We start from the raw sequence: 69,847 nt of genomic DNA, 5'->3' as shown, positions 1-69,847 counted from the left end.
TTTGTTTGAATGCTTCAATCTAGTTAGAGCTCGATCTCAAGATTGCTTAGGTGTGATCATGGGTTTGGCCTCTTTGCGATAGAAAGGGAAAAAAAAAATGTGAAAAAAATGGGTTGGGGCAATACTAAAGGGCCACCTTGAACCAATCGGAGAAGCTGCCCCTCATTCGGCGTAAGCTAAAGACTATTTTCTTAAATAAAATGAGGACTTACAGTACCCCAAATATAATTTAATTAAGTGACGGTTTGGTATAAAGATTCTGAATTTAAAATTATGATTTTGAGTTCAAATTAATGTTTGTTTATAAAAAGTAAAAAGTAGTTTTGATTTGATTCACTCAAAATTATTGTTTGGTTTTAATGATTTTAATTTAAGATTTAAACTTTAATGTGACGTTTCAAACTATTAATCACCATTGATTTTAAAATCACCTACCCTTTTGATTTTGAGTGGTTCAAACTCATAATTTTAGTTCTGATTTTAAAATTATGATTTGAACCTAAAATTATAAATTATGATTCTAATTTTAAAATTAAAATTAGAATCACTCTAATTTAAGAGACGTTTAGTTCATGAATTAAAATCATGTTATTAGAATCATTTTTGATTTACGTGTATTTTTTATGAGAGAAAATACTGTAACGAATCATGAACTATGATTCAAATCATAATTTAAATTCTCTAACCAAACATCCCAGTATCGTAAAGTTAAAAAAAAAAAAAAATGATTGAAGTTGCCTTTATCTTTCCAGCAAATCTCCTTCTTTCTGAAAAAGTGGTACTTTTTTTTTTTTTATTTCTTTAGAGAGTGTATAAGGGGGACCTCAGTTCAAAGAATGTTGCATAAAGAAAGCCAAACAGCAAAACTATAACCCTTTCTAGCGCCAAGCATGACAAGTGTAAAGTGGCTTGCTTTCTCACATGCTCTCATGTGAATGCACATATTTTGACCTTTCATGGATATTCATTTCATTTTTCTATGCAAAGTTCCCTATTGAATCCATGTCTCATACTTGAGCGTTCACTTTCTCTTTTTAAAGTAACATTCAAAAGAAAAAAAAAATGTTCATGTTCAAAATTGATAAAAACACAACAAATTATTTTCTTAAAAAAGTGTTTTGATATTAATGTCACAATTACTAAAACACAATAAATTACTTTCTTAAAAAAAAAAAAGAACAATTTAATTTTAGGCCATTATATGTGGAAGTTTGTTAAATAGGGTGTATTCTGATATTATTTTACTTTCATATGCACAGACAGAAGAAACTCTTCCAGAAAAAAAAAATGCAAGTGTAAAACTTGTGACATATATATTCAAGCATTTGTGTATGTATTAATGTGTCACCTATCAAAACATGGTAAATTGAACCATATTTGAGCACGAAATCTCTCCCGATATGTTTGGAAATGACATACATTAATTATTACTTTTTTGATCAAATCATGATGTTAATTGTTGACCAAAACAGAGAAGAAGACAAGCAAACAACCAAAATTTAAAAAGTTGAAAAAACTGACAATATTGGACTTCATATGCAACATCATATATATATATATATATGAAGCGCCACAAACAATTGTGTTGAGGAGCGTTGAGGCGTTGATGTTGCTTGTGAGCAAACTTTTCTGACCAATTGTGGAGTTATTCGGAGGACCACCGTGAATAAAAATGTGAAGTACGTTAGAAATATAAAACACGGAGAACGTGAAACAAAAAAGGAAAATTTGTAGCAACTATTGTTTTACATCGTTAGACCGGTCTTTTAACAATTAAATTTATACATATCAACATTTAAAATTTACCGCAAACAACATAAAATTGTTAAAAAAAAAAAAAAACAGATTATTCAAAAATTAATCCGCCAAATAAAATAGTGGAGCAAAAATAATCTCTTTCTCATCGTAATGCACCGTTTAGTTGTTTTTTTTTTCTTTCTTTGAAAAATATATCGTTTAAGTGATATTTAATTTATGAGTTTAAAATTATAATTAATAATTTTAATTTTTTTAAAAGATAAAACAAACGTTGTATGTGAATTCTGACAAGCCAAATTCCTGCCGACTAGACTTTAATTGGTCGGTTTTTCAAAGCATTGTAGCGTTACTGTTACCCAGATAAGCGTCGGATTGCGTTAAATGCTAAATGTGATACGTGGCGATTCTCAAATGCTATGTCTTGTTGGGGTCATAACCTTATGACCAGGATCCAGGAATCATGAACGTTTTGTCAGCACTCTTTTCACTGTTACTTTCTCTCTCTTTCTTTTGGACTCGGTGAAATTATAGAACGACAAAAATCGAGTGCCTTAATAGCAAAGAAGACTATTTTAACCTCATTTCACCTATTCAAATTTTATTATATTATAGTAAAATTTTTTAAAAAATAGTTATATTTAATTTTTTTTATTATAATAAAAAATTTTTCACATAAAATTATATTTTAACTTAAATTTAAATTTTAAATTAATAAAATAAGAGTACATTTTTTCAGTACGTGAATGTATCGATAAATAAAATTATCTGTTAGATTTACATAAAAACACATAAAATATTTTCATTTACACAACTTAATCATTTGCATAATTATATTCATTTGTATAACTTCAGTTGTGTATCTGAGAGAAAAATATTATAATAAAAAATTAAATTTAAATTTTTATGAGAGAAAATACTATAGCAATATGACTTGAGTCATAAAATGAATAAGGCCGTAAAAGTTAAAAAATATGCATATCTAATGATTAAAAAAACTTGATCTATCAGTACGTTAGCGTATTAGAAAATCTCCCTCAATACAAATTGTGTTTCTAACTGTTGGATTAATTTTTTGACAATCAAATTTGTGTAGATCCGTATTAAAAATTTACAATACGTCGTACAAAATGTCAATTTATTAAAAAAGTAATTCAATATTAAAAAAACAGTGCTCCACCGGAGGAACACTTAGGGTTGCACAATAAAGAATGTTAGTTTGTTAACTTAACTTTTTAATAGTATAAATCTATCATAAGAGTAGTTTTACATCGCGCTATTCTCCATCATATAAAAAATTGAAGAATTTTATGATACCGAAAAATATATAAATGAGATTTATCTTCACGAGATAAATCCCAACACTTGTGTAATAATAGGCTTTATTAAAGTGTGACCCCAATACCTTTGTATAAACAGTGGGATTTTACCCATGAAAATATGTGTTCGGCAAAATTATTTCATAAATAACGTGTAGTTTCATATGTCAGTTACATGACAATGACAATTAAATATACCAATTGAAAACTACATATTATACAGATTTTTTTTTCACTCACAAAAAAATCATCATAAATAAGTTCATGATGATTATTGTGCTGAAGTGCTATGGAGTTTGGATTAATGCAATGGCATTTTTATGATATTTTTGTTAAAAAAAAATAGTACTTTCGCAATTCGTAATGCAATTCCACGTTTGTCAAACGTTGTGGAGATTATTTTAATTTCTTATTTATAGAAAAAGGGTTAGGAGACCATAGAGTCAGATGTCACTTTCAATTTGTCAATTCGAACTGAAATGTAACTTTATGTTAGAGTTTGTAACTGTAATAAAAAAAAAGATGTGATTTTTTGTAAGAGCTTTTAACTATAGCAAAATTACAATTCAAAACTCAAATTAGTGAAATGAACGAAGCCTAAGACAGTCACTTCCCGTTGTATACCACATAATAGAAAGAAGAGTTTATCTGACGGGATCTGAAAAGTTAAAACTATCAGTAATCTTTTATTTTTTAGTGTTATGTTTTGTATTACAATTTTTTTATTCTGTGTACTTTTTCAATCTAATATAATTTTACAATGACAGAGTTGGAAATTTTTATCAGTAGAAGCTAATAACTAAATAAAAATTTAATCAAAGTAAATGTCTGACTACAAATGGTCCCCGGTGAGTTTTCATGCCCCGAAAATGTTGCATATTTATTGGGTGTGTATTGGGCTTTTGGTTTAGAAATGAGATTATAACATAAATATATATATATATATATAATATGCGATGAATGATATTATATATAAAATGATGGGGAGAAAATGGTTGAATTTATCTTAATATATGAATCTGGACTTTTATCTCTTACTCTTGATTAATATACTTTTGCTTAGATAGTTATTTAACTAAAAAAGATATTAATCAAGAATAAAAGGTAGAAATTCAGACCTATACACTTTTAAGGGGTATGAGAGAATATAATAAATAATAGATTCGTAAAAATAAATTAAATAAATAATGAATTTTAAAATTATTTGAACTAATAGTAGTTTACCGTGTAAATGTTTCATTTACGTTTAGTAAAAAATAATTTACATGGTAAAAAATCTTTACCTACGAGAAAAAAATCTTTTTGCTAGTTGTAAAAAGAAAATTTACGTAAAAAGCATCTTACTAGTCGTAAGTGAATTATTTACATGATAAACTGTTATTTATTTTAAATAATTTTAAAATCTACTATTTATTTAATTTAGTTTTATAAATTAACTATTTACTATAATTTTCCTTATACATTAATTTTATTGATTAAAGAGGTTATGAGGTGTTTTGTCAAAATTAAAAAAATAGGGACTAAATTACTACCAACTAAAAAGGTTAAGGACCATATGTGCCAATTACTCTTTTAACTTTTTAGTAGGTAACATTTTGTTTATTTTCTTAATTTTAACAAAATGATTCCCGAACTCTTAAATTATTGACAATTAAAACCTTTTTGTCTTATTCTGTCAAAGACATCACATTCAAAATATGCAATTTAATATGGGAAGGTATTTTTGTAGAACAACAATAAAAAAAGTCAATCAAGCTTCAAATCCAAACCAAAACCTAACTTAGATCAAGCACAAATTCTCGAATCTCTAGATTTGCAATTTAATCTAAAGAGAAGAAGGGACAAAGTTGCAAGGGGGATTCAGTTGGGTCGATGGGGGAGCTCGCGATGAGGGACGCGTGATGGACGTGATGAGGGTTTTGTAAATGGAAGAATTGGAGACGACGAGCGAATTGTACAAATTACTCAATGATATATCATTTATCCTTTTTCAAGGCCAAATGTTTACTACAAGTTTGTTTTTCTTTTAGTTTTTAAAATTTAAGTTCTTAATTACAACAAAAAAAAAGATATTAAGAGCCCGTTTGGAGTATATATTCAAGTCACTGATTCTGATTAGTTAGTAAGAACTCTGTGAGAGAAAATTTTTTTAAATTTAAATTCTTTGTGAAATAAAAAATCTGTAGCATAACCCAAATTATAAGTTCAAATATACTTACAAACAAGCCCTAGATACATTTTTTCTTAAAATTTTTACCGTTTAGATTTTTGATTATAGTAGAATATTATTGAGTATTCTAATAGTCAATGAACGTTAAAATTTAGACGAAAATGTCCTCATACATAATACTTGAGCTCGCTTTGAGAAAAAGACCGGCATTTCATATTACAAGCACACCATGTCACGTGCATGTTGAAATTTCCTTGAAAGTTTTAACATCATTCATGGATTTGGGAGAATTTTGCTGCATTTTTATTAAAGTAAAAGGGGAATTTGCCATAATTTTAAATTTTACGTGGCAGCTTCGAATTCTGCCAGAGTTGAGGGAAAGAAGCAACAAATTTTGAAGTCCTCTAAATTTGAAGCTGTCCATGTACGTGGGGTCCCACTTAAAAAAAAAAGAGCAAAAAAGAGTTGTGACGTGGTGGGATGTAATTGGTGACAGAACAAAACGCAGCCCCGCATTCGTCGCGCAGAGAAGGAGCATTACTCAGATGATTTTTGCTAAAACTAATAATCATAATTTTTCTTAAAACAGCAACAATAATAACGTAATTAATACAAAAAATTTAGAAATTAAAATTTGTTATTTTTTTGGTAAAGGGTGTTTATTTCTTTTATTTATTTATTTTTCCTTCCTGATTTCTCCTTCCCTTTCTTTTCCAAAGACAAAAAAACAGAAACATGAACGCAGAGAAATCTCCGCCTATTAGAGCTCTCTCTCTCAGTTTTGCCTTCCAATCTCATCAATCTCTCTCTCTCTCTCTCTCTCTTCCAAAAATTCTCCCACTTTCTCTCTCTACATTCCAGAGCAAGCAAAACCCAGTTACCATTTTCTCACAACAAACGCACAGAAAGAGAGAGAGAGAGAGAGAGAGCAGAAGAGGGACCTTCCTAGCTAGCTAGATCAACGCACCTCCCTCTCTACTATTGTACGTTTATTTCCTTTCTCTCTCCACTTTTTCTTTGTCAATCAATCTCTTTCTCTCTCTTACGTTTTTTCTTTCACCAATCTCCCTTGTTTTCTTCTTAAATTTCGGTCAACTTTTTTTGTTTTCTTTTGAAGAGATTCTTTTGGGTTCGTCCAAACCGCGTATTTAAATTCCATTCACGCTTTTTCTTCTTCTCATTATTTTATTCTGCGTTTCAAACAATCTACTGGTTTCTGATCATCAAAAACAGAAAAGAAGAGAAAAGAAAAGCCTTTGCTTTGAAAAGTTCTTATATCGCTTTCTTCTGGGCATTGATCCTCTTCAGGTATTGTTTCACAATTCAAATTGGGTTTTGCTTTTGGTTTCATCCTTTTTCAATTTTTTTTCTTTCTTTTTTTTCCCCGATGATTTGATACTACAATCTCTTGCATGCTGAGTTTTTGGTTCTTCTGTTTTTCGCCTGGACATGATCAAAATTCAAATTTTCTAATGATTATTTGAATTGGTATTGTTCCTGGGTCTTTTTGGATCTTCAAAATTTTTAATGTTTTGTGCTTATTCAATTTTTATTAGCCAATTTCTTTCCTTTTTTTTTGGGTAATTTTTAGTTTTTAAAACATTGTTTTCACTTTTAAATTTTGAGTAGTGGACCTCTAAGGTGGTCTGTTCTGTCCAATTATTTTTGTTGGGCAGACATGCTCTGACAGCAAACTATGCACGTCCCTTTTCTTTATCTTATATATATATATATATTGGAATTTTTGGCTTATTCATTTCTCTAATACATTCTCTTTATGCATTTCTTCTTCTGGGTCTCTCTGGATCTTAAGATTCCTTGATCTCTTTGTTCTGCAGTTTCCATGGTTTTTTATGTTTCTTGCTGTTTCAGGTGCTCAAAAATCTTTCTGTCTTTAGTTTCTAACCTTTTTTGATACCTTTCCTTTTCTTATTAGGGACCCAGTTTAACCACTTTTTTGTTTGCTTCGATTGTTCAATTCACCTTTGATTTTTCTCTACTGATTGTTTCTAATTTTCATTGCAGTGTATTTCTTCAAAAACATACTCTGAAAGAGTCATTTCATGATTAGAGACTGAGGCGTTATATTTAGTTCATATCTGTAAAGATTTTGCCAAAATGCTAAATTTAGGCAGGGGCAGACCTCAGACAAGGTCTAGTAGGCCCATGTCTCTTGGAGGTAAGACCATGTTACTTGTATTAAATTTGCATTTAATTTTTTCATTTGAAGTTTTTGCCAAATAGGCTAAAAGATCAAATTTTGGTAGAGAGTTTGGCAAAGAAGTGTGAAAAATAATGCAATGCCATTCAGGCTAAGAGTCTGCTTTGTTTGTTGTATACACAAGACAATTAAGCTCATGCGCTGCTTGCAAAACATGTTTGTATAAGTAGTTATAAATATCTTCTTGCTTTGTGTTTCAAATAAAGAAAATCTAGTTCAAGTGAAAATGACAAAAGTGGTGGAAGTGGTTGAAACAAGGCAGGATGTAGGTGAAAAACGTGTAGTGGGGGAAAAGTGTTATTTTAGCCACCTTGCTATGTGTTATTCTAGGAATTATATGATAAATTTCTTACTATTTTTTTCCCTAAAATCCTTTGACCAAGTTCTGTTTATAGGCCTGGATTATTCAGACCCGAAGAAGAAGAACAATTTTGTAGTAAAAATTCTTTTGGTTGCCGCCCTAACAGCATTATGTGTTGTCATGCTGAAGCAATCCCCAACTTTTATTGCTCCTAGCCCGGTAAGATTGTTATTCTTTATCAAGTATCTTTCATACTCTAGGGCTTGTCGTTTCTGTTTAAATGAACTGGTCATACAAGTACATATCAGCTTTGTTGCTATGATTTTCCAGTAATCTTGCCTGAAGAAAGGCTGTACTTTTAAAAATATCTGTCTGCTTGAGTATGTTGAGCTTGTGTCTATGTTGTGATGACTTAATTTGATCATCAGGCTGACCAAAGTCAAGTTTGTTCTAGTTTACTGATTGGCAATGCTCATAGTTATCTGTTGGACTTTCTCATTCAAATACATTAATGTTGCTATCCTATTCGTATCTTCTGCCTCCCAAAAGATGAAATAAAATAAGTCATTCTCAATGAAATTGTTCTGACACCTTGTTTTGATCTTTCTGCTTGTTGAGTTTAACCCGAGAAAGACGTTTGTTATCTGATGAGTTTAATACCCGCTTACAGTTTTTTTTTTTTTTTTTTTGCCACAAGCTTTTATGTGCTTCAACTTATATGGCATTTGACTTATTATTATTTTTTTAATTCAGTATGCCATATTCAGAATTCTTCTTTTCTTTCCTTGTCATTTCTTTCTTTTAATTTATTTATCGTGTTGTAAATGAAAATTGGAACCACCATTTGTTGCTAACTTACTATTTTGAATATACTTTCTTCCAGTTTGCGCTTCATGAACCGGGGGTATTTCACGTATTAGTGACAGGAGGGGCTGGCTATATTGGTTCACATGCTGCATTACGACTTCTAAAGGACTCATATCGTGTAACTATTGTGGTACGTTATTCTCAGATTATCTTAGGAGTTTTCATTATGAACCTAATGAACCTTTTGCATCATGTCATCGTTTTCTTCCCCCGCAAATCTATAAGAATTTCTTTTCTGACAGGATAATCTTTCACGGGGAAACTTGGGTGCTGTCAAGGTTCTCCACGAGCTATTTCCTGAACCTGGGAGGCTCCAGTTTATCTATGCTGACTTGGGGGATGCGAAATCTGTATCCTTATCATGGCTTTTATTATTATTATTATTATTATTATTTTTGTTCAAAAGTCAACAGTTATGTTAGTGAAATAGGTTAGTGTGGATGTTGTCACGTTGCCTTAACCGGTTGTTCCAGGTTGATAAAATTTTTTCTGAGAATGCATTTGATGCTGTTATGCATTTTGCTGCTGTTGCATATGTTGGGGAAAGCACCCTTTATCCACTCAAGTAAGTACTGACTGGAAGGACGTTCGGTTTGTCTTTGGTTGCTAATATTAACAATTATAATGATTATTTTGCTTGTCAAATACGTAAATCTTTTTTTTTTTTTTTTTAATGTCGGGCGATAAAATAAATTTTATTGTTGTTATCTTTTTATAACCATTTAAATGATTTTTTGTTAGGAGTACTGAAAAATTCGTTAGTTGTAAACTAATACTTTTTTAACTTTCTTGTATAGGTATTATCACAATATTACATCGAATACCTTGGTTGTGTTGGAGAGAATGGTTGCTCATGGTGTAAAGACATTGATATATTCCAGCACATGTGCAACTTATGGGGAGCCTGATAAGATGCCCATCACTGAAGACACTCCACAGGTAGTAATTTTAACAAGCGTGTCTTTGTTCTCCCTTCTTTCCCAAGTTGGTGCTTTATTGACGGCATTTTCTTTTCATATCTCTTCATGTATTTAGAATTTCTTTCGCTTCTCTTTCTTGTTAATGTGTTCGATGCTGTCTCGTATAAGATCTAATCTACAGCATTACATGAATTCAGCTCCCAATCAATCCATATGGTAAAGCTAAGAAGATGGCGGAAGATATTATCCTGGATTTCTCTAAAAATTCAGACATGGCAGTTATGATCCTGAGGTTTGTATTCTTTAAAGTCCTCGAGATATTTTTGATACCCATAAATGAATATCCTTATTTCTTTGCTTTCATTTGTTTCTTTTGTTAGCTAATAATTACACTATTCTGATTGCTACATTTTCTTTTCTTTTTCCTTCCTGTCTAGATACTTCAATGTGATTGGTTCGGATCCAGAGGGCAGATTAGGTGAAGCTCCTAGACCTGAACTTCGTGAGCACGGACGTATATCAGGAGCTTGTTTTGATGCTGCTCGTGGTATCATTCCCGGGCTAAAGGTATGCTCTTATAGTACATAATATATCCATAATGGAATTAGAAAATGAAAATATAGATAGATTCGAGTTTCATTAACTTGGAAATTTAGAAGCCATCTACCCCTGTTTCCTAAGCTGTTAAAACGTGATGAACACATGACTTATTGGATTTCTTGTCACACCCTTGTCATGTGAGGGCCCGGAGAGAAATGTTGGATTAAACTGTCCACACATCATTATTTTGTTCTGAAGTCTTATTATAATGACTAGGACTAGAGGGTATGGGTAGACGGATTTGAGCCATCCCAAAAGTTTAATCTATTAAGACATTGGCTGACTTTGGATTTCTCACTGTAATATTCGCTCCTAAGGTAAAGATTATGAAAGATAGAAAACAACTTTTGGGAGGGTTCTTATGATGATATAAGATAATTTTTCCATTTCATGGACTAGTTGTAATTATGGTGTAATGATGGTATCCAACACTTTGCAGGTTAAAGGAACAGACTATAGGACACCTGATGGGACCTGCATACGCGATTATATCGATGTCACTGACCTAGTTGACGCTCATGTGAAAGCTCTTGAGAAGGCAGAGCCTCGTAAAGTTGGAATCTATAATGTTGGTACTGGAAAAGGTAGGACTTATTTGATGGAAATGGAATGAGTGATTCTAAATTGCAAGAGATTTGTTTTGATAGAAAAGTTGCTCTAAGCTCTCTTTGATCGTCTATGTTTTCAGGTAGATCAGTAAAGGAGTTTGTGGAAGCGTGTAAGAAGGCGACAGGGGTGAACATCAAAGTCGGATACCTTGACCGTCGGTCTGGTGACTATGCTGAAGTGTACAGTGACCCAACTAAGATCAGGAAAGAACTCAACTGGACGGCAAAGCACACCAATCTTCAAGAGAGTCTGAAGACGGCGTGGAGATGGCAAAAGTCTCATCTCAACGGTTACGGGACTCCGTTGGTGACGTCTTCTTGAAAATGATATAACAGCACCTTCATATTAGAAAGAAAACATCGACACAAGACTTCATCTGCTGCTGACTAGCACAAATTCTTTAGCTCGATTAGAAAGGGGGGTTTTGGGATTAAATTTTCCTCATTTATATAAAAGTTATTATTAAGTAGTTGTAGAGAGCTTCCGGGCCATTTGTTACATTACATGTATTTGAAGAGACGACGTAGTTCAATAATATGATTATCAGCTGCAGGTATAGCTTTCATTGTATATTGGCTTTCCTTTGGCTCTTGGTAGCAAATATTTTCCGGAAACAATCAAAATCCAAATGATACTCTAATCTTGCAGTCCAACTTATGAGATCAAGAGTCCAAAAAGAGCTTAAGAGGCTATGTATTTTTTTTTTTTTTTAAATAAAAAAACAAGATAGAAAAAAAAAAGAAAAAAAGAAAAAAAGAAAGGAATCACCACTTCGTGGTCTTTAAGGGCTCCTTTGGTTAATTCATTGATGGGAATTTTGTGAGTAATTGGTATAGAACTTTTAACTTTTAAATTCAAATTCTTAGTGAGAGGAACACACTTCCATCTGCCAAACAGGTTCTAGATTTTCTTCAAATTGCCTCAGAATGTGGGACAGTTGTAATTATGTCTTCTAGAGCTTCTTGGGACTTTGTGGACCTAAGGTTTTACATAACTTTTTGGAAAGTTCTTTTATTAATGAAACTTTCTTATTAAGCCATTTTTACAAATGACTCAGATTTCAAATTTTCCCACCAAGTTCAAGAAAAAAAAAGGGTAACTATATTATCGTGGTCCATTAGATGTACATGATTGCAGATAATATCATATGATCAAAAAGCCAAATGATTTTCAAAACGGGGCATCGTTCATTTCACTGATTCGAGTTTTCAGTTTTAGGTTTCTACAGTAAAATTTTTTTAAAAAATATCACATCTAATTTTTTCTACTACAGTAAAAAGCTTTCAGAAAACGTCACAATTATTGAAACGGATTCAAATTTCAATGCACTACCCCAACTAGCTCAGTGTACTAATAGAGAACTTTATATTATCAAATATTAGTCACATTCTCGTGAAACCCACCCTGCTTTACCTTTTATTATACCTTTTTATTTAAATATGGAATGTACCATTTTAATTTCTCTCATAATATCTTGTTTAATTATTAGACTTATTGAGAAATAGGCCTTTAAGGAGCTTCAATTATGTCCAAATAAGAAGCTCAAACCGCAAAAACTAGTATGCAGAAACTGGATACTTTTCAGTTTGGTTTGGTTTATGGCTTTTAGTTTGGTTTATGACTTAGACCTAAACCATAAGAACAAATCCTCACACCCCCAATATAAGTAGTGCCGACAGTGATGGCCAAAGTTGGGGTGTAATAACAAGTAACAACCCCAAAGTGGTTTTGCAAAGGTACTAATAGAGACATAAAAATTGTGATGACAGTTATAGACCCCGTTCATTCACCGATTCGAGTTTTGTTATAGTAAAAAGTTCTCAGAAATAATCGCATTTAACTTTTTTACTACAGTAAAAAAAACTCACATAAGATTCGAATTTTGTTATAGTAAAAAGTTCTCAGAAATAATCGCATTTAACTTTTTTACTACAGTAAAAAAACTCACATAAACCCTATAGTGTGTTTTGAGAACACTGGGATAAGAATAAGATAATGTTAGCTGCTGGGATGATAATAGTAGTGATAATATTGACAAATGACGATGAATTGAAACAAGTAATGGCTTTCGAGAACATTGAAATAAGGAATAGGGTTGAAGGTTGCGAGGAAGGACCAATGAATTTTCTTTTTCAATTTTTTAATTGTTAATATTTGTTTTTAACGCTAATGAATCAAATTTATTTATTTATATATTAAGTTGGAATTTTTCTTCTATTTATTTTTTTAATAAAGATGAGCGTAAGAAAGTGCTATTCGTGTTGTTAACTTACTTTGGAGGAGTCGAAATTGTAAGCACAATAAAAGCATATGAATTTACTCATGATATATTGCCAACAGAAAAAAAAAAAAAAAAAAAAAAAAAAAAATACTAGAAGATTTCGAATCTGTGGCGAGCATTTGTTCAACTACCATCAAATTTTGTATATCTAAGCTCAATCAAAGGAAAATCTTCACGAATGTTTAAAAGGACAATGTGTTGACACAGATCCCCCATCTTCGATGATACAAATCTCCGGGTCTTCAAGCAACAGACTGAACTGCTCTGTCAAAACCCTCTTCTGCAGCGGCGGCCCGTTTCACAAGTGTGTGGTCCGGATGTGAAAGTTTCAATTGGCTGAAAAGCATTGATTCAACACAGTTATTCACCATTTACGTGTAAAATACACTTCTTTGCCACATATTGAATTTAGAAAATTGATTTAGCATTAGTGAAGTCTACGCCATTTTTCCGAGGGGCTTGACTCCAAATAAATAGTCTCGGTGATGAGATAACGGGCTAAAAAAACACGGAAGTAGAAGAAGAGAATTATAAGATGCGTTTGAAACTCATTCCAAAATGATTTTATTTTTTTGTATAAAAATAAAAATGAAAATATTTTCAATCTCAGACAAATTATTTTTAAAAATATGTCTGGTAGTTTTATCAAGAGATTATTTTCAGTATAAAAAAACCCATTCATGTCTCTTTTTCTCTATGCTCGAAAGAGGAGAAAACGAAAATAAAAAATGAAAAACGACTAAAAATCATTTTTCATTTCTCTCTCATTTTATACTAAACTAAAAAATCGTTTTTATTTCCGTTTTTTGTCTTTATTACGCCAAACGCCGTTTTGAAAACGTTTTTATTTTTTTTCCTCAAAAAACATGAAAAATAAAAACGGAATCAATTCCAAACGCGGCCATAATGTTAGCCTGCTAGTATGTCACCATTTACGTGTAAAATACACTTCTTTGCCACATATTGAATTTAGAAAATTGATTTAGCATTAGTGAAGTCTACGCCATTTTTCCTAGGGGCTTGACTCCAAATAAATAGTCTAGGTGATGAGATAACGGGCTAAAAAAACACAATAAACACAGAAGTAGAAGAAGAGAATTATAAGATGCATTTAGAACTCGTTCCAAAATGATTTTGTTTTTTGTATAAAAATGAAAATGAAAACATTTTTAATCTGACAAAAATTATTTTTAAAAATATGTTTAGTAGTTTTATCAAGAGATTATTTTCAGTATAAAAAAACCCATTCATGTCTCTTTTTCTCTATGCTCGAAAGAGGAGAAAACGAAAATAAAAAATGAAAAACGACTAAAAATCGTTTTTCATTTCTCTCTCATTTTATACTAAATTAAAAAATCGTTTTTATTTCCGTTTTTTGTCTTTATTACGCCAAACGCCGTTTTGAAAACGTTTTCATTTTTTTTCCTCAAAAAACATGAAAAACAAAAACGGGGTCAATTCCAAACACGGCCATAATGTTAGCCGGCTAGTATGTGATGCTTACGAGTCTTCTGTTATTCTGTTAGTATCACTTGTTTGTTATGTTCCAAAATATAAAGTTGTGGGTGCCAGCTTGATAGGTTTAACTTTTACCTGAGGAAACGGGAGGGCGGTTTGCCAAGGTGAAGACAGCTTACAACTAGATTGGCTAGAGTTTCTGGATCCTTTGCGTCCTGTAAAACAGACAAATAATACACAACATTACCTCTGAAATTAACTATAAAGCTCATGTTAGCGCCGAACAGAGATTAAAATTTCAGGAAGAGAAACTCTGGAAGCCACACGGGGATTAAAACGCATAAAACTGCAGCATAAAAACAGCCTCGTCTATTCTTTACCTATCCAACAACACCTGCTTTGTCCAAGGCATATAATCAGAATGTAATTCCATACACAAACGGAAATAATCATCTGTTACTGTCGAATATCGTGTGAAACAACTCTACACAAATCTGGATCTACAGCGAAGTCAACAGTTAGCTAGATACTTGCCTTGTTGAGTGCTTCAAGCAGCAGTGTTTCAGCTTCATCAAAGTTTCCCATATGCATGCAGCAAACAGCCTTCCCGTTCAGTACCAAACTGGTCATCTGATATTTCTCAGAGAAATCTTGGAAGATAAGATATGCTTCCTGTATCTTGGATCCACCCTGGTTCAAGGACAGATGTAAATACAAACCACAGCAATTTTCCATAGATTAAGATAAAAAAAAAAAAGGAAAAGAAGGAAAAAAAAGAGAAAAGATAAGGTATATAGGTACCACTGCCAGATTGAACCATGCACTTGTGAGTTGAGTTAGTGTGTGATCCTCATCCACCTGCTGCATTACTCTCAACTGTCTCTCTGCATAATCGGACCTATGCATCTTGAGGAATATCTGGACGTTTAGCGCATTGCTGCAAAAGCATGAGGAGCAAAAAATCAGGTTTGAGAATTGACTCACTGACAACTCTTGACGTGCCTGCCGTCTAACTAGTCTTTATAACTTCTGCAAAGAAAGAAGAAAGCACGCATGCAGCAAGAGTCAAGTCTCTAATTATCTAACGTTCCTCCTGACTCCTTCACACTATATTTAATAGATCCATTCAAATGAACGCGACCTCATATTCCCAACAACATCCTAAAAGTCTGGCAAAAGAAAAAAAGAAAAAAAATTGTTTGCATAGTTGAAGCGCATATAAAGCTAATGGTCCACAAATCCACCTCAGCTCCTAAACAAGCAGGTGTGGCATGAAAATATTAGGATTTAGGAACACTAAATTCTATTTGCTATAGTTGATGAAAAAAAAAATTAAAAAAAAAAGAAGAACTACTTAGCACTAAAAGTCCTGCCAAGAATCTCATTAATATATACTGCTCTGAGTCTCTATCTACCTTTAGTAATTATGAGTGGTTACTGCCCAGTTGTTTGTCTCGATGCAAATTACATATATGCATGCATGTGTACGCAGATAAACATGCATAGTTCAAGTGTTTGCTGCTTTGGATTAGTTTGGGATCTCTGAGTTTATGCTACTAAGTAGCACTTCTGATATTCAACCATCTTGCAGATAGGACTTTTCACTTGAGTGTTTGCAGGGGGTTGTGATTGCCATGGCAGGGGCTGATTGATAAATATTAAATATTTGAACGCCTTTTAGAAGGTTGTGACAATGATTGAAAAATCAGAAGGAAATGACTCGGTGAAATTTGATTCAAAGAGACAGGGCTATTCATTCGTGAATGAAGACACTGGCGTAAATCTATAAGCTGGGAATAATAGTAGCGAAGACACAAGTTTGATGGAGCTAGTAGGTGGCTACAGAAAAAAAATACCCTCTGAATTTCAAGAGCGTCTTATGTATGTCTGATTTGAATCGGACAGCTATGAACATATCATCCAAGATGGCACTGGGTAGGATGGTCGCTGGTGGCTTTAATCACTAAGACCAAAATCACATAAATCAATAATTCCCAGAATTGTATTTCTAGCTCAGGACTTCAAAAGTACAAAGAAGTATTCTCCCGATCTCGAGTACAAACATAAAGGGACGCATTCTAAAAGGCTCAAATATCAGACAGAGAAGGCATGCTTCGTCTGTTGAAAACTCACTTTACCCCGCGATCTTCTCACACAAGAAAGTTATATCAACAGAGAATATTACATAAAGTGCACCACAGTAGAGGTCATTTGGCATCCCTCTTTAACACCTCAGACTATAGTGTTGGCTCATATTTGATGGCCAACACTTATCAACAGAAGACTTGCAAAACCCTTCTAAAAATTTGATGCTCCGATTTGTCACACGAACTTTCAAGCAATAATAGCTTGGTTGATTTGATAAAACTAGTCACTTCAAAACAAAAACTGTTGATCTCCTGGCACTGGAGAAATATTATGCACCACCCTATCCCAAAAATAAGTATCAAATCAAGCGTTGTAATAATGACAACTCCTGTTTGTGCCTCAACTTTTATTCTCTCGTTACTACATCTCTCAAAAAATTTAAAAACTACTAGATCTCACACCAAGCCTACTAGAAATCCCAGATCCGTGTGTCAAAATTCACATATCTGGCATTCCTTAGAGGTGCCAGATGAGCTAAACCCACCGTAATCTAGGTCAGGCTTCAATATAAGATAAGAAAGCTTGTTAGAAAATAGCATAAAATATGCACTAAAATCAGACTCACAGTTCCATAGTTCCTCCAGCATTAGTGTGTTTGAGGGCCTCATTATAGTCCTGCTCGTGCATGAATATGATTCCAGCAATCAGTCTGAGGGTAGGGTTGTTTCCAATGGCCGGATCTGCCAACCACTCCTTCAGACTAGAAATTGTGGACTCCTGTACAATTTAGAACATATAACCATCAGAATAAAACCATAAATAACTTATTTCATTCATTTTAATTGAATGCAAAAATAACACACCAATTATATTCCCCGGTTCTAGACACCTAATCTGTAACGCCTCTGAGCTAAAATACACTACTTCGTGTAAACTTGCTCGGAATTAAATCATATCAGACTAGAAATTGTGGACTCCTGTACAATTTAGAACATATAACCATCAGAATAAAACCATAAATAACTTATTTCATTCATTTTAATTGAATGCAAAAATAACACACCAATTATATTCCCCGGTTCTAGACACCTAATCTGTAACGCCTCTGAGCTAAAATACACTACTTCGTGTAAACTTGCTCGGAATTAAATCATAGTGGCAAAGAGAATGAGTAAAAAGTGGGGTAATTTAGATTTTTTTTTTTGGAGCCTGAAAGAAAGATTTGTGGAGCTTTGTCATCTTGCCTTTAAAATACATACATAATTCAGCAATAATATTTCTAAATAACTGGTACTGGCAGACCCCTCCACATGCACATAAGAGAAAGAAAATGCAGCTAATACTGCAGTAGGAAGTTAACAAATTGATCAGCTTGATTTGACAGATCTAATTTTAGCTCAATTACATGAGTAAAATTATGGCTAAAATTTCATGCAACAAAACTAACTATTGATGCAAAACAATCAAAAACTGACCTAAACTACAAAATCAGAGAAATCTCAGATCCGAAATCCGAGATCAACAATTTCCAATGAAAATAACATCCAATCAAACAAAGAAACTTCCAGATCGAGGCGAAAAGAAGAACCTTGCTATCGGGACTAGAGAGGTAGAGAGCGAGTAACTTGACGGCTTGGAGAGGCGTGGCGGCAGAGGAATCGATCTCATTGATCACGAGCTGATAAAGCAAAATCCAAAATTCAGACAAAAAGGAAAGCCAGATACAGAATGGAAAACTTCCAACGGAGAGAGAAAGAAGAGAGAGAAAAACCTGGTAGCTTCCGAGAGAAATGTAAGATCGGTAAACGAGGCAATCGCGTTCGACGGCGTCGTCGGGGGAGAGATTGGGGAGGTCGCTGTTGTTAATGGCGGCTTGGAAGGCTCCCAAGTAGAAGTTGTTCCTCAGATTGAACAAAAGATCTGGCGCTGCCATGGCCGCTTTCGATGCTTTTTGCCTTCGAATTTACTTTTGCAATTTGCAGATCTCGGAGAATATGCACCAACTCAGACTCAGAGGGAGGGATGGTAGAGGAGGAAGAAAGGGAACAACAATGAGTTTTTTGTTTTTCAGTTGGAGGTGTTTTGTAAGTCTTTGTTCCGGACTTGATTTGGCTGTGGGCCGGGCCAGCGTAAACGTACGAGTAATCTTGATAAATACATTACCAAGATTTTTATTTTTTATTTTTAATTAATATTTTTTTAATTAAATAATTGTACTAATAAAAGAGTATTTATCAAAAGTAAAGAGTAAATATTTAGACTCATATACTCTTAAAAGTAAATTCTCTTTTTTTTCTATGCGGGGGCGGGAGGCATGCTTGAAGAAGAGGCCCAATTATGGCTAGGAATGTAAGAATTCAAGTCGAACTCGATGAACATGCCCGAGCTGACCCTACCTACCCGAAAATAGTGGGATTTTTTTTTTGTGGTAGTAATAATGCCCAACCCTCAAAGTACGGGTAGGGTCACGGGGCAGATTCAAGGAACTCGATATTGCCCCTACCCAGCCGAATTTATCAGCACAGGGAAAGAAATCAACCCTAAATCTAATGTTTTTTTTGGCCCAATTCCAACAACTTTTTTTTACCACGGCTATTTTCAGACACACACAACACATGCCCAATCCCAGCATTTTTTCTGGCCAATAATAATGGGCTTAATTGCAAGAAGCCCAATGTCAAGGCCCAATCCGACCAACCTGGTCACCCTGAACCTACCCGAGGTAATCCGAAGGGTTACGAGTTTGTTGGCTTAAAGAAGTGTTGCGGCCCAAATCTTTTTCAGCCCACAAATTGCGGCTCAGCCCAATTTCTGGCCCAAGGCTGATCCTACCTGGATGACTTACAGGCCTAATATGGCCATTTGGTTCACGCGTTATTCTAATTCTTGGCGAGAATTTTATTAGAGAACTATTAATAGAAAATTTTTAAATTCAAATTCTTTGTGAGAGAAAAATCAGAATTATAAATTTAAATATATTTGTCAAACGGGCCCTTAACACAAAATCAACTCACAAAAATTATAAACATTTAGAATTTGAAAATGCATACTTATTATTTTATTTAGGGTTATTAGCATAAATGGTCCCCAACCTATTTGGTAAGTGATAGTTTGGTCCCTAACCTCTTTTTTTTTGGCAAATCGACCCCTAACCTTTTAAAATAAGTGCAATATGGTCCTTTCCATCAAGATCCGTCCAAAAATTAACGACCCAATGCAAGTGACCACCCACGTGACCCATATTGTTAGGGTATATGTGTAAAAACACTTGCAAAAACCCAGATTAAAGTCACGAATTGAGAAACCTCATGGGTAATCCCTGGAACACCATCTTCATCTTTATCCTCTTCTTCTTCTATTTCTTCTCCTTATTCTTCTCATTCTTCTTCCTCTTCTTCTATTGGGAATTTGTTAGAAACTACAAGAAGTTGGAAGCGAACCTAGAGATCTCACTGATTGCTCTGTTGTTATTACTGGAGATAAGTGTGAGGCCGCTCTTGAAGCTCTTGCCGATCTCCACCAGATCGTTCCGAATTCCGATCAGAGCCTCCAATTCCGCCTCCAATCCAGGTGAATCATCGGCGATTTGGCGGCGGCTGTCAGAAAAGGAAGAGGCGCGAGAAACGCCGCCACGCCACAGAGTTGGCGGCCGATGGTCTACCCGATTGTCGACAAGTCCTCCTTCACGCTAGCAGGGCTGCTCGTCGGCGACGCTGACATGGACTGTTGTGGATCGTCAGATTGAAGCGATTTGAAGAGCCAAGACATTTCGAGCTACAAGCAATTCAAGCTACAAGTGATTTTACACATATACCCCAACAATCTGGGTTACGTGGGTGGTCACGTGCATTGGGCCGTTAACTTTTGGACGGATCTTGACGGAAAGGACCAGATTGCACCTGTTTAAAAAGGTGGGGGATTGATTTGCCAAAAAAAAAAAGATTGGGGACTAAACTGTCACTTACTAAATAAGTTGGGGACCATTTGTGCCAATAACCTTTTTATTTACAAAAATACCTACTCTCATACTTATAAAGACGTTCATATCTTTACCTAATAAAAAAAGGAAGAAAGAAAACTTATGAGTCAACAAAATAAAAAAGATAAGATAATGATATTCAGATTTAAATACAAAAAGTCAAACAATTAAAATTTAAGGAAATTTTATTATTTTGAGAAAAAGAAACTTTCTTTAAACAAATAAAAAAAAACAGATACCCAATTTTTTTTATATAAAAACCAAACAAATCAGCACAAAAAAGCAGACAAAACTCTAAAACGGCAACGTTCATGTTAAGCAATGAAAAAATTATGGTAAACATATAGAACAAGTTATAGACAAAAAAACAAAACAATAATAAAAAATCTCGCGCATTTTCATTATCTTAATGATGATATTATTATAAAAAAAAAATGTATACAAAAGTTTGTAAGCAATCTGAACCAATCAAAATGTACAAAAATATGAGTATGCAATTTATATATTTTTATTATGTTAAGAAATGTGAAAATTATGGTAAAGATATATAAAACAAGTCATAGATAAGCAAATAAAACAACAAATAAAAAATCTCTCGGATTTTCATCATCTTAATGACGGTATCATTCTGAAAGAATGAATACAAAGTTTATAAGCAATATGAAACAATCAAAATGCACGAAAACATGAGTATGCAATTTGTCTATTTTCATTATATTAAGAAATGAGAAAATTATATTAAAGATATTATACAAGCCATAGACATTATGAAATTTTTTCTCTATCTTTTTTCTGCTGTTTATAGTTAACCACGTTGACTGCGAACTTTGTTGCCCATGGTTTAGCTAAGCTCTACCTTAGACTAGCAGAAGATATGTTAATTCTTTCTAATATAAGGCTTACAAGAGAAATACGACATAGTCAAAGACAAAAGTAAAAAAGACGTATAAATTTGAAATCACATAGAAAACGAGTTTCATGATAAGAGGAATAAAGAAATAACTTGATAAAATTATTATGCCAATTATTTGTACGAATGGCAGCGATATGTATTGTTATTATATTCATATAATCCATTGCAAGATTAAATCTTGTTGGACGTTCACTTTCTATATTTTGTTTTGTCTTAATGCGAACGATTATATATACTTATGCATCTATACATATCTAAGCACCTGCATCATTTCTTCGGCATGTGGTCATCGCTTTTTTTGTTTTTTTGTTTTTTTTTTTTGAATAATTAGCAACGCCAACAATTAATTGACTACACCAAGAAAATTACATATGCAAAATATTAAAAAAAAAAATTGTGCCTTTCTTTATTTCTTATTTTTTACATTTGAAGGACTATTAATAACTTTCTTCATTCTACTCAAATTTGCTTCAAACAAAACCAAAACAAATGGGCTATTACAATTTCCTCTACCAATATCCCTACTGTCTTCTTCTCCTTGTCTTCCTCACATCCTCCTACTTCCTCCTGAAGCGCAAGAGTGCCAAACACCTCCGGAATCTCCCGCCGGGCAGCCTCGGATGGCCGGTCATCGGAGAAACCCTCGGGTTCTTCTCCGAAGGCCCGAAGAATTTCATCCTAAAAAGACTCAAAAACCACTCAACTGAAGTCTTCAAAACCAACATCCTCGGCGAAAACACCGTCGTCTTCTCCGGTCCGGAGGCCAACAAGTTCATCACCACCAACGAGCAGAAGCTCGTCAGAGTTTGGTTCCCCCATTCCCAACAACGCCTCTTCGGAGTCATCAAAAGTAGTGCAAACAACATTAATCAGCAGCAGAAAACATCTCCTGGGATTGCCCGCTTGTATGGATTTCTCAAGCCGGAGCCGAAGTTCGTCGAAAAGTTCGATTTCTTAATGAAGCAACAGCTGAGCGAGTACTGCGGAAAAGAAGTGAATGTCGGAGCTTATCAGCTCGTGAAGAGCTATGTTCTGACTCTGTCCTGCAACTACTTGCTCGGAATAGAGCCGGAGAGGGCGGCGAAACTGGCGGGGAAGTTCGACGACGTCGTTAACGGGATTCACTCCGTCCACTTGGACTTTCCGGGGACTGTTTTCCGCTGCGCAAAAAAGGCGGCGGCGGAGGTGAGGAGGGAGATTGAGGGGATTATAAAGGAGAAGAGTGATGATCAGGTGGCGGCGACTGCGGCGGCGGAGGATCTCTTGTCCATATTTATCGCCGCCGACCGGAGCGGGAAGGTTATGTTGCCGTCGACCGTGGCGAATATAGTTATGGGGATTATGGCTGCGAGCTATGGCTCGGTTGTCACTGCTATTGCTTTTATGGTTAAGTTCGTTGGACAAAGGCCTGATGTCTACGAGAAGATATACTCCGGTAATATGTACTACCAATTATTTACAGAAAAGTTCTAGCTGTTTTGCATAGAGCAAGTTCTTTATTTTATTTTGTTTTCAAGGCAAAGTTTTTTTAGTGTTCGATAATAAAACATTTACTCCGTTTATTTTACTGATTCGAATTTAAAATTTGAGCTTTGTTACAGTAAAAAACTCTGAAAAAAGTCATATCTAATTTTTTTATTATAATAAAAAATTTTCACATAAAGTCACGTATAAACTTAAATCAGCGAACTATACGAACCCTGCTAAAATCATATTTAATTGGATAAATTTGATGTCCACGTAATGATTAGGCATTAATGATATTAATGTCTTGTTCTTTTCCCAACGAAAGTTCCTTAGCGTTTTTTCTTTACAAAAATTTAAATTTAACTTTTTTACTATAATATTTTTCTCATACATACACAACTCTAAGGCATCGTTCATTTCACCGATTCGAGTTTTTAGTTTTAGGTTTCTACAGTAAAAAGCTCTCAGAAAATGTCACATCTATTTTTTTTTTACTACAGTGAAAAGCTCTCAAAAAATATTACATCTCAGCTCGAATTGAAAACTTAAATCTGTGAAGTGAACGAGAACTTAAGTCTTTTAACTTAAGTTTGTGAACACACCCGTATGGCAAACATTCCAACTAATTATAAGTTGAAATATACGAGAACTGATGTTTGTTTTTGGTACTTATTAGTGGTTTTCCTTTCTCAGTTAATGACTTTTGTTTTTGGTTTTGTTTTTTTTGTTTTGTTTTTTTTTTGTTTTTTTTAATAATAACAAAATAGAGCAATCGGAAATCTTAGCTCTGAAGGGAAGTGGCACACTTGATTGGGATCACATAAACAGAATGAAGTATACGTGGGCCGTTGCATGTGAGACCATGAGAATGGTATCGCCTTTTTTGGGCACTTTTAGAGAGGCTCTAACCGACTTCAACTATGCCGGTTTCACCATACCAAAAGGATGGAAGGTAGTGCAAATTAAAATCTATTTAAATATTCTTGGGGGAACTGCTCCTTTTTAATCTTTCATTTTCACAAGTTTAATTTTTATAGATTTAAAATTATAATTCAGAACCATTTTCGATTTATATGTATTTTTTATAAAAAAAAATACTATAACAAACCACGAATCATGATTCAAATTATGGTACGAATCTACCGACCATTATTATTATTGTAATGGCTACAACATGAATCTCATCCATTATTATTATTGTTAAGTACAAATGACACCACAATATCAAACAAAGAGTTTTGCTACGCTGGTCAAATTAATAATTCTCTTATACGGGATGACTTTGTACGGTAGGGTAGGGATACTGTCAGATAGTGTATGGTTTCGAAAATTAAATACGATTAAAATCACATTAAAATATAAAAGCATAGGAAACTACTAGTACCAAATACATATTGATGGTTTAAATAGAGTCCTATTGGTAGGGTGAAAATACCTTATGATAGAATTCTCCTATATTTAGAGTTTTCTATTATATTTCACTTCGTGTGATTGGACTTATGAAGTCAAAATAATTGTGATTTTTTTTTTTCGTTATTCAATGATTTAAATTGGACATAATATACAACAAAGTTCTAACTATTTTGATTATATTCTACGTAGATCTTCTGGGCGGTAAGCATGACAAACAAGAATCCAGAGTACTTTGCTGAGCCAGAAAAGTTTGAGCCCTCAAGGTTCTTGGGAAATGAACATTATTTACCGCACACTTTCCTTCCCTTTGGGGGAGGACCCAGAATGTGTGCAGGAAAGGATTATGCGAGGCTTGCAGTGTTAGTTTTCATGCACAACCTTGTGACTAAGTTCAAGTGGGACGTTTTACTTCCCAACGAGAGAATTTTAGGTGGTATGGTTATGCCAACCCCAATCAAAGGACTTCCGGTTCGCCTCTATCCTGTTTCCATTGAGAAATGAAACACTTGACATGTAGAAAGAAAAACATGTTACTTAAAAAATAGATAACTACTGAGGCGAGCGAGTACGACATCATCGGCGAGTTTTTTCACATCTCAATTGTCCGGATAGGGTCGCTCAATGAGGTCCACTTTAAGGGGTCACAATACTACCTCTTGAAAGTCTTGTGGTCGATTTACCAAAAAAAAAAAAAAAAAAAAAAGGGAAAAAAAAAAAAAAAAAAAAAACCCTGCCGCAGTTAATGTCGTATGATTTGCTTAACCCGGTTGTTTGTTGTATTATCTGAGTCGTTTTTCTTTTATGTTGTTTTCATACGTCTATTTTTATGTAGCACGTGAACTTGTTTAAATAATGTTATTGCTTTTTTTAACAAATCATAAGCAAGAACTACTAAAAGAATTGCTTGAATTATCTAACAGCTATCAGAATTTATGCATAAATCTTGCAGCATTTATATTCTGAGCAAAACAAAGGTAACCTAATGAGTACTTTATTTATTTATTTTTTTTGAAGGAGTACTTCAAATTATTTTTAAATTAAGATGCATTTCGTTTAAACCAAAAGGACATCCTATGTCTCATAAGAAAAAGAATGAGGTTGACAATTTTGTGATCTGTTCAAGTTGTCTTATGCCTTTATTGAAAAGTTATAAATATTTTGGCCTTTTGAAGACGAGGAAGAACAAGCCAAGTGGTTGTAAAATTATTTTCGTGATGATTTCGTATCTATATTTTTCAGTATTGAGGTCATATATGTCTGAGTCCTCTCACCTTAGTTGTATATAATTAGTTTGATTTGGGTCATAATCTTTTCTACCAAAAATGTGGCACAAATATACCTCTGTCATTTTATACGGTTGTTATTTTTTGATTTATTCTATGGCCTTTCTTTTCTGATTATTCTACGGCTTAGATAAGCTTGATTTAACAGATCAACGTCTTAGATGATTTAGATTACGTACGTACTTAGATCTTAGGTTCATAATTTTATTCATGCATAGTTTCAATAATTGATTTATACTTTAAAATTAAGCATTGGTTTCTAATTGAATGGTGTTGTGATTCTTTGCTAAGGTCATGCGTGGTTAGAATATGCACGAGACGCTCGTAAGACTTGAATTGGATTTGTTCATGTGAAAATTCTTGAATTACCATGGAATAGAGATTTTTGAGTTTAGAAATTTTACGTAAATGTTTGTTTCCCTTTGATCTACATTCAGAAGTTAGCATTTGTTGAGGGCAATTTAGCCTTTTAAGTTTTAAATCTTTACAATTAAAGTTCAATAGAATTCATCTCTTTTGTTGATGATTCTAATCACGTGACACACAAGAGAGTAGTTATTAAAGACTATGAAAGTCATTTCTCACCAAATATGTTCCGTTATATTGATTTTAGAGTCATTTAATGTATCCAAACGCTATCAGTTGTGATAAATAACTCTTAGTTTTTAAGAGTCATTACCCTCAACAGACGCTCCAAGATTGAAAAGTGACTTTTGTTGTCCTCGGCATATGCTCACATGCGTGTCACGTGATAAAAAATATATATATAAAAGCAGATGTCATTTTTAATTGGACTTTAATTGCAATGATTTTTAAGTTGAATGGTTCAAGTGCCAAGAAAAAAAGAATAAAGACTAGATTACTAAATTTAAAAAGTTAGAAAGGATGTTTGTACAAAGAAGTCATTCCTTTTGTAATATGATCCTAATGTTCGAGATCAAGTTTGAAGAGCATATATATCTATTAAAGGGAACTCGTCGACCCGTAGTTAATAATTTTCCAACCAAAATGATTGGAAGAGAAATAAGAAAGTTCTACAAATTTTGGTGTAGTCAATCTTGGTGTCATAACCCACACTTACCTTGAATCTTTTGAACACGTAAAACTTACACATTGTGTTTGAATTTGTTCAAGCAGCCATCATCTTGCTCAGTTTCAGTAAACAGATGATGGGTTTGTCATTGTCGATTGTTGAGCTGATTTTTCCCCTAAAATCAGTGAAGAAACCAAACCCTTAATTGCCCTTAATATGCCAAATCTTTTCCTTTATTATCGATTCATTTCTTCTAATTATCCACATGAGCAGCTCACGTGATGTAAAACCCTGAAGTTAATGAGTTCAAGTAGAGCTGTGAGTTTCGTCAGAGGCAAAGTCTAAAGCCTATCACCATCGACTCCATCTCAACTGGCCTGGCCCATCCGTACCTAAACACTATTATTTATATATAATTTAAGAGGACGTTTAATTTATATATTCAGAATTATTTTTATTTTACGTGTATTTTTTTAAGAAAAAAATACTGTAAAAAATTATGAATTATAATTCAGAATCAAGAACGAATATAGAAAACAAACGTAAATATCTTATAAATATTCAAGTCGGCATCGGCCTGATGGGCTTTTAGGCCGAACTGCCGTCCCTCCCTTAACTTGAGCTGGCCGCTCTTTTTCTTCGAGCAGGTCAGCCCAGTCCAAAGTCCAAACCTGTAGCTCCAAGTTCAAGGAGTATTTCTTAAAGAAGACAGAGAATGGCTACGAGATTGAAACTTCATTAAAAGTTGGGGGACCATTTAAGCAATTTTTCCTTTTAAGCGTCATTAACTGCAAATTTTTCAATTAATATTCTGACTCCAGCAAGAACCCCTGCAAACCCCTAACCTCTCTCTCTCTCGGAAACAAGGACCAAAGGAAAAAGTCCATCCATGGCTGCTCGCCTGGCCCTCCGTCTCAGATCTCATCTCCTCCGCACCACTCCCATCACCACAACCACCACTATCTTCCGCCGCCACTCCATCATCCAATCTCCACCGTCGATCCTCTACCGGCTATCCGCCCACCATCCGATCCCCAAAGATTTCACGTCCCCTCTCCGATTCCTCTCCACCGCCCGGAGAATCCCCAAACGAGCAAAGACCGTCGACATCGGGGCGCGAGCCCGGCAGATGCAGACGCGCCGCCTCTGGACCTACGCCCTCGCCTTCAGCTGCGTCGCCGGATTCATTGTTGTTATCCTCAACGCCTTCCAAGACCAAATGGTCTTCTACGTAACTCCGACCGAAGCCCTAGAGAAGTACTTCTCAAACCCTAGCAAGAACAAGTTCAGGCTCGGCGGCTTGGTCCTCGAGGGGAGCGTCGTCCACCCGGCGTCCTCGCCGGAGATCGAGTTCGTCGTCACCGACCTCATCACGGATATTCTGGTCAGGTATGATGGCGCGTTGCCGGACTTGTTCAGGGAAGGCCACTCGGCGGTGGTGGAAGGGTTCGTGAAGCCGATCACGGATGAGATTCGGAGCGAAGTGCCGCCGAAGAATGTTTCCGAGAAGGCGAGGAGCAAAGATTGTTTCTTCGTGGCGACTGAGGTTTTGGCGAAGCACGACGAGAAGTACATGCCAACGGAGGTCGCGTCGGCGATTGAGAAGAACAAGAAGAAGATCAAGGCGGGCGAGGCCGGTGCGGCAGAGTTTAAGCCGTCGTAGATTGATTGGTAAGATTCAAAGTTTGGATCTTTATGTGATTTTTTTAGGGGATTACTGATACAATTATTGGACATGTATACATGAAACGAGAAATGCTTAATTGGAAAGACTGATGATTTGATTTCATTTATGATTAGGTTAGGAAATACTCATAGGTAGTGAATTGGTTTCATAAAAGGAGAAACGTGAAGCTCCAATTTTGGTGTTGTAATAATATTTGAACATTGATTTTTCCACAATTCATTTCAATGGAATAGTAAAACAATGCCATTAATTGGAAATGGCTCATTATCAGAATTTCTGGTTATTGTCCTATGGATATATGCTTCAAATCTGCGTGATAAATTTGGTAATCTTTCTTCGAAAGATTTATCTTTTGTTGATTAAGATCGGGTCTTTTCAGGTTCAATGATTGGTTGCTTCTAATTTGTGATGAACTTTTTTATTATATCTTGACTGATTGAAACCTAGCTTTTTGGCCATACTATTATTGTTGGAAATATTAATCAATCAGGCAGTCGTGGGCAGGAAAAAAATGCAGATTTGGTAGCACTTTAGGTTGTTCAATTGTTTCTGTATGAATAGATGAAGATTTTTTGCCTATGGTGTTAATTGTTGTTTGAAGGGTATATATTTTGCTGAGAAGACCATGTAACCACATGGTCTAGAAAAGTTTTGTGCATACTGCCCATCTGTGCCTGTTGAATGGCAGTACTTTACATCAACTCTGAGCGTCTTGTTAGGGTTGAAATCTAAACCTATCCAAAGATAACTTTTAAGTTTTAGGATATCGACTGCTAAGATCGGTGTTGAATCATAGATTAATCTCTAAGTCGGTCTTCGAACAATAGTAAAAAATAAGCTGTGTAATCAAAATTCATAGTAATGAAATTCAGTATAATCCTGTTCTATAGCCTACGGAATTTTATAAAAAAATGCATTTCCAAACATACGTGGTATATTTGGACTGATGATACAGTTGATTTCATATTTGGTTGTAAATATCAGATTCAGAGTGACAAGGAAGGAACTACAGAATCAGATTGTCTGATTCTCATGATTATGGCCAATAGAATCTACCCTTTCACTAGTCTACATTCGTAACCCTCTACTCCCTTGTGTGCTTGCACTTCTGTGGAAAACCAATGAAACTAAATTCGCTGATACTTACTGTGGGACTATATGCAGACAGAAAATAAAGTTTGCTTAGGATCTTGCTAAAATTTGCAAGACAAGTATACTGATTAACATACGCCTATAAGGGGACATGTGCTCTCTGACCTTCATTGAAATCATCTTACGAGTGAGGACATAAAAGGGCCTATTGCAACAAACATTAAAAGGGGTTTTCTGCAAACTGTTACCTTGTTTCCGTAGTATTGTTCCACGAGATTAACATAGGCTTTCAACCTCGGTCCATAAAGAAACCTTGAAATGAACCAACTTTCCTATTCAATATTTTCATTTTTATGATCCTTTGTTTTCTCGTTTAAAATGACATTCCAGACTATCTTCTTTAACTAGAATTTCAACCTAGTAATAACCTGCTGTGTACATTCCATAATGATAATCATGGTCATGGTTCTCTTCTCTTTGGTGCTTTTTTTGTTTGCTGGCTGACTTAGCCACGCCAGTAGGAGAACAGAGTTGAGATGGTGCAATACAGGCCTGGCCTTGCAACAGGTCAACTGCAGTTTAAACTTATTTTGACGAAAGGTTTTGACTGATGATTCTTGTGTTTCAGAGATCAAAAGTTGACTTGTAAGAATAAATTGCTAGAGGGAGAAGGGGAAAGTGTTGGGTGTTCAAAATCAACGCTTGACATTTTAGGATAGCTGTGATTAAGAGTGTGGAATTTGAACCTCTTCCGGCACTTGTCCATCCGCTCGAGTGATGGCATCCGTTGTCCCCAACTAGCACACCGGAGCTTCAGGTTTTAAAAAAGTAGGTGTTTAGCTGTACTCTCTTCTATACGTCCAAGCGGCACTGTGGCTTCTGTGAGTTTTTTCGTACATGGAACAGCCTCTACACTGGATACTGAATTTGTGGCCATTAGAACTACACATGACTGCAATTTTATCTACAACCTGAGGCATACTTCATCAATCCTATTAAACAAGCAATTTTTCGGCTTTCCAAACAGGAACTCGCTTTTGCCAATGATATAGACCATCCCATGCTACCCAGTAGTGGTAGGTTTTTGACTTCATCAGATCCGTCTTTGAATGCAAAACTGGAAAACCAAGGCTAAAAAAAACACACGGACCAAGGATGGGACTAGGTAGAGTCCCCATTAATGATCAAGTGCTTGTTAAAGTTGAAGTTATTGCTGTGGATGAGTTTTTAGTATTTCCTACATGTGTACAGGAGTAGAGATTGAGTTATTGGTCTGAAGACTATGGCCCGTTTGGTTCATGCGTCTAAGTTAGTGACTTTGAGCCCGTTTAGTTCGCTGATTCGAGTTGAGATGTGATTTTATGTTAGAGCTTTTTATTGTAGCAAAAAAGTTAGATGCGATTGTTTTTTAGAACTTTTTATTGTAGTAAAACTTAAATCGGTGAAATAAACATGGCCTTTGATTATGAATTCAAATTTTGTGAGAATTGTTGGTAGAAATTTTTTGATTCAAATTTTTGTGAGAGAAAAGTTATGTAGTAGAATTAGAATTATAAATTCAAACGCGTGAAACAAACAGCCAGATTATTCTGTTCTTTTGGACCCTAATTCAATTTAAAATTGTTGTTTAGTCATATGTAAGAGTTGTTGCTCCTAAGAACTGTATTATTTTGAATTTCGAGGTTAGTCAACTTAAAATTTTGGGACTCAGTCGTTACTCGTATTACGGCTGCTGCTATAATTAAATACCGAATGTTAAAAAGCAATCAAACTACTAATCTTCAAACACATCCAAAGAGAAATTCTGTATTTCACGAAAACGTTTTAAGCTGAATATCACGAACATGCATCGTTGACACACGAACTATAAAGGGTATAATCACGAGCGTCGCCTCACGGTTGAGAGGATCGACATGTGGAAGGATAGCTATTTCACGAGAGATCTAAAAGTTTTGATAGTTAGTGAATAATCTAAAAGTTTTTTTTTTTTTAAAATGTCCTTAAAACCAGTAAAAATCTCTTTATAGTGACATGTTAAAGAACTTCAATCAACATTGTGCAAGTCCCCATTCTTTTCTGCGGATAATCGAGTCATTCCTTATCATTGACACATGACTCTTTGCATTTCAAAAATCAGCGTTAAAAAGGAGGCATACTTCATGAACCAATCATACAGTCCGAACGCAGCTTTGTTCTAAAAATATCTCATTCCACTACAAAGTGGGAAAAAAAAAAAAAAGGATTATTCAGATGTGAATCACGTGATGCTGTAGCATTAAAATCTACTTCTTGCATAATAAAAACAGAAAGATGCTTGTTTCACTCTATTTTCAAAAGCGTAAAATAACTACGAATGAGAACGGAGGCGAATTGGAAGGCCTTTCTCTGGAGTGGGCATCATATCGCCTTCAATCTTTTCATTTGGAAAAACCAGTTCCCATTGGAATCTCTTTACGATGTTGTGGACGAAAGTGAGAATGGAAAGTCTTGCATATTCTTTTCCAGGGCACATGCGGGGTCCTCCTCCAAAAGGCACAAATGTGAATGGCGGGAAGGCGTTTGCGTTGTCATGTCTTGACGGATTGAACTTTTCTGGCTCTGGAAAGTATTCTGGGTTCTGGTTTGTTGTACTTACTGTCCAATATACCTACAAACATTTAGCATATATATATATTTAGTGCAATATTAAAAAAAAAAAAACCATAAAAATGGAAGAAATCTTCAATAACACTTCGAACGAAAATAAAAGCAGGTTATTGTTTAATATGTTTCAAGCTTGTTATCTTTTCAAATTCATTTTGTTTCGAGATTATGTTTAAATATTCATTTTGTTTAATATTCATTTGGCTGGTTATGTTTAACTTTTCAATTGATCTTTATCTAATGAGTACTCATTGCCCTATCCATATATAAAAGAGAAAATAAAAATGTAAAAACTATCATTAATCCACTTCTTCAGCGTCAAACACGTGATGAATTGATAAACTAATTACACACCTTCCAGCCTTTTGGGATGGTGTATCCGGCATAGGTGAAATCAGTGAGAGCCTCTCTGAAAGTGCCCTGAAGTGGAGGAGTTAACCTCATAACTTCACACAGCACGTTCCAACTGTACTTCATCTTGTTTATGTCTTCCCATTCCAACATGTCTCCTCTCTTCTTTGATTCTGCTATCTCCTTTTGCTCTGTTCATTTTTTTTTTTTTTTTCAAAACAACCCATTTAAAAAAACCATTAAAACTTCTAAAAAATAATAACAATATTAAGTGAACATGATATTATTATGTGTACGTACCTGCTAGGACTTTTTGGTAAACATCAGGCCTCTCACCAACATATTTCATGAAGAAAGCCATGGCAGTGGCCACAGTGCTATAACCAGCAGTGAGTAAACCCATAATCTTATCAGCGATCTCAGCCTCCGCCATGTGCTTCCCCGACGCATCACTCGCCACAATCATATGCGCCAGAATGTCCTGCATCGCCTCCCCCGCCGCCATCGCCTTCTTCTTCTCTCCGATCACCGCCTTCAACTCCTTCCTTAGCGTATTCGCAGCCTTCATCGCTCTGTAAAATGTCGTCCCCGGAAAGTTCACAATAAGAGAATGCATCCCCACAGTGACATTGTCGAAGTTGTCAACTAGCCTCGCAATCCTTTCAGGGTCGCCGATGCCCAGGAAGAATCTGCAGGCGAGAGTAAGAGTAAGAATCTTCGCCAGAGGATAAGCCTTCACTTCATTTTTTCCTTCCCAGTAGTTCTTCATTTGTTCCTGAGTGACTGCGTCCATTTTCGACAAGTATCGGATCAAACCTTCGGGCTTAAGAAACCCCGGCGAACGGAGGACTTTTTTGGCTTCTTCATCACTGGCATGTTGGAGTTGGGCCGCCTTGTGCTGTTTGTTATAAGATCGGAACAGTCTCTGCATGGAGCGTGGACGGAAGGCCGTCAAGTACTTTTGTTCGTTGGAGAAGAGGAACTTGTGGCCGTTGGGACCGCATATTACGGCGGTTTTCTCACCGAGGATGTTGGTCTTGAAGATGTCGGGGGAGTACTTGTTCATCCTTTTGAACACAAAATTTTCCGGCTTGCCAAACAGGAACTCTATCGTTTCTCCTATGATGGGCCAACCCATGCTGCCCGGCGGGAGGGTTTTCGAGTTCTCCGAGGATTTTGTTGACTTGAAAATTAAAATGTAAAAGGCTAAGACAACAGGGGCAGAACAAAGAATGAGGTTCAGAGTATCCATGATTGAGAGTTAGTATTGTTCTTGTTTTTTTGTGGCCTTAAATGAGTTAGAGTGCTATCACTATATATATATATATAGGAGGGAAAAAAGTTTAATATTTTATTTTTGATCGTCAACCCTTTAAGTCGTCTGGTTTGAATAGTTGAGAGATACGTTAATATTGGAATCTTACTGGAGTTTAGAACGGATTAAGAATAAAATAATCCGTAATTTTTGTTTTGTATGTCACGACTATGTGTTTAAAGATTCCAACAAATGGCTTAATTTAGGCTTACATGGGCGACTGAGGAGGTGTACACGCATGTTATGGTTTTGGAGAGGAAAAAGTTAAAACGCAAAGTTCTAAAAGAATGGATATTAATATGAGTGATCAGTTATAGGTGCACTAATTAAGCCTTGTTGTTATCTAACATTAAAAACTGCCAAGTTTTAGAATATATTCTAAGATGCTTTGTTATTCCTTCTCAGGAAAAATGAACTTGTTGCTGTCAAAAAGCTAGCCGCCTCCCTATCTTTCTCTCTCTCTCTCTCTCTTTGAATATGTCCAACAGCGTGGATGAATGAAACCATGTCATTATTCTTCGAGAAAAAAAAAGATACATATTCCTTCTCAGGAAAAATGAACTTGTTGCTGTCAAAAAGCTAGCCGTCTCCCTAACTTTCTCTCTTTTTTTGTTTTTTTCGTTGATTCGAGTTTTGTTACAGTAAAAAACTCTTAAAAACAATCACATTTAATATTTTTATTATAATAAAAAACTCTCACATAATATCACATCTTAACTTAAATTAAAAACTCAAATTAACGAACCGAACGAACCTATACGTCCAACAGCGTTGATGAAACCATGTCATTATTCTTCGAGAAAAAAAGATGCATATTTGACTATTCAAACCATGTCATTACTATGCAAGTACTCTGCTTATGACTGAGCAATGAGGAGTGCGAGTGTCATTCATCTGCCATGCATATTTGACTCCTTGACTTGACGTACGTGAGAGTCCTAAATTATTCTAGTAAAAATTTAAATTTATTTTTTTTATTTTAATATTTTTTCTCACATAAACAACTTAAATTCTCAACTTGAGTTACGAAATAAACACCTTTTTAATTTCAATGTAAAAATCAATGTTATTTTACATTGTATTTAGCATATTTAACATGTTGATCTAATTCTACTCCAGTAATAATCTTACATATGTTTTCCCATAAACTTTTGAGCTTTGAAGACTCTGAAATGAAAAAAAAAAAAAAAAAAAAACTGTTCAAAGGTAAAAAAAATAATAATATTGTAATTATTAATCAATAACTATTCTATCACATTTAATTAAAGTTTATATACAAGTAATTAATTAGAAAAAAAACCACAAATACCACTTAAGAGGGTAATACAAATATTATCTCAATCCACAAGAATTAAACAATTGTCATTTAATTAATAAACAAAAAATAAGCCAAAATAATACCGAATTATTTAGAATGACATAAATAATAGTTATGGACAAAATCTTAGCAAACCATATACTTTTTTCTTTTTTTATTTTTATTTTGATACTAGGTGCTACTCTGAAAATTAACGTATGATCTATTAATTACTACATAAAATACCGTCCTATCAAATTATAACAAATTATTACGTCATAAAAAATTGGAACAAACTAAGAACTATAGTCTTAACTAGTCCTGGAAAATAGCTGGGAGCATATTTCTGATCTCTAAAATCTCTTGCTATGTACGTTTGTACATATTTCTAATAATTTCTTGCAGTAAAGAACATGATCATTTGGGTGTCTCACTACTTTACATCAGTATATCAATATATAATATTTCGTCCTCATTCTCAATGTGATCACGTCCTAACAAGTACTTCCATTATCACTAATATTATAAAGTACAATCACTTATAATAACTTCTGAATCAACACTCACAAGTAAATTTGGCCTACTCAATTTCTCAACTACTATGACAAATAATGTGCGCATATTCATTTCAACGCTATATATTAAAATAACCATACATTGAAAATTACGTATTTGAACACAATATTCTTTACCATGTTTATCGCTGGGGCGTTTAGTATGCAGTAATCAATAGGAATCATAATTATGGAAAAGGGATGGAGGGTAATATAATTTTCAGGAATAATACATTACTGTGTTTGGTTCTATACATAAATTTTTCTCAAATTCCGAGGAATATTACATTACCATGTTTGGTTGTGCATTGAAATGTTGTCTATTAAAAAAACATATTTTTTAAATGAATTACAAAAATAAATAGCGGTGTTGGGTCTGGACGAGAGAGAGACAGATGGGCGAGATGGGTCTGGTAAGAGATGGGTGAGAGAAAGGTTAGGGCAGATGTATAATTTTTTCCTGGAAAAGTAAATAATACCCTATTGGGTGGGTTTAGAATTACCCCAAAATGTGGTAATGTGAAACCCATGGGATTCACTTTCTTGGGTTTTAAAAAAAATCTAATAATTGTACCAAATATAAGGATATGAGAGATTCTCATTCTCATCCCTGAGATTACCTCATACCAAACGCCCTCTAAGTCTCGCTTGACGACGTCGGTGGAACAAAGACAACTTTAGATCGACCAAAACAAAGAAGGGAAAAACAAAACAAATAATTACGCTAACTTTGTTCTTCTCTGAGGCTATTAATTTGGCTCAACGAGCAGAGGAACTCCTCTCCCCTTCTTCCAACTGCCCGGCTCCGTTTCGGCGAACTCCTCAACCACGACAAGTCTACTCCGGCACTCAATACCCTCACCGACCCCGGCCGGTCCTGTTACACCAAATCAGGACAAGGGCAAGACAACCCCTCTTCCTCAAGCTAACCATTATGCGAAGCCCTTCCCGGCCAAATGTTATCCCTGCCAACAACCGGGACACCGCTTCAATAACTGTCCTCAACGGAGGTAACTTGGTTTCATGGGTGATCATGATGATATGACAGAGGAGTTTAGAGAGCGTGGTGATACTTTTGAAAACACCGAGGAAGTCCAAGGGGATGATGGCGAAGCCGTAGTGTGCATCCTCCAAAAACTCCTTTATGGGCCGAAACAAGCACAGTTGCCTCAACACAATGCCATTTTCCGCACTCGTTGCACTATCGATTCCAAGATGTGCAATGTCATTATTGACAGCGGCAGTTCAGAGAATGTGGTCTCTAAATCTCTAGTCAAGGCTCTAAACCTCGAAACCAAAAAAGCACCCTTGTCCTTACAAAATTGGTTGGATCAAGAAAGGAGTCGCTACCAAAGTTGTTCAGGAAGTTTGCCGAGTTCCATTCTCCATCGGCAAAGTGTATTAAAGATGAAGTCACTTGCGACGTTGTCGATATGGACGCTTGTCACTTGCTTCTCGGGCAGCCGTGGCAATTCGATGTAAATGCCACCTACAAGTGCAAAGAGAATAAGTATCCTTTTGAATGGCATGGCCGGAAGATCGCCCTTGTTCCAACTCCTCCCACCGCAGCGCATGACTCGCTGCCCCCGGCTACCTTACTCACCATTTCCGTAGCTACTTGCAACCAATGTCTCAATGTGAGTGCTTTTTCCTTTGCACTCAGATAGGAACTAAAAAAAAAAAAGAATCGAAGTAGTTCTAGGCCTCGTTCATTTCACCGATTCAAGTTTTCAGTTTTAAGTTTCTACAGTTAAAAGTTCTCAAAAAATGTCATATCTAACTTTTTATCATACAATTAAAAGCTCTCAGAAAATGTCACATCTCAGCTTAAATTGAAAACTCAAATCCGCGAAGTGAACAAAATTTATAATTCACTAATATTATTATTTCAATTCTAGATTCTTAGTTATTTTGGTTAGTTTGACTGAATAAATTTTATCAATGGAATAAGTAAATCATAATTTATTGGTTTATTATATCATTAACTTTTTTTTTTTTTTTTTTTTTTGTGCGAGGAACTTATCATGAATCCTCTTTGACAGGGAGATATGAGAACGAATTTTGGGAGATAAAGCATAGGGCCTTCCTTTTATAGATTGTTTGTTTGTTTGTTGGTGTTATTAGTACTAGACTAGACTAGAATAATTAATACCTTTTTTACCTAAAAAAATAATGTAAAAGAATTTTTGAGTACGTATCCATGAATAAATAAATAAATAAAATGGAGTACCTTATTAAATGGGTATTTGGTGGATGGATTTAGAATTATGATTCTGAATCTTGGTTCAGAATTAGTGTTTATTTACAGTGATTCTAAATCATGATTCAAAATCAGTGTTTGGTTTGGACGATTCTGAATCATGATTCGGAATCTGATATGATGTTTTAAACCAGAATCACTCATAATTCTAAAACCACCACTCTCTTGATTCAAGGTGATTCAAACCTCTAATTCTGAATTATGGTTCCAGAATCATAATTTGAACTCAAAATTATAAATCATGATACTGATTTTAGAATCATGATTAAAATCACTATGATTTAAATTTTCGTATTTACGTTTTTTTCAGCTTGAAAACACACATACTTAACGTTCTCGGTTCGGCCAACGGCTTTATATTTTCACACCTCGAGGACCCGACCCGGCCGAAGAAAATGCTATATATTCATATTTATTTATTTATAAAGTCTGATATCTAGCTGCAAAAGCACATATTCTCAACATTAGTGGGACCAATTGTCACCAAAATGTGGTTAACTTGACACGTTCCATCACTCAGCAGCAAGAAAGTCCTTGCCACGACAAAACAACAACAACAACAAAGTAACTAACCGACACATTAAACATCTTCTAGAACAATTTATAAAGTCTACAGTACTACTCACTTTGATTTCCAAGGATTAAAGTTATCTTTTTTTTTTTTTCCTCTTCGCATAGGAATATAGGGTGTGTTTGGAACTCGTTCTAAAATAATTTTATTTTTTATATGAAAATGAAAATAAAAATATTTTTATTTCCATTTTGAAATCATTTCTGAAAATGCGTTTGGTAGTTTTATTTTGAGATTGTTTTCAGTTTAAAAAAAACTGAAACTGCGTTTATTGGTTTAATTTTTAAAAACATATAATAGTATTTTAAATAATAATATATAAAACATACTTCCTAGTAATCTTTAAAAATACGTCTAAAAAGTAAAAAGGATATATAAAACATGATGAACGACAAAAAACCTGAGGATGACATTAAATTTTAATGTCGTTTATTGTACTTTAGAAACGCAGAACCGTTACCATCTGTCAACTTCCAAGTGATCTTTACAATAATGACCGCCTGAAGGAACAAAATGAGCATGATCCAAAGCCCATCAAAGCTTCTAAATAAGTTCCAAAACGACCTCTGCTCCACAAACCCGGTCTTACCCACATGCCTACTCCTACTAGAAGTCACAAAGAAATTGCTCCCAACATCAACAGGCCATTTCAACCCGGTCGGAGATCCAAATGTTGGACTTCTTGTGGAACCGACGCAGGACGCCGGCATCGAGTGTATCGATGTTGTCCGGCGGCGGCGTGAGGCGCATCTGGGCGTTGGCGAGGTGGAGGACGAGGTGCTCCCTCTGGTTCCGAACGCTATCGTTTTGGAAGTCGAAGAATAGGGTGAGCCAATCGAGGAGGTCCATGTGAGGGAGCCATTGTGTGAACGGCAGCCAACGGAGGTTCCCGACGGCTCGCAGCGCCGCCGCCGCTACTCGAGCCATTGCGCACACGTTTTCATTATGTTGTACGGCTCCAACTCCGGGTCTCCCGCCACCGCCGCCGGGCCCAGATGCGACGGTGGGGATGGTCGCTGGCGGAGGCTCATGAGAGAGAGAGAGAGTGAGGAGAGAAATGCTTCAAAAGATGCAAATGGGAGAAAAGGAAACAAAAACGAAAACGGAGAAAACGATCTTAATTCGTTTTCAAATTTTCAGAAAAAGACAAGCGTTTTTGTTTTCAATTTTCAAAAAATTTTACACCAAACGCATTTTGTCTACCCATTTCCATTTTTTAACCTCGAAAAACGAAAAAAACAAAAACAAAAACGAAACCAAACAGGCCCATAGGATTAATTTTAGTGCATAACAGAAAGTTAATCGAGCGGTTCCATAAAAAAAATAAAAAAGAAAAATAAAAAAAGAGTTAATTGAGTGGTTGAGGTGGTAATCAGAACATCTATCGATTTGATAATGTAGAATAACGTAAAATGAATGCTATTTAACCGAGCAATATAATAAGCAATTACGCAAAGAAGATCTAATCCATAAAGTTGACATATTATATTATCAACCATTTTTTTTTCTTATAATAATACATCAAAACTCTTGTACCAGAAAAGTAACTAAATCTGGTCAAAGTTAAACTAACCTAGCAACATGTATGTAGACTGTAGTACGAGCTTTATTTTGAATTGAGTCGGAAGGTATAAAATCTGTTATATGTTGACCCAATTGAAACCCATAACCCAATTCTAAACCGAAATATTCAAAGTATCGTTGGATCAACTCCATTATTGACGAGAAAAACAGAATATATGGGTACAAATCACGATCACTGAGTAATATTTTTTTTTTTTTAGAATGTTAATGTATCATATTCGTATGATGTGACAAACGCATCAAGTAGTTAAGTAATAATGTATAAATATTATATAGTTTTATCATTTTGAAATGGCTCTCGTTAGAATTACTTTCCATCTAGATATAACATTTATTTTCTGAATGCCGCCAATTAACAAAGAGAAATAATGCACATCATGAAAAAGAAACTATTATCATGAATATCATCAAGTTAATGCATGTGCCAGTTCAAAATGATGTTTGGATGTATATTTTTTGCAAAAGGTTTTGAACGTGATGTTTTAAATCAGCCAAAACCACCCAATTTAAAACTTAGCCCCCCAATGAATTCATCTTGTCCGGACCATTGTCTGTTAATTCTCAAGCCACACTTTCCAGAATTTATAAAGTTCTAGAAAATGTAAATAGCAAGGAAAGAATCGGTTGACATATAATTTATCACCATAAACAAAAAAATTCAAAGCATCACATTTCGAACCTGTAATCCAGATAGTTTAAGTATTCATTTATTTCACCGATTCGAGTTTAAAATTTGAGTTTTACTACAGTAAAAAGCTCTTAGAAACAATAACATCTAACTTTTAACTACAGTAAAAAATTATCATATAAAATCACATCTTAACTCAAATCAGAACTAAACGGTCCTTAAGTATTGATTTAGGTTTCTAATTTAAAAAAGAAAACCGTCTAAATGTTCTTAAAAAAGATACTTTTCTTCCAAAAGCATCATTTTATTTTATATACGAAAAAAGCGTTATATAATCACCTGTAGAATGATTAATTAGGATGGAAAGATGCATGGGCTATATATTAGTTTTTCCATGATATGGTCAGTGGCTAGAGATTAGTACCTGCCTGGTAAAATGGTCTTTGTGCTCTGTCGGATAGATTTAGGCATGCAGAAACATTATAACACTAGAATACAATCAGCAGCACTACAATATAGTAATTATGACTTGTTCATTTCGTTAGTTCGAATAACAACTGAAATTTTCGCTACGGGTAAAACTTATACTCTGTCTACATAAGAAATTAGTATTTTTATTGGAAATTCAAAGATTTCGATCATTTCAAGTTTCAAGGATAACTACAACTAACTACACTAAAATGACTTCAGCTTTCTTTTGTAGCACAATGAGTTTTTATAGTGAACTTTTCTTTCCATTAGCAGACAAAATTCTAACAAGTTATGTCTATTATGAATAACTGAAAATAACTATTTCTTTTGGAGTAAAACAGTGTTTGATGGAATTTCAACAGGTAAGTTTCGGCATGTGCATATACATATGACATGAAATTAAATTAAATTACAACGAAAAAACTTTATCAACTTGAGCACAAGCTAAAGTACAGAGAAAATTTTGGCGAGACTCGACCAAGCCTAGTTTTTTTTTTTCTTTGTTTTTGAAAGAATCTGAAAAATCTTTACAACTGGGATCATGTTGGGAAATAATACCAAGAACCACATGAGTTTGTTATGCTGGTAGTAGCAATCAGAGTCCCTCCACCGAATTCTTTGACAGATTATCAACAATTGACAGGCCACTTTCTGAAGCAATTACTGCTGTGCATCTGCAGTTCACAAAATGATAAAGAGGATAGGAATTACATGCATATCGTGCCTATAAGAATTTTGGAATTCACAAAGAAAATTAAGAATTAATAGTAAAATCGAAAGAGTAGCTAATATAGGATTGCAGTCAAGTGACAACTTACAAAGGAGCTTTAAAATGGATGAATGGTAAAATGTCTATATTAGCAGTCAAAGTGACAACTTACAAAGGAACTTTAAAATGGATGAATGGTAAAATGAGAAAGACGTAATAAAATTAGAAGCACTGGCACAGTGCAGTCATGAGAAACTAGAAGTGCTCCCTTGAAAACTTGATAAGATGAAATTGCACAATTTACCGCTAAAAGATATATGGGTCTATGTGAAGGAGCTAGAAATGCCAAACAGAAATCCAAGTTTGTGAAAATAAATGTGCAGCCTTCAACTTAAGAAGGGAGAGACATAGAGAGAGGAAATCAATCCGTTTTGCTGCCGTAAAGAGCCTGACAGGACAATGGATTTACATGCCATATATCTACTTCATTAACCAGGTAGTCAATATATCATCCATCTCCCAGTCCCAGATATCAAACTACAGCCACTAAGTAAACTTACTTATAGCATAGTGATAAGACTCAAACTTGTAACAAATGAAGTGAACAAAATCTGAGTCTTCATTGAGAAAAATTAATTTGTACAATTGATTGAAAACTTCACTTGACCTAACAACGATGGAAAGTTCAAGAGTTTCACCTTGTTTCACTTTTCTTGGATTGCCAAGAATAGTACACCAGAAACTCAGCTCGACTCTAAAACAAACTATTCATAGACTATTTATACTACAATTAACAACATAACCGGCATCTAACATCACCTGCCATTCCAATATCTACATAACAGATTCACTTAAAGCCACTCTATGAACATACAACACTAGAACATCAGTCGCGCGGACTCGTACCCGAATACCAGTCACAAAACCACATCCTAACGCTAGGGTCTGCCTCTCCTGAACTTCTTCCTTGTGTACCGAAAAACGACAGGAGGCTGATCACATAGTTGATTCGTCACCTATATCACATATTTCAAATTTGATTCCAGACACTATTTTGTAATATTCTATGGTATGCCTATGAAGTTTAACAGTTACCCTTAAAAAGGAATAAAAAACCAAATTCTTATAGTTTCTACTGTTTGATTATATTATATAAATAGAATATCCTCCAACCTGCAATATTTTCTCCTTAAAGAGGTTAGTTTTGGGAGAAAGAAACAAAAGTTAAGAAAATTGTATTTGCTTCTCACTTTCTTCCCATTCACTCTATCCACATGGCCAAACATAAAATGTAATACGAATTTCTCTTCATTGTCTTGTCCTCATAGTTCCTCTTCATTTCATAATGAAAGTAAACCAAAAAGTTTCCATATTTTAAGATTTTCAGCTGGCATAACATCTTTGTTTTGGCCTTGGGAATCAATTGAACATTGCAAGTTCTAATTATGGAGCTGGTACATTAGTGGCATTGGCATAATTTGATGCAATACACATTTAACGCCAGTGCAAAAGACTATATTGATCTGACAATTTTAGCCATATGATTTATGACATTCCCTTAGAGATCTTTCAATCTTCATAAGCAGCAAAATTTAAAGCAATACATCATTCTCTTGTCAGCGCAGAAGTTCGTCTTTATTTTACAAGTCTTTTCCATATGATTTAAAACCATCCCCTAGCATTCTTTCGATCTTTAGAAACAATGCCACAATGAGATTATGAGATAGCCCCAAATGATCTATTATTGCATACATCAGCAAGGCCCAACCTAACTTGAGGATTACTCTTCTGCATGGACAAAAAGAGAACATAGCTCCCTATGACCTTGTCTTTCTATCAAGCGCACACACATACATGCAGACCAAACAGAAAAGAATGTACAAGGGACTGATAAACTTACGGGAACTTGGAAATGACACCATGGCCGACAACCCCATCCATTTTATCGAGGTTCTTTGCTACTTCAACTGAAAATTAATGTATAAATGAAAGGCCAAAGTTATCCTCAAACGTTAACATCTATTAAAACCAGAATAAACTCCGCAGAAAACTTACCAAGGCTTACTATTGGAGACGTGAAGATGACATCAAGAACATTATGGCCTTCTCTAGTGATTAGTGGGAAATCACCCCCCATTGGTCCTGCATGTCCTATAGCTGGTCTCCTCCATACCTGAACTTAGAAGGGGCAAAAAGAGACATAGCTGTTAATTCATTCATGTTGTTGTAACATGAACAACATTATGAATTATGAAGCAATATTGCATTTAAGCGTACAACAATCGCCTATACCTCATGCTCTCAGCCTCATACTTAAAGATGAAAAAGCAAAAGATTCCTTTGACTAGTGCTTTCCTGGCATCATTTTATTTTTTCTGTACGAAGAAACATGTTTTTTACAATAGATAAAATTTTTCTCGAAGTCATCCTTATTGCAAACTTGGAGAGGGGAAAAATACAAGTTCAATTGTTCATAAATCATAAGCCGTGTTGCAAACTGTAGAATCAGAGCAAAATACAATTATGTAGCTGGTACATTTTCTGAAATATAAAAATAATAATTGCATGTGAATATAGATGGTTTCCCAGCTACGCAAGAAGGGAAAATATATGACAATGGCTCTGTTTATCAAGAATTTAACACACGCAACAAAGAAAAATAATCTAAAGAAATTGAAAGAAATTTAAAAAAAAAAAAAAACTAGAATAGCAAACCTCTGCGTCGCCTAAAAATAAGTCATCAATCTCCTCAGCAGTTTCCAACCAGTTGAGCTGAAATACAAGTTTCAATTTAGGTCATGTTTCTCTCATTTAGGAGGTTTATGGTTCAGACACTTTCAAAGAGAATGAAAGTTCAGCTGCTTACAGATTGAACTAAAACTGGAATGGAACCATCAAGACCACCTCTATACTGCTTCTTTGAGACCATGAACACCAGTTTATCAGCTGAATTTAGAATAGACTGCAAGTGGAGACGGGAAAATAGTCTTCAACAATTCACATTAGCAAGAGTAATTCAGATACACCGAATAACTCGTTATACATCAGCAGAATACCTTTTTTTTTTTATATAAGAAATACTTCCTTTCGTTTAAATAATCATCAATTACAAAGAAAAGAGGATAAGGATTCCTCTGATGAAGAAAAAACAAAACAGGAGGAAAGCAGAAAGAAAAACAAAATCAAAACTAGCAAAAAACCATTAATTATCGATGACATCCTTCCAGTTTATACAATCAACGAAAAAGGAAAATCCTTTAAGGATTTGTCCATTGAAGCCCACAACGATGCTGAAAATTTAGCTTCCTCAAACAAACGTGACAAATCTTTTTCCTTGTCCACAAATAAATTTATAGCTATAGCTACATAAGTTAATTCATGTCACATAAATGTCTACATAATTAAGCATGCAAGTCTTTATTATAGAATACATAGCTCCTCAACTCTGCTTCTATATTGTTGCTTGAGTTTTAAAAGCCTTAAGAGAAGGAATTGTTACTAACCTTCTCTTGGATAAGGGACTCATCACTCTGTGAACTTTGACGCCCAATTATGGCAGCAAGTGTTCCTTCTTCTATAACATCAGCATCATCAAATGCAAAATCAATCTACAAAGGAGCAAGTTCAAGTGATACTCTACTAAAATTTAAAGCTTAAAGAAACGGATCACATGTTCAGAATGGTGCAGTGCATTTTGGTGGAGTAACATTTCGTTTCCTAATGACTCCTTAGAGCAGCTCTTATCCCAAAGGAATGCACTCATAAGGCATCAAATGGCTTAGTTTTTTAAATTAAACAAGCAAGCCTCCTAAAGCATATAATTGGCATAACCCTAGTAACAAAGGAAATCTGCTAAAGCATTTCAAATTTGTGCACACTTGAGAATTATCTTGGTAGTAGTCCAATGGTATTCCTGCCTTGGCCGCCTCACTAGCACTCGCCACAGACCTGCGAAAAAAAAAAGCCACATTGAATTTTTCTCCTTTTCACAAAACAAGAGCATTCAACACAGCAGACTGCAATAGGCTAATCGCGCTGCAGCATTCTCTTATTCCAAATGCAAGTCTTTTTTTTTTATTGTTTTTATTGAATAAACTTCCATGGAACTAGAACAAACACTTCAAATGAACAATTCACAAGCATAGATACAACATAAATGAAGCTCAAACAGAATGCTGCAGATTGAAGGAATTAAGGGTTTTAAAATTTAGGAAAATTCCAAAAAATAAAAAATAAAAAAGAGGGAAAAAAATACTGTTGCCGAAAAAAAAATCACTCACATGGGTATTCCGAGAATGTCTCTAAAAGCACCTGTGCGAAGTTGGCGACCCAAATACTCAATGGCCATTGCAGAAGCTTGGCCGCAACCCAACCCAACAACCATGCCGCTTTTTATATACGTATCCACCTACAAAAACAAAAATCATTTCATGGGTTTATTTATTATTTTCAAAACACTGATAAATTTAGTTTCAAAAGGATAAAAAAAGAAGTGATATTTGAGCCAAAAACAAAAACAAAAAAAGAAAAAAAAGAAAGAAACGCACAGTGTGGTGGGCTGCTTTAAGGAGAGCAGAGGCGTCGGCGAGGCTTGAGGCCGAAATCCTGAGAGAAGTGGAGGAGCTTAATCTCCTTCTCGAATGATTAGTTGAGGAGTTTGCGGGAGACCAACAATAATGCATGGGACTTGGAGTTGGGCAAGCCATTGATGACGATTTTATGGCTAAGGCTGCCATGTTTTCTTCATTCCTTTTCCAACGAAACTGGAATATTTGGATTTTCTTCAAATTGCCGCTCGCTACATCTTCGGCGATATGTGGGACCCTTTTTGGACCTCTCCCAGGCACACAATACTCACTCTGAACTCAATAATGAGGCCCAAGTCCAAAGGTAATGTGATGATCAATATGGGCTTAGGGAGGCCCACTCTGGATGCAGTGGACAAGATTACCACAAATTCATGACTTGATTTTACCGGGACTTCATTTTTATCTCTTATTTTTAATTAATATTTTTTAATTAAGTAATTATATTAATAAAACAGTATTAATTAATAGTACTTTATGCACTTTTAAAATAAGTTCAGTAATTTTCTCTTTATATTGCATATCACTGAGAAAATTTTTTCTCAAAACTATATTCATAGACTGTCACACATTATTATGGGGACGTTTGGTTTATAAATTCAGAACTATTCTCAATTTACGTTTATTTTTTGTGAGAAAAAATATTATAGTAAGCTACGAACTATGATCTGAACAATGATATGGATCCTTGTTCTAAACGCACCTTATATTTAAAGATGCCAAATATGTCATTAAGGTAATTGCCAATGTACATATTAATAACTACCTGTATTCACTATGATACTGACTAACAGTTACCAACCGATATCCTCCATGATAATAGTATCCGCAAATATTCAGCATCCAACTTTCTTTAAGAAAATTAATAATTACGTGTGCTCAAACCCACTTGTGATTTTTCAAAGTAGTGCTGACGGCAAGGGAGGGAGGATAGAGATCTTTATCATGGTGGAAGATCTTACCCTTTTGGCTCTATTTTATCCAAAGGGTTTTCATTCATAAGACGTGTCCCCTGATGTGAAAAAAAGACGGTCATGTTATTAGGGTAAAAGACTTGCTTATTAAGGTTTCGTTTATTTCGTGAATTTGAGTTGAGATGTGAAATTTTTTTAATTATAACAGAAAAATTAAATGTGATATTTTCTGATAACTTTTAACTGTAAAAATTTAAAATTTAAATCGGTGAAATAAATGAAGCTTAAAAGAATAAAATCTCAATAGTCTAAAACTGAGAAATGGTTAAAAAAAAAAAAAAAAGTATCTCGACCCTTTTAAAGTGGAGGTCAAAGACCCAAAATTATCCTCACCAATGACACCCTTCTTCGAAGGTCATGTCACTCCAACTTCGACCCCCGACAAGGGAGTCTCGAAACCTTAGGGGGAGGTTGAAAGTGATCCTCGTAGGGTGTCGTTTTTTCACTTGATTTGTCTGTGGGGCCTACATTTATAGACCCCTTTTTCTGAAATACTAGATATTTAAGAGATATTCTAACTATTCTCAACGGATATTAAAATAATTAAGGTTTTGCTAATTTTGTAACTCAAATCACAATTTAAATTTTATTATTACAGTATTTTTTTTTGTAAAAATTAAAATTTAATTTTTTTATTATAATATTTTTCTCTCGTATCATAACTTAAGGGTCTTTTTAATTTATTGATTCGAGTTAAAATGTGATTTTATGTGATAATTTTTATTATAATAAAAAAATTAAATGTAATTATTTTTAAAATTTTTTTATTATAATAAAACTCAAATCGATAAAATAAATGACATGTATAAACATACCTAAAGACTCGAATAGAATGAGGTAAAGTGGCCCAATCGGTAAAGATGGCCATTTAGTTGGTTATCTTCTCCATTTAGTCGGCCCAATCAAAGTGTCTTTTGCAGGTACACTAGTAATATCCTCCTAGACTCAAGACGAAGAGTGGCGAAGAAGGTAAAAGCTCTTTGATTTTATGATTTTTACAGTCGAAAAGAAAAAAAATAAAAAATATCACTCAAGATAATAAAAAATATTATTTATATTACTTCATTAAAAATTAAAAATTCATTTACTTAATAAAAAAAATCATAATAAAACTTAATTATTAAAAATAATATAAATAATAATTGGCACAAAAAGTAATTTTATTTTTTATCCCAAACATATTTCGTAGTATGGTATCCTGCGATTTATGGTGGACCTACATACCATGATCCAGTACTTTGTGATGAAAATCACCAAAAATGAAAAAAAAAAAGAAAAGAAAAGAAAAAGAAATTGAAACTAATAAGTACTTGTGCTCAAAACCAACTTGTGATTTTCCACACTCATCTTCTTTTGTAATTCACTACTTTTGCTTTTCGGTGCTCTTAATTCTGGTTGTACTACTGCAACGCAATAGTTTCTCATTTATTAAACTTATTTTGTGAAAATTAATTGCATGTGCGTGACAATCAATTAGATAACTTTATGAGGGAGGTCCTCCAAAATCATTAAAAAATAAAACCCAAAACCCCTTTTGGAACATATTTTGTCAACTTTCATCATATTCTGACCTAAAGTTCACTAAATAACATATTACTAAGCGATGAGATCAACATTTGTTTGTCAGACATAATTAGTACTACTACTATACTTTTAGATATGTTTTTAATTTTATGAACAAATTGTGGACCAACGGTAAGCAGGTTTTTTTTTTTTTTTTTTTTTTTTTTGGTAATTAACGGTAAGCAAGTTATTTGGGGCATGTTCTTTTGTAAAAAAATTTGAAAAAAGACAACTCGAGTTCTAACTTTTTTCAAGTTCATGTTCTTTTAAGTTTCAACTTTATTCAATTTTATTCAAATTACAACTTCAATTCAAATTATAACTCAAATTTAACTCAAAAATTACACTCAAATTACACTTCAAAAAACAACTCTTTGATCTTTTGCTTTGCTCACATGGAAGGTGAGAAAGAAGGTCATCAATTAACGTCTAAAAAGAAAATGATACTAATGATTATAGAATCAGGTTCTTTTGAGACAGTGGGCATAAATAAGAAGCCTTTAACGACTATGACATAATGACACAGACACATGGTCCCCAACAGTGGATGATGGCCTGTGTTGTGCGACTATGTGCTTTACCACTTTCACAAAGAGATTGGTGGGGAAACACATGAATTGTGTCATTTTAATTTATCAGTTATGGAACATTTTATGCATTAGCTTATAAAGAGCATTTCTCTATAAAAAAAACACGACAAATTATAGGTCTGTTTAGTTTGCTGATTGAAATTTTAAATTCAAGTTAAGATATGAGTTTATGTGAGAGTTTTTTATTGTAGTAAAAAAGTTAGACGTGACTGTTTTTTAGAATTTGTTACTATAACAAAACTCGAATCGGTAAAATGAACGGGGCCTATATATACGGATCTGTATGACACGATATACCAACATACTATCACACAGTTGAGGACGTGTTTATTTAACCGTATTAGAACATCGTATTATATAATAATATATTAGTATGATGTTTGGCCTAAGTATAAAAATTAATACGCATTGTATATTAATATTTTTGCCATATTATATAATACGGCTCATTTTTTTATCTATTATATTGTATTATTTTATAGCGGATCGATAACTCATATCAGTGTTTGGCACGATTATGGGTCAGGGTTAGGCTAACATAGGGTCATGTCAAAACCTATAATTGTGTCAAAATTGAGGAGTTAACATGCAAATTTATATTTTTCTAAAATTATATTTTGACCCTAAAATTTTTGAAAAAAATATTAAACCTACAATATTTGAAAATTTATATTTTAACTTTAAATTTTTTTAAAGAACTATATTTTGACTTCTAAAATTTATAAAATTTTACATTTGACGCTTATACAATACGTTATGACACGTACTGTATTATATTATAACGACTTGATGGTTAAAAAAATGGAAAGTTTATAAAGGTATGCGGATTGCAGTTGCACTAACATGCTAACATATATAGTTTCTTAAATGTAAGATTATTGGATTTATCCTTGATCTTTTGTGAGAACCAATCTATTTTTAACACGTAAAAGTAAAGGATGTAATTTTACATTATTGTATCAAACAATGATTTTTTTTAAATCATGTTAATTTGTGATAGATAAATTTGTTGTTGCTATATTTTTACAAATATCATTATTGAATAAAATAAATAAAGTGTTTTTTTTTGGGGGGGTTAACAAAATAACATAAATAAAATGTTACGCCATATACTTCTGTTACATGTTACATGATTATAAAATTCTCCAACAATATTACTAATCGTTTTCTTATGGAAACAATACTACTTGTCATCATTAGTAGATACATCCCTGCACAATGAAAATTAGTTAATATTGTCGTGTGACACCCATGTCACCTTGGTGGGGCCACATGTACGTATATTAGTGGTGATACCAACATTATTTCAAATAACTCAACCCTATTTAACCGAAAAAGATAGTATGGAGAAATTATGAGAAACGAAAAGATTCCAAACATGGAATTTAGAATCCTATATAAAAAATAAAAAAAAAATTCCACTCATTTATGCAACTTTCACATGTGCACTTTCTCAGCCATGCCATAGTGTGCTCCAAACACCACCGTCCCACAATATCCCCACTTCATATTAGTGTTTTACTTAACTATTTCTCTCTCTCTCTCTTTCTATGAGTGTCACGGGCGATCTTATAAAAATTGGAACGTTGGAAGCAAATAGACAAGAAATGTAGAGAAATGGCCAAAATGGAGGATTCTGACTCATCAAAAACCCATGTACATTAGTATAGCCAAAAATATATATACATATATAGATATAGATACATAGATACAGATGTTGTCAATCTTTGTAGCTAAGTACTAAAACATGGGTTTTGTAGTTTTACACCTTACACATCACTAAAGTGAAAAAAATTCCAGAAAATTCCAGCTATGCACAAAGGGACACCAAAGAAAAACCTCCAAAAAATAGAATAAAAACAAAATAAAACGGCTCAATTTTCCCATTTTCTTAGTCCAACCTAACCTTTTCTTTCTTTTTCGTTCTAATGCACAGCACCCGAGAAAAGCTTTCAGATTCTCCTCACTTCTCACTTACTTCCCCTGCTATTAATACTCCCTCTCATACTTCCTCTCTCTCTCTCTCTCTCTCTAGAAACACGCTAAAGTGAACGAAAGCGTTCTTTTTCCACCGCAAAGAACTCTTCTTTCTTGGCCATATCACTTCTTAAATGTGAATGCTTAATGGGTTTTCTTCACTTTCCATTCACAACCATGTTCGCCGTTTAGACAAGGATATCTGGGGTTTTCTTTACTCTGGTTTATTGATTTTCTGAAATGGGGTTTTGAGGAGCTTTGCTCAGAAGCAGATTTTTGGCAGTTTCGGGAGTGTTTGTTTGTTTCCTGGGATTTTAGTGCAATTCCGAAATGAGGAGCATTTATGGAGTTTATTTAGTAGCCTTGCTTTGCTTTGGGATGTTTATTTGCTCTTCGTGCCAGGATGATTCAAAGAATATTACAGCTATTTATATCGTCACTCTTAAAGAAGCTCATGATTCTGTTCATTACTATGGTGAGCTGAGGGAAAATCATGGAGCCAAGTATGGTTCTTCCGAGAGGTTGAGAGTTCATAAACCAAGGTACTTTTATCTTATTTTCTTTCCTTTTTCTTTTTAAATATCCAGATTTGGTTTTACGTTCGTTTGGAATCTCAAGTTAGTTTTATTATTATTATTATTATTATTATTATTATTATTATTGTTGTTGTTGTTGTTGTTGTTGTTGTTGTTGTTGTTGTTATTTGGTTGTTTAGCCTATTATTTTCTGGAATGTAATCTTTGTTGTATTTGAGACCATGTGAAAAGTTTTTATTTTGCCGTTGCAAGCAGAATTCATAGTATTTGCAAAGAAAAAGGAAGAGATACAGAGAGATCTAATTTGGCGTATAAATTAGTATTTCATTTCCATATTTGCACTACAAAATATGTTTGCAACTTGCTTGAGTTTCTTGCACATGAGTCCTTTTTGTTCCTTGGTCTGGGGTTTCTGAGGAAATTGTCCCTCATGCACACTTCTAAACTTGTACTCATCGTATTATTAAGCACCAGTTTGTTTCACGTGTTTGAACCACAATTCTCTATATGAACTGGGAATCTAATCGAGATTGGTGTTTGGGAGAGAAAAAAATGAGAATGTTTTAGGTTTCAGGTTTCGAGAAAGGTAAATATGGATTAGATTCCCAATTCAAATTGAGAATTGTACTTGTGTTAATTCCTTTTATTTGTGTTTAATTTCATCTTTCATTTCGAGAATATATGAGTTAGGATTGGTGATGGTAATTTTTTTTTTTTCCTGGTTGTCTTGTTTCTTTCACTGGCTTACCTTTTAATTGCTGTCTGATCTTTTGGAGCTTTACTTATGTTGATGATGTTTTGGATTATTTTTCTTCTGTTTAGAAACATTTCCAGAACAGATCGGCGGTACAGTTCGTATATTGCTCGCGCTCACGATTCATTATTGAGGAGGGCACTGAGAGGGCAGAATTATCTGAAGCTGTATAGCTACCACTACTTAATTAATGGGTTCGCGGTGCTTGTTACACCACAGCAGGTAGTTTATCATTTGAATTTAATTGTATAACCTGATAACCATACTTATTGATACTTCCTTATCATAGTCGTTCTGCTGTACTAAATGGTGCTGCTTTGTTTTGAACTCTTGGTAAGTTGCTCACAAAAGTATTGTGTTGTACGGGGAAATTATATATCGTTACATCTTGCGACTAACATGACTATTACCCATATGAGAAAATTTCTTCATTCTTGCATTATATTGCGTGATTTTATTGAGTCCTCAAAATGGTAATATCCACCGCTAATGTACTTCCATTGAGTCTTTAAAATGGTGATATTTCTTCATTTGAAGGCAGATAGGCTTTCAAGGAGGAGAGAAGTGGCTAATGTGGTATTGGATTTCTCTGTTCGAACTGCAACCACTCATACTCCTCAGTTTTTGGGTTTACCACAAGGAGCTTGGGCAGAACAAGGTGGATATGAATCTGCAGGAGAAGGAATCGTAATTGGGTTTATCGATACTGGCATTGATCCAAATCACCCAAGTTTTGCTGACGATACATCTGCTCGTCAGTATCCAGTTCCTCGCCGTTTTTCAGGCATCTGTGAGGTTACTCCAGATTTTCCATCTGGTTCATGTAATCGGAAGCTTGTTGGGGCTCGCCATTTTGCAGCGTCAGCTATAAGCAGAGGAATTTTCAACTCTTCTCAAGACTTTGCTTCACCATTTGATGGTGATGGCCACGGAACGTGAGTTCTTGTTGCATTTTCCAAATTGATTGTACTTTGCTCTTCTAGCATTACTCGTTTTTTTCCTGTTTCCTCTCAAGAACTAATCTAAGTTATCCTCAAATATTTGTTAAATCATTATTTGCCATGCCCCTTTTTTTTTCATAGATAAATAAAGGGATAAGATAAAATATATATTCGTAATATCCTTATCATACCATGTTAAATATTTGCTTTTGAGGTTCAATATTAACATATACACTAGAGGTAACAAATCCTGACAAAATAATGGACATATGAATTTTAACGGTTAATAGAACTGAGCCTAAAGGGATTGGCTGAGTCACTATTTTTAGGTCTCAGTAACTGCAGACAACTAGGATTTTCTAAAAATCGCTTCTTTATTGTTGCTTTTTGTTTAGTTTTTCCTTGGGTGGACATGCCCCACTCATCATCATGTTAGAGAATGATTTGTCTATGTTTCACATATCATGTTCATATGAATAGAAAGACAAGTCTGTTCCGCAAGTGTATTTAACTTGCAGCATATATGGGTCGATTCTTCAAAGTCTTTGAATGAATTTTCATGCTGTGTGAAAGCTAAATAGATATTTTATAATGTTTGTGATTGTATTTTATGTGTTCTGTTTAGTGCTTTGGGAGAAAAACATAGCGACTTCATGTGGTTTTTATCTATTCATTCTTCAAAAGGCAGCTGATTGATCTCGTTTTAATCTGCAGGCACACGGCTTCAGTTGCTGCAGGAAACCACGGCGTTCCGGTGATAGTTTCAGGGCATCACTTTGGGAATGCAAGTGGGATGGCTCCCCGTTCACAGTAATTATGAGTAGTTTCAGTGGATTTGTTGTTATGTTATCGTTTTACTTTTGAGTAGTGTCTATGTTTTGATCAAAAAATTCTTTGCATATAAAACTTTCATGTCCTAACCAGATGCCTCTGTTTCCAGCATTGCTGTTTACAAGGCATTGTACAAGAGCTTCGGAGGATTTGCTGCTGATGTTGTTGCTGCAATAGACCAGGTATATACAATTCGCTTATTTTGCTTTCTGCAACTATTTCTTCTGTGACACGCGCAATTAATTTAAGGATAACAGCAGACTGTTATTTTGCATATCCTCTGCAGTTTAACATTGATCTTGCAATCAGATAGTTGAAGGTGTGCTATTATGCGTTAATATGTAGTTAACATTCATATTTCATAATGCATTCTCAGGCTGCTCACGATGGGGTCGACATTATAAGCTTATCAATAACTCCAAACAGGCGGCCTCCTGGTCTCGCGACATTTTTCAATCCCATAGACATGGCGCTGTTATCAGCTGTGAAGGCTGGTATATTTGTTGTGCAAGCAGCAGGAAATACTGGGCCGTCCCCGAAAAGCATGTCTTCTTTTAGTCCGTGGATCTTCTCAGTTGGTGCGGCTTCTCATGATAGAAGCTACAGCAACTCTATAGTCCTTGGAAACAACATTACAATTCCTGGAGTTGGTTTGGCACGTAAGTTTGTCTTCCTACTTTGGTGCTCCATTTCTTGTTAATTTTGTCATGAAGTATTATCTGGAAAACACTTTCTTGCTTCACATGCTTACATAACATCGTGGACAGAATCTAAATCAACCTGGTTTGCACTGGATCATTATTTTGAGTGGTCGATATCCATCATTATTTACTGGCTTCAAGTGATAGAGCTTGAAGTCAAAAAGTCGAGTAGAATAGAAGGAAAGAAACAAAAAGAGAGTGAATTTTATGTTTGAGTTCTCGGACACAATCCTAAAAAGCTATATAAGGAAGGCAGGATATTGAAAAATATGTGAGGATCACATAATTAGACATGCTGGAGTGTCATAAAAAGACAGAGATAACTTTATATGCACGAATGACGAATGCATCACTTTTGCGTTTAGTTTTATGAAAATTCTAGTGAAAGCTGTTTGTTCGCAAATTAGATGTTACTTGTTGTATTTACTTTCAGTTTTTTCCATTACAAGAGTTTCTTTATTTGGTGGTTTTTATATGCAACTGTTCCAGAGGTTGTTACCAACCACATAACTATTTCTACTGTAACATAGTCCATTTTTGTCTATTGGCCATTCTATAGTTTGGATTTTTTTAATTGACCGAAAACCTTTTGAAAAAAGAGAAAAAAAACCCTCTCCACATATTCAAGTTTTTCGCTTCCTTGAATCTGTTCTCATTTTTCTTTTTATTGAAAATTTTTTTTGCTCTACTCCTTATTCAGCGTAATACCAAGTCTGCTTCTGACCTGAAATAACCATTTGTATGGCTAACATCATTATACATGCAATTGAACTTGCATATGGTTTATTATTTCAAATGCAATGCTTTGACAGTGATCAAGTTTGTATTTGTTTCCATTCAGCGGGAACGAAGAAAGATACAAAGTACACACTAGTTTCTGCTGTTCATGTGTTAAACAATGACACATCAGTTTCTGACGATATGTATGTGGGTGAATGCCAAGACTCTAGTAAATTTGACTACGATCTTGTCCAAGGGAACCTTTTAATCTGCAGCTATTCAATACGATTTATTCTTGGTATCTCCACAATCCAACGGGCTTTGCAAACGGCAAAAAACCTAAGTGCAGTAGGTCTTGTGTTCTACATGGATCCTTTTGTACTTGGTTTCCAGCTTAATCCAGTTCCAATGAAAATGCCCGGTATCATAGTTCCATCACCCGAAAACTCCAAGGTAAAGGGACCATATTTAGGTGGAAGTATAGTGTGTAGGATTTCTCTTTCTCTCTGAATTTTACTAAGACTCAGTGGTACTTCTGGCAGATTTTACTTCAATACTACAATTCCTCCTTGGAGCGAGATGGTAAGAACAAAATTTTCAAATTTGGGGGTTCTGCTAGAATTTGTGGTGGACTAAAGGCCAACTACAGTAATTCCGCTCCCAGGATTATGTATTACTCTGCTAGAGGACCAGATCCAGAAGATAGCTCTCTTGATGATGCGGACATAATGAAACCCAATTTGGTAGCTCCTGGAAATTTTGTTTGGGCTGCTTGGAGTTCTGCTGGAGGCGACTCGGTTGAATTCCTCGGTACGAGTTCATGGACATTACAGACAATATGATCTGCTTAATAACAATTATGCATGTTTCTTTTTACTATTAAACTATTTGTTATGCATGTAAATAATGATTTTTATGATTGGGTTGACCTTTTAGGTGAGAAGTTTGCAATGATGTCTGGCACAAGCATGGCTGCTCCTCATGTTGCTGGGCTTGCTGCACTGATTAAGCAGAAGTTCCCGAGCTTCAGTCCTGCGGCCATTGCATCTGCTCTTTCCACAACAGCTTCTCTATATGATAAGAATGGTGGGCCAATATTGGCTCAGCGTGCTTATGCCGATCCAGATGTAAACCAGTCCCCTGCAACTCCTTTTGATATGGGCAGTGGCTTCGTGAATGCAACTGCAGCGCTGAACCCTGGCCTGATTTTTGATGCCAGTAAGTCGCTGTTTATAGCACATTTTGGTGGCAATTCAGCTTATTGACTAATGTATGTTTTTTTAAATAAACAGAAACCTTTATTGATAAAAGATTAATCAACACGAGTTGAGGATGAGAAATCCTCCAGAAAAAGAGAAAAACAAGAGAAAAGCAAAAGTAGAAATACAAGTACAATGAGGAAATTTGAACAGAGGCTACTCACTTAAGAAACCAAAACGACCCTCCAGGAAATTAACAAATGTATGTTAGAACTAGATAGATCTTATTGGACTAGAACATAGTATGGTCTAGGAGGTAATTAATTTTATTCTTGGGTATAAATCTTGTCATCCTTTGTGGTAGTCTTATTTGGTACATGTTTAGTAGCATGTGACTCGAGTTCACCAGGTTTTTGTGTGCATGGGAGTGTTAGAAGTATCTTGTTAGGGTTTGGCAAAAGGTTCCAGTTGTTCAGGGGATTTCTGGATATTAAAAAACAAACAAAAAAACAAAAAGTAGAAGAAGAAAGTTGATGCACCTTGTTGGGTTTGTTTTTTACCAGTTTTAAGATTTTAGTATCAGTAATTGAGAGGAACCTGATTGTGATAATAACTTGTAGTGGGAATTTTAGTTTTGATAGTGATTTGGGCTCCTCAACCTGCAATTTGAGGGGAAACAAACTTGTGCCTTTGTATATTTTCCATTCGGATTAAAAATGAGATAGGAATTTGCTAGTTTTACAAATATTGTGATGGAAAAAAGACACTGTACTGAGGTGGACATCATGGTGCAGAAGTAACTCTCACTAGTTCTACATGAATGACTTCTCTTTACTGAATTGTGCCTGAGAAATACTAGTGGTTTTGGTGCAGGTTATAACGATTACATGTCATTTCTGTGTGGCATTAACGGCTCGGTTCCTGTTGTTCGGAATTACACCGGCCAAGACTGTTGGGTTTACAATTCCACCATTAATGGTGCTGATTTGAACTTACCCTCAATCACATTAACGAAACTTAACCAGTCGCAAACAGTCCAGAGAACGGTGACCAACATCGCAGAGGACGACACTTATAGTGTGGGTTGGAGTGCTCCTTACGGAGTTTCAGCGAAGGTTTCTCCAACTCACTTTTACATTGCCAGTGGACAGAAACAGGTCTTGACCATAGTCTTGAATGCCATACTCAACAACTCAGTTGCTAGCTTCGGAAGGATTGGACTTTTCGGAAGTAAAGGTCATGTAATTAACATTCCTTTAGCAGTCATTGTCAAAACCACATTTAATACAACTAACAGCTGAAGTTTGAGGCTCATGCTTTATTAATATTATTATTTATATTTTTTTGTTTCCCCACCGTTTTCCCCTGTAGTTTGCAGTTTGTGGTTTCTATCCTTTTGTTGGGTTTTATTATCTGCTTGCGTAGTTGGGCTTTAATAATTTTTTGATTCATTGCATTGTAAATGTTCTCATATAAATTCTTAGAGCTGTTTGTAATGTAGATGCAGTAACTAATAACACAATGTGTTGACCCCACTCTTTCTATTTCTTTGATATATATATATATATATATATATATATGTATGTATATAGTCTGGAGCTCGTAGGGTGTTAAAGTCACTTTGACATTTTGCATTTTGGTATCTTGACCTACTTTGGGCCCGTTCGGTTCGCTAATTCGAGTTGATATGTGATGTTGTGTGAGAGCTTTTTACTGTAGTAAAAAAGTTAGATGTGACTGTTTTTGAGAGCTTTTTACTGTAGTAAAACTCGAATCAGCGAAAAGAACGGGGCCTTTGGTGTTAAAATTTTTCTTTCTTTGCACTTGGGTATCTTGACATTTAATGCGTGTTTGGAACCATTTTTAAAAACTGTTCACGTATTTCGAGAAGTAAAAAATAAAAATGAAAACGAAACGACGTTTGTTTAGTAAATGTTTTAAAAATGAAAACGAAAACGAAAATAGTGATAATGGTTTTTGTAAAAGAATTAAAAAACAGTTGAAAGTTGTTTTCACTTTTTTGTTTTTATTTTTTAGTATTTATTAATAATATTATAATATATTAATTAATAAACACAATTTTATTTTTGATTTATACTCAAAATAATATCTTAAAAAATTAACTAAATACAATTTTAGAATCGGTCACAGAATAATTTTTAAAACAATCTCATTTTTATTTTTTATTAAAAATAAAATTATTTTAAAATTAATTCTAAACGCACGTGTGGGACTCATTTTCTGATTTTTGGCGGATGCCATGCGACAAAGATTCTGTGCTGTCGAGAGTTAAAGCAAGCCAATGCGTTGCGAATGACTCAACCAAAGTCTATTTTAGAAACTTTTAACGAATCCCCATTAACACCAACCGTATCGTACCCTCCTATATATCCCCCTCTTTTGACACCCCCAAGGCTAACCTGCTTGCTAGTTTGAAGAATTGTTGAAGACTCGTGAGCGTTGTTGCATATACACCAAAAATATGATCATACCTAATAATCGAGTAAAAGTTTTGTTACACAATGTGGAATCAACAAATTTATAGGTCCGAACACATTAGTAAGTATAGTCTATCGGTAATTTTGTACTTAATTTCATCTTTACTTGTAGAGCTTGAATACCCGTATGAAAATATTACTCGTTGTTGAGTATTGTATTGTGTTTGTTACTATGTTTTGTTTAAATGTAAGTTTCTTGAGACATGAGTTTTATTAAAAAAAAAATACCGGCATGATGACGACGATAATAATAATAGTAATAATAATAATTCAAAACTATTATTATTAAACGACATTAGTCGTGTGACATTTGTAGTACACTTCGCGCAACAACTTTTAACAGTTTGTTGTGTCACTAAAATTTTGCATCAACAACATTAACCAACTCTACTACTGGTAATATTTTTCTAGGTTTAAGGTAGAACTGACATGAAATTTCTCTTCTTTGATCTTTCTTTCCCTCTCAAGTCTCGCCCATATTAAACACCCACCATTCTTTCACTCCAACACACACAATTTTCCATTTCATTTTCGTCCCCCATTGAAACATCATGGATTTGTCTCTCAAGTTCAACTTCCTCCACTTCTTCCTTCCTCTACTGCTTCTCTCCGGCCGCCGCGGCACATGTTCGGCTTCTCGCCACTTGTTGCCCCTAAAGAAACCTTTCACCTTGCAACTGGGACCCAGGTCCTCCTCACCTCTAAGTGAAAATGTAAATGTGACTGATATTTTGTTGTTTCCTGCAATGCCCACATTTTCTTTCATCACTGCCATGCCTAATTCAACCCCTTTGGTTCATCTTCCTATTGGTTTTGAGATCAGTTCTGGTTCTCTGCTTCTAAAATATGAGAAACCTACGGGTATGTTTGTAATCTAGGAAAGTGTGTTGAGCAACTTATGTTAGTTGTTATTGTAGCTCTCTCTTCTGATCAATTAGCAAATGATTTATAAATCAAATTATCAGTAATGAATGAATCTATATGTTTTTAGATTTACAGAAGTTTATGGTCAATTATGATACATGATATATACATTTTTAGATTGACGAGGGAACAATCAAGCGCTTGATATATTCTTCCTTAAAAAAATGTGCTTGACATATTCCTAATTCCAATTGAAAGACTACCATTTGCAGTATAAGTTATTGGTAGCCTCCCATTGATTAAAAAAAAAAAAAAAAAAAAAAAACAAATCGTATCCTCCCCTTCAGGCAATTGAAAACCCAAATTATTATTATTATTATTATTATTATTATTTTGAAAAAGAATACTTCCAAATTTTTTTATGTTGATAAAAATTAATTAAAAACATTAACCCTCAATAAATTAACAACATTATCGATTGGAGTCTTCCCATCAATCTTTAGAATCATTGAGGGTTTACATATTATTACTTTTTCAAGGATTCAGTTCATGAGAACAACGGTACAAATAAAACTTTTTATTTTTTAATTTCTGTTTTAGCATATCTTTTCTTCTTCCTTTTGTTTGTTTTTTTGTTTGTTTTTTGGCTCACTTGTCTTCCCATCAAACTCGTCTCTTCTTCCTTCTTTTGGCTCACTTGTCTCTTCTTCCTTGGCTCACTTGTCTCTAGGTCTGCGTTTACTTATTGAATCTGATGTGATACCAAACTATCGTATAAATTTTTGTCAACGGCAAGTAGGGTTGCTCATAAACCTGTAAAACTCGTAGACCCAACCCATCTCACCCTAATTCAACTCGAAAAATACAATTTTTAGTATTACATTTTTTTTTCAGCCCATTCAATGTCTAGCCTGAAGTTTTGAGACGGGGTGTGGGTTGGACCTATTATGGCCCGCACACCCCAACCCAACTTGCGCTCTAACTTGCCTCCTCTAATATCTAACCCTAGGCAAGCAACTCATATCTACTCTCTAGTTTCTTTATGTTTGAATTAAGCCTCTATGTTTACTTTATGTTAAGACTAATTTATGAGCATAGACTAATTTATATTTGCTTTATATTTGATATTGGATTGGCTACTTTGCTTCATGTTTGATGTTGGATTGAACTTTTAATTTCTATTTATTTGAATGTTGGAGTTATTATATCTATTTGATGATCAACTTTGAATGCTGGATTGAACTTTGAGTCTTTGATTCTTTGGATGTTGAAACCGATCACCCAACCCACCCCGCACCGCCCCAACCCAACAAAAACATCATTGGGTTGTGAAATTTTTCTAACATCATTAGGGCCAAATATGTACAACCCGCACTCTTTGAGACGAGGAAAGAAAAAGCCTTACTCTACACCAACCCAACCCATGAACAGTCCTAACGGCAAGCCATCCATATATTTTAGCATTTTTCTTAATATTAATGTAAGAGAACACTTTTATGAAGTCATATAAAAATGAGGAAAAAAACAACCTTGTAAATTAATGATCACCTCCCACGAAAAGGGAAACAGTTGAGCTGTAAGCAAGGACTCCTACTATAGACATTCCCTTTTTAGCATTTTTCTTAATATTAATGTTAGAGAACACTTTTATGAAGTCATATAAAAATGAGGAAAAAAACAACCTTATAAATTAATGATCACCTCCCACGAAAAGGGAAACAGTTGAGCTGTAAGCAAGGACTCCTACTATAGACATTCCCTTGAAGCATTACTTATACAAGTGGTGCACGCTTTTAAATGTTGAATATGATTACAGTTTTAATGTTGAATATGATTAAAATCACGATAAAATAAAACATTATGATTTTAAACAGGCTTTAGACATGTGTTTTAGAGTACTGTCACGTTACAGAAGTGGTTCAGCCACGTTGTCAAAGTTTGTTTTACATTTGAATGATTCAAAGTAGTCTACTTAGTTTTTAGGAAGTTGTTAATTTTTCTGTTATGCACGTTTGTAACCATGGCACATGTTAAGGGCCATGACTTTAGTTAGTTGTTGTTCATCAAATTATAAATTGTAATGTTTCTGCAATTAATAAAGTTAATTCAGTTTGTTGTTAGTCAAACACGTCTCTACCGAGATATTTTCTTTTCTAATTAGCAACAGAACTTCAGTCTCCAATAATTCTCTCAACCATGGAGATCACCCTCACCCTCATCCTCTGTTTGGCCCCATTTTTTTCCCTCTTCATGTTCAAGTCCACCAAATCCTCGGACAACACGAAAAACCTCCCGCCGGGCAGCATGGGCTGGCCCATCATAGGAGGAACCATAGAGTTCTTGTTTGGTTAGCCGGAAAATTTTGTGTTCAAGAGGATGAACAAGTACTCCCCCGACATCTTCAAGACCAACATCCTCGGTGAGAAAACCGCCGTAATATGCGGTCCCAACGGCCACAAGTTCCTCTTCTCTAACGAACAAAAGTACTTCACGGCCTTCCGTCCACGCTCCTGTCAGTGACTGTTCCGATCTTATAACAAACAGCACAAGGCGGCCCAACTCCAATATGCCAGTGCTGAAGAAGCCAAAAAAGTCCTCCGCTCGCTGGGGTTTCTTAAGCCCGAAGCTTTGATCCGATACTTGTCGAAAATGGACGCAGTCACTCAGGAACAAATGAAGAACTACTGGGAAGGGAAAAATGAAGTGAAGGCTTTTCCTCTGGCGAAGAGTCTTACTCTTACTCTCGCCTGCAGATTCTTCCTGGGCATCGGAGACCCTGAAAGGATTGCGAGGCTAGTTGACAACTTCGACAATGTCACTGTGGGGATGCATTCTCTTATTTTGAACTTTCCGGGGACGACATTTTACAGAGCGACGACGGCTGCGAATACGCTAAGAAAGGAGTTGAAGGCGGTGATCGGAAAGAAGAAGAAGGCGATGGCGGCGGGGGAGGCGATGCAGGACATTCTGGCGCACATGATTGTAGCGAGTGATGCGTCAGGGAAGCACATGGTGGAGGCTGAGATTGCTGATAAGATTACGGGTTTACTCACTGCTGGTTATAGCAGTATTGTGGCCACTGCCATGGCTTTCTTCATGAAATATGTTGGTGAGAGGCCTGATGTTTACCAAAAAGTCGTAGCAGGTACGTACACATAATAATATCGTGTTCACTTAATATTGTTATTATTTTTTAGAAGTTTTAATGGTTTTTTTAAATGGGTTGTTTTGAAAAAAAAAAAAAAATGAACAGAGCAAAAGGAGATGGCAGAATCAAAGAAGAGAGGAGACATGTTGGAATGGGAAGACATAAAGAAGATGAAGTACAGTTGGAACGTGCTGTGTGAAGTTATGAGGTTAACTCCTCCACTTCAGGGCACTTTCAGAGAGGCTCTCACTGATTTCACCTATGCCGGATACACCATCCGAAAAGGCTGGAAGGTGTGTAATTAGTTTATATTTTCATATTCCTTTTTATATATGGACATGACAATGAGTAATCATTAGATTATATCAATGGAAAAACTGATCCAACAGATTAATATTTAATAATAAGCATAAAATACATTAAAACTTAACACGTAATGTCAACTTAAAAGAGATAAAAAGTACATTAATCTCTGATATTATGTTAAGTCTGTCAATCTATTTAGAAAGCTATTACCAATAATATGTTTTATATTTAAACATAACCTGCTTTTATTTTCGTTGGAACAGTGCTATTGAGGATTTCTTCCATTTTTATGTTTTTTTATTTATTGACATACTTAATATTGCACTAAAAAATACGCATGCTAAATATTTGTCGGTATAACAAACAAGAACCCAGATTCCCAGAATAATTCAGGGCAAAAAAAAAAAAAAAAAAAAAACCCAGAATACTTTCCAGAGCCAGAAAAGTTCGATCCATCAAGATACGACAACACAAACGCATTCCCACCATTCACATTTGTGCCGTTTGGAGGAGGACCTCGCATGTGCCCTGGCAAAGAATATGCAAGACTTGCCATTCTCACTTTCGTCCACAATGTCGTAAAAAGATTCCAATGGGAACTGGTTTTTCCGAATGAAAAGATTTTAGGCGATATAATGTCCACTCCTGAGAAAGGTCTCCTAATTCGCCTCCGTTCTCATTAGTAGTTTTTTCTTTATAGCCTTTTGAACTTGATGGTGGAAATTGGTATAAGCATCTCTAAAGAGGAGGAGGACCAACTGTTCATGGCTACATGTTTTTCAAGCATCGAATCAAGTGAGAGCTGGCTCATTGACAGTGGTTGTACTAACCACATGACACACGATAAGGATCTTTTCAGGGAATTATCAAGCACAAACACGTCAAAGGTTCGAATTGAAAATGGCGAGTACATAACTGTGAAAGGAAAGGGAACAGTTGTAATCTCGAGCTACACAGGTACTAAGTTCATTTCTGATGTGTTGTATGTCCCTGAAATTGATCAAAACTTGTTAAGTGTTGGACAACTAATTGAAAAAAGGTTATAAAGTTATGTTCGAAGACAAAAGTTGCTTGATTAAAGATGCAATTGGCCAATATATTTTCAAAGTGAAAATGAAAGGGAAAAGTTTTGTTCTAAATCCATTGGAGGAGGAGCAAACTGCTTTCCCAGTCAAAGAAAGTATCATAGAAATATGGCACAAGAGGCTCGGGCACTATCATCATCAGGGGCTGCTACAGATGAAAACCAAGATGATGGCAAATGATCTTCCAGAACTTGATGATTGCATTCCAAACTACAAAGCATGTCAGTTTGGAAAGCAAAGCAGAAAACCGTTTCCCAAGATAGCATGGAGAGCATCAAAGAAGCTGCAGTTAATTCACACGGACATTGCAGGCCCATAAAGAACGCCTTCCTTGAAAGGTAGTCTCTATTATGCTGCATTCATTGATGATTTCACCCGTAAGGTGGCTCAAGCCTTCTGGAACTTTAAAGCCAGAGTTGAGAATGAGAGTGGCTGCAGAATTTAGACTCTTAGATCAGATAATGGCAAGGAGTACAACTCTGAATCCTTCAACCGATTTTGTGAGGAGGAAGGCATCCAACATCAACTAACCACTCCATACACTCCGCAACAAAATGGAGTAAGTGAGAGACGGAACAGGTTCATATTGGAGATGACACGATGTATACTACATGAGAAGAACCTACCAAAGCAGAGAAAGGTCTCCTAATTCGCCTCCGTTCTCATTAGTAGTTTTTTCTTTATAGCCTTTTGAACTTAGTGGTGGAAATTGGTATAACCATCTCTTTTTTTTTTTTTTTGCTCTTTTATTGTTGTAATAAGTAAATTTTAATGCTATAGAATCACATCTCACAATCTTTTTTCCCACTTTGTAATAGTTTTTCGTCAAGTGGAAATTGGAATGAGATATACTTTTAGAACAAAGGTGCATAATTAGTATATAGTGTATAATTGATTATGCCTCCCTTCTTTTGTTACTATTTTTAAACTGCAAGAATAAAATATTGGAAGAATTATCCTACAAAAAAGTAATGGAAGAACTATCCTAAAAAAATTAATGGAAGAATTTATTGTTGCATCAAGGATGATGAGGGAAGCAATTATACGCAGAAAGGAATGAGACTTATTCAAAGTGGATCCAAGTTCTTCAGCAAGCACATGCGAATATCTCATTGACTTTAGGACTTATTTACTTATTCCATGTGAACATTTATCTTGGGTACTAAATTCACCTCTAATATTAAATTTAATGGCACTCCATTGCCACCTCTCTATACCGCATTTTAATGATACACAAACTAAGCGTGAGTTACTCTTAATTAGGAGCAATCATGTTCATGTGTTGTGCTTTTCACGATATAATATTTGCTCGTATTGTGATGTGCTTACCGGTAATTCCCTGCGTATTAGTCCAACACGATCTATTAGTCCATGCTCTAATGTGTCACATCGTGCCAATTCGCGTGTTTAATTGTACTAGTTTATTTAAACTCATATTTAACCATTAAACTACTTGTCAAATCTTAAACTTAAATTTTACAAATTTTAATTTTTTTTTTTTAAAAAATATAGAATTAATTTTTTAGGAAATGATTTAAATAAAAATAAAAAAGTGGTATAAGAATTTATATAAAAAACTAAAATGCTCCTAAAATGTAATTTCACTAGTACATCTCAACTCAATGGCCACTTGATACATACCCATCTATGAATAATTTGTAACTATTTATCATCTAAGAAATTACAACTATTCAAACTTCCAAAGGTGATGCATTTCATTCATTCTCAATCATCACCGATCGATATGGTGGTTGTCGAGGGTAACCAATCGATATCATGGCAATTAGCTATAATCATCCGGTTTCGAGGTAGATACCAGTTGATATACTACGAAATATTGTATGAAGACATGGAATGGCATTTTCTGCAATTATTTCTTTTAGGGCCACAAGGTATACAAGAGTTATATCATGCTCCAAAGATCATTTTTTTTTTTTTATCTTGTATGTGGAGTGTGTGTGCGTGTGTATGTGTGTATATATTTACCATTCGTTTATTTTATCGATTCGAGTTTTCAATTCCAGTTTTGCTACAATTAAAAGTTTTCACAAAAAGTCACATCTAACTTTATTAGAGTTAAAAACTCTCACATAAAGTCACATTTCAGCTCGAATTGAAAACTCGAGTCGGCAAACTGAACGAGGCCAAAAGAACGCAACTTCGCTTTTTTTTTTTTTTTTACTTGAATTTGGTTGATTTGAATTGAATCATTGAACCGAACACCCCCTATTTATACACACACGCGCGCATAGTTATATTTCCAAGCTGAAATATTAAGATCGAGTACTGATGGAGAGTCGAATTGCAAGAAATAAGTGGTGGCAAGATTCACCGGCGACAATATTTAACATTCATTACCGTCTGACTATCACTCACTATGTGCCTTGGGAACAGTAGTACAATTGTTCGGATGGATTTCTCATTCCTTTAAATGACGTGTCTATTCAAGAATTCTTTGTTCAAACTCAAAAGAAATCTATTTCAAACAGTCAAGTCTATTAATATACGCATGCATGCATGATCAGCCATCCTGGAAACTATCGTACTAATAACCCATTACATAATATCATGTAAAATTACTAATAAAATGCAACACATACACACATATATATATATATATGATACACAATAGTACATAAATAAACCAGCACAAGCTACAATTAACATACAAGACCAACCCCACATACTTCTTCATGCACACTCATATTATCGGTTATTCCTAACATACAAAACCCCAAAAACCACTATTAAACAAACTAATATATATATATATATATATAGTGTAGTCACCAGTACTTTTGACGGGTGGGAAATGATCACTACTTACGAGGGAGGAGGCGAGAGGAATGGGAATGGGATGTTAGGAAGCGGAGGAAGTGGTGGTAGATTGGGAATCGAAGGGAGTGGAGGTACTCCTGGAATATTATCAAACGGTGGCCTAAAGATTGGGATATCTGGCAAAGGTACTGCTGGCGGATTAGGGAATCCTGGAATCGACGGAATCGGGATTCCGGGTATATTTGGTAAAGGTGGCAAATTTTTCATCTCACGGCCAAACTCCTTCGATTCCGCCAACTTTCCCACGCTAATTTCCTTCTCATTGCCTGCAGCTTGTAAGTTTCCATATTTATCCCCTTGTTTGGCTGTTTCTGATTCCTGATCAACAAGTGAACGAGCGTTTGTGTGATGATCAGTTACAAGGTCGGAGAACAGAATCAAGCCTAGAATGAAAGTGAAATTCACGGCCATGATCTTTGAGGACGTCTTTGGAGAATATATGACCATGATATTCAGCATGTATTATATATATTATATGTATATATATATATTCAAGCGAGTTAAAATATATCACTATACATATATATAGAGGGAAATCATGAGAGGCAAATTAACTTTGAGAAAATTGAGGAGCATGCAGGATTGTAGGGCATTATAATGAATAAAAAGATATGCATGATTGAAACTAGCTATTGAAATTAATGGGTCTTGATGAATGTGCCCAAAATTGAAGAGATCATGTAAATGCATGTTTAACTGCAGGAGCAGTTTCAGGCAGACCGGTTTCAGTAGTACACCGCCTGAATGTGTGGCTGAAGTAGTACTACCTAAAGTTGAAATGAGTGCCACCTCTTAACCAATTAAATCTAACAATTTAATAATTTAATAATTTAATATGATAAAAATTCAATCTCATCAATTGTTTTTTTTTACTAACTGTCCGATCAATATATAATGTTATCCACCCAAAAATATTGATCTCAAAATTTTTAAGGCGAAATGATGTTTTACATACGTACTAAATAGATTTCCATTTTCTAGTTATATATTCATTCTCTGCGTGTGTTTTTTTTTCTTTTTTTTTTTTTTGTATATTAACACGATTCTCTATATTAATGAAAAACTTAGACGATTTTGAGGGAGATTATAACATCGTTCACTTTGCGGATTCGAGTTTTTAATTCGAGCTGAGATGTGACATTTTCTGAGAGCTTTTCACTGTAGTAGAAAATTTTGATGTGACATTTTATGAGAGTTTTTTACTATAAAAACCTAAAACTGAAAACTCGAATCGGTGAAATGAACGAGGCATAAATCTATTATTCTATGTGCCACATATGTGTATATATATATATACCCACAATACTACGTAAAAGGAAGAAATATGAAAGCAAAGCAAAAATTGCAACAAACTCTACGATATTGCAACATTTGCCAAGCGCACAATTAATTAATGCGTGCATGCAGAGTTTTGCGTGTCTATGACATATGAGTCGGCAAATTGTGATAGCTATTTTTACGATAGGAACCGCCGTTTTTCATTACTCATAAGAGTTGCAGTTATAAGTATTTGATTGATTTTTAAACAGTTTGATCTATTACGGTTTATATTAAAAATTTATAGTGTTTGGCACAAAATTACTAGCTTTCGGTAGTAGATCAGAATACTAAAAAATTAATCCTACAGTTGCCATTAATAGACTACAGTTGCCATCAAACATCAAGAACCATTTTTTTAGCTCTTTTGTGGTTGGAAGGAGAGGAGAAGATACCAATTAAAAAAATTGAATGATATGTACCCCTCGTTATATGGTTATAAAAAAGAGAATAACAAAGAAGTCTACTTGGTTGAGACTCTTTCATTTGCTATTCTTGATCGCTTCAGTTATACTAGAAATATAATTGTTCCTTATAAAGGTATGATTTAGATCTTAAATATTTATAATATATAGCGATC

At 34.7% G+C, this 69,847-nt stretch overlaps 8 protein-coding genes and 1 pseudogene across 12 annotated transcripts; 5 read left to right on the top strand and 4 right to left on the bottom strand.

Moving 5' to 3' along the window:
- Positions 1–5,974: 5,974 nt before the first annotated feature.
- On the top strand, positions 5,975–11,332 carry LOC21408622 (UDP-arabinose 4-epimerase 1). Of its 3 annotated transcripts, XM_024167076.1 has the most exons (12): positions 5,975–6,227; positions 6,478–6,552; positions 7,270–7,423; positions 7,861–7,985; positions 8,650–8,763; positions 8,876–8,983; positions 9,107–9,198; positions 9,431–9,572; positions 9,751–9,845; positions 9,991–10,120; positions 10,593–10,737; positions 10,842–11,332. In XM_024167076.1, exons 3-12 carry the CDS (start codon positions 7,363–7,365, stop codon positions 11,081–11,083), a joined length of 1,254 nt encoding a protein of 417 aa, XP_024022844.1. In that variant the 5' UTR covers positions 5,975–6,227; positions 6,478–6,552; positions 7,270–7,362; the 3' UTR covers positions 11,084–11,332. The 3 variants fall into 3 exon arrangements, with proteins under 3 accessions (XP_024022844.1, XP_024022845.1, XP_010098507.1); XM_024167077.1 differs by lacking the exon at positions 6,478–6,552; XM_010100205.2 differs by lacking the exon at positions 5,975–6,227 and having other exon boundaries at positions 6,420–6,552.
- A 1,799-nt stretch (positions 11,333–13,131) lies between these two features.
- Positions 13,132–18,653, bottom strand: LOC21408621 (coatomer subunit epsilon-1). Its single transcript, XM_024167013.1, has 7 exons — positions 18,361–18,653; positions 18,178–18,267; positions 17,215–17,366; positions 15,303–15,438; positions 15,036–15,191; positions 14,637–14,716; positions 13,132–13,379 (listed from the first exon to the last, which is right to left on the bottom strand). The coding sequence occupies exons 1-7, from the start codon at positions 18,520–18,522 to the stop codon at positions 13,286–13,288; spliced, it is 870 nt and encodes a 289-aa protein (XP_024022781.1). The 5' UTR covers positions 18,523–18,653; the 3' UTR covers positions 13,132–13,285.
- Positions 18,654–21,970: 3,317 nt separating this feature from the next.
- LOC21408619 (beta-amyrin 28-oxidase) lies at positions 21,971–24,862 on the top strand. Its single transcript, XM_010100202.1, has 3 exons — positions 21,971–22,916; positions 23,716–23,900; positions 24,551–24,862. The coding sequence occupies exons 1-3, from the start codon at positions 21,971–21,973 to the stop codon at positions 24,860–24,862; spliced, it is 1,443 nt and encodes a 480-aa protein (XP_010098504.1).
- A 2,641-nt stretch (positions 24,863–27,503) lies between these two features.
- On the top strand, positions 27,504–30,753 carry LOC21408618 (cytochrome c-type biogenesis protein CcmE homolog, mitochondrial). 2 transcript variants are annotated; one of them, XM_010100201.2, is made up of 2 exons: positions 27,504–28,348; positions 30,085–30,753. In XM_010100201.2, the coding sequence occupies exon 1, from the start codon at positions 27,567–27,569 to the stop codon at positions 28,338–28,340; it is 774 nt and encodes a 257-aa protein (XP_010098503.1). In that variant the 5' UTR covers positions 27,504–27,566; the 3' UTR covers positions 28,341–28,348; positions 30,085–30,753. The 2 variants fall into 2 exon arrangements, with proteins under 2 accessions (XP_010098503.1, XP_024022823.1); XM_024167055.1 differs by lacking the exon at positions 30,085–30,753 and adding an exon at positions 29,966–29,987.
- Positions 30,754–31,578: 825 nt separating this feature from the next.
- On the bottom strand, positions 31,579–33,728 carry LOC21408617 (beta-amyrin 28-oxidase). The gene is made up of 3 exons (XM_010100200.2): positions 32,751–33,728; positions 32,454–32,641; positions 31,579–32,103 (listed from the first exon to the last, which is right to left on the bottom strand). Exons 1-3 carry the CDS (start codon positions 33,700–33,702, stop codon positions 31,804–31,806), a joined length of 1,440 nt encoding a protein of 479 aa, XP_010098502.1. The 5' UTR covers positions 33,703–33,728; the 3' UTR covers positions 31,579–31,803.
- A 7,741-nt stretch (positions 33,729–41,469) lies between these two features.
- Positions 41,470–46,597, bottom strand: LOC21408616 (probable ribose-5-phosphate isomerase 4, chloroplastic). 2 transcript variants are annotated; one of them, XM_010100199.2, is made up of 9 exons: positions 46,387–46,597; positions 46,120–46,247; positions 45,718–45,787; positions 45,343–45,447; positions 44,706–44,801; positions 44,555–44,611; positions 43,895–44,012; positions 43,740–43,806; positions 41,470–41,804 (listed from the first exon to the last, which is right to left on the bottom strand). In XM_010100199.2, exons 1-9 carry the CDS (start codon positions 46,573–46,575, stop codon positions 41,726–41,728), a joined length of 909 nt encoding a protein of 302 aa, XP_010098501.1. In that variant the 5' UTR covers positions 46,576–46,597; the 3' UTR covers positions 41,470–41,725. The 2 variants fall into 2 exon arrangements, with proteins under 2 accessions (XP_010098501.1, XP_024022840.1); XM_024167072.1 differs by lacking the exon at positions 41,470–41,804 and adding an exon at positions 42,804–42,855.
- Positions 46,598–51,513: 4,916 nt separating this feature from the next.
- On the top strand, positions 51,514–58,740 carry LOC21408615 (subtilisin-like protease SBT2.2). Its single transcript, XM_010100198.2, has 10 exons — positions 51,514–52,071; positions 52,888–53,041; positions 53,357–53,754; positions 54,475–54,570; positions 54,701–54,773; positions 54,968–55,250; positions 56,134–56,465; positions 56,555–56,822; positions 56,949–57,230; positions 58,085–58,740. Exons 1-10 carry the CDS (start codon positions 51,860–51,862, stop codon positions 58,510–58,512), a joined length of 2,526 nt encoding a protein of 841 aa, XP_010098500.1. The 5' UTR covers positions 51,514–51,859; the 3' UTR covers positions 58,513–58,740.
- Positions 58,741–62,769: 4,029 nt separating this feature from the next.
- On the top strand, positions 62,770–64,710 carry LOC112092011 (annotated as a pseudogene).
- Positions 64,711–67,935: 3,225 nt separating this feature from the next.
- Positions 67,936–68,361, bottom strand: LOC21408613 (ENHANCER OF AG-4 protein 2). Its single transcript, XM_010100196.1, has one exon. It carries the CDS (start codon positions 68,359–68,361, stop codon positions 67,936–67,938), a length of 426 nt encoding a protein of 141 aa, XP_010098498.1.
- Between the last annotated feature and the right edge of the window lie 1,486 nt (positions 68,362–69,847).

Source organism: Morus notabilis, unplaced genomic scaffold, assembly GCF_000414095.1.
Source record: "Morus notabilis unplaced genomic scaffold, ASM41409v2 Scaffold276, whole genome shotgun sequence".
NCBI classification, from domain to species: domain Eukaryota; kingdom Viridiplantae; phylum Streptophyta; class Magnoliopsida; order Rosales; family Moraceae; genus Morus; species Morus notabilis.
Note: the sequence above shows the minus strand (reverse complement) of the source record. Positions and strands in the feature narration are given on the sequence as shown.

What these genes read in the sequence shown, in the direction of transcription:
- LOC21408621 (XM_024167013.1), bottom strand. Translation starts at nt 18,522, where the DNA reads ATGGCAGCGCCAGATCTTTTGTTCAATCTGAGGAACAACTTCTACTTG. An exon ending in TCTCTAGTCCCGATAGCAAG is followed by an intron (nt 17,367 to 18,177) that starts GTTCTTCTTTTC and finishes TAAATTGTACAG; the next exon opens with GAGTCCACAATTTCTAGTCT. An exon ending in CATGGTTCAATCTGGCAGTG is followed by an intron (nt 15,192 to 15,302) that starts GTACCTATATAC and finishes TCCTTGAACCAG; the next exon opens with GGTGGATCCAAGATACAGGA.
- LOC21408613 (XM_010100196.1), bottom strand. Translation starts at nt 68,361, where the DNA reads ATGGCCGTGAATTTCACTTTCATTCTAGGCTTGATTCTGTTCTCCGAC.
- LOC21408619 (XM_010100202.1), top strand. Translation starts at nt 21,971, where the DNA reads ATGGGCTATTACAATTTCCTCTACCAATATCCCTACTGTCTTCTTCTC. An exon ending in CTACGAGAAGATATACTCCG is followed by an intron (nt 22,917 to 23,715) that starts GTAATATGTACT and finishes ATAACAAAATAG; the next exon opens with AGCAATCGGAAATCTTAGCT. An exon ending in CCATACCAAAAGGATGGAAG is followed by an intron (nt 23,901 to 24,550) that starts GTAGTGCAAATT and finishes TATTCTACGTAG; the next exon opens with ATCTTCTGGGCGGTAAGCAT.
- LOC21408616 (XM_010100199.2), bottom strand. Translation starts at nt 46,575, where the DNA reads ATGGCAGCCTTAGCCATAAAATCGTCATCAATGGCTTGCCCAACTCCA. An exon ending in AGTCCCTTATCCAAGAGAAG is followed by an intron (nt 44,802 to 45,342) that starts GTTAGTAACAAT and finishes CTCCACTTGCAG; the next exon opens with TCTATTCTAAATTCAGCTGA. An exon ending in TTCCAGTTTTAGTTCAATCT is followed by an intron (nt 44,612 to 44,705) that starts GTAAGCAGCTGA and finishes CTTGTATTTCAG; the next exon opens with CTCAACTGGTTGGAAACTGC.
- LOC21408618 (XM_010100201.2), top strand. Translation starts at nt 27,567, where the DNA reads ATGGCTGCTCGCCTGGCCCTCCGTCTCAGATCTCATCTCCTCCGCACC.
- LOC21408617 (XM_010100200.2), bottom strand. Translation starts at nt 33,702, where the DNA reads ATGGATACTCTGAACCTCATTCTTTGTTCTGCCCCTGTTGTCTTAGCC. An exon ending in TTACCAAAAAGTCCTAGCAG is followed by an intron (nt 32,642 to 32,750) that starts GTACGTACACAT and finishes AAAAATGAACAG; the next exon opens with AGCAAAAGGAGATAGCAGAA. An exon ending in CCATCCCAAAAGGCTGGAAG is followed by an intron (nt 32,104 to 32,453) that starts GTGTGTAATTAG and finishes AAATGTTTGTAG; the next exon opens with GTATATTGGACAGTAAGTAC.
- LOC21408622 (XM_024167077.1), top strand. Translation starts at nt 7,363, where the DNA reads ATGCTAAATTTAGGCAGGGGCAGACCTCAGACAAGGTCTAGTAGGCCC. An exon ending in TAGGCCCATGTCTCTTGGAG is followed by an intron (nt 7,424 to 7,860) that starts GTAAGACCATGT and finishes TTCTGTTTATAG; the next exon opens with GCCTGGATTATTCAGACCCG. An exon ending in ATGGCAGTTATGATCCTGAG is followed by an intron (nt 9,846 to 9,990) that starts GTTTGTATTCTT and finishes CTTCCTGTCTAG; the next exon opens with ATACTTCAATGTGATTGGTT.
- LOC21408615 (XM_010100198.2), top strand. Translation starts at nt 51,860, where the DNA reads ATGAGGAGCATTTATGGAGTTTATTTAGTAGCCTTGCTTTGCTTTGGG. An exon ending in TGCTTGTTACACCACAGCAG is followed by an intron (nt 53,042 to 53,356) that starts GTAGTTTATCAT and finishes CTTCATTTGAAG; the next exon opens with GCAGATAGGCTTTCAAGGAG. An exon ending in TCCTGGAGTTGGTTTGGCAC is followed by an intron (nt 55,251 to 56,133) that starts GTAAGTTTGTCT and finishes GTTTCCATTCAG; the next exon opens with CGGGAACGAAGAAAGATACA.